This window comes from Diabrotica undecimpunctata, chromosome 3 (assembly GCF_040954645.1).
Source record: "Diabrotica undecimpunctata isolate CICGRU chromosome 3, icDiaUnde3, whole genome shotgun sequence".
Taxonomy (NCBI): domain Eukaryota; kingdom Metazoa; phylum Arthropoda; class Insecta; order Coleoptera; family Chrysomelidae; genus Diabrotica; species Diabrotica undecimpunctata.
The window spans coordinates 26,812,660-26,884,748 of NC_092805.1; the positions used below are offsets into that span (position 1 = coordinate 26,812,660).

General features: G+C 32.8%; 3 protein-coding genes across 4 annotated transcripts in view; 2 read left to right on the plus strand and 1 right to left on the minus strand.

The window, feature by feature from the left end:
* Positions 1 to 6,191: 6,191 nt before the first annotated feature.
* On the plus strand, positions 6,192 to 19,962 carry LOC140435719 (odorant receptor 10-like). Its single transcript, XM_072524440.1, has 8 exons — positions 6,192 to 6,213; positions 12,171 to 12,590; positions 13,977 to 14,352; positions 16,828 to 16,927; positions 16,977 to 17,078; positions 17,151 to 17,313; positions 19,683 to 19,828; positions 19,951 to 19,962. The coding sequence occupies exons 1-8, from the start codon at positions 6,192 to 6,194 to the stop codon at positions 19,960 to 19,962; spliced, it is 1,341 nt and encodes a 446-aa protein (XP_072380541.1).
* Positions 19,963 to 27,018: 7,056 nt separating this feature from the next.
* LOC140436600 (retinol-binding protein pinta-like) lies at positions 27,019 to 56,155 on the plus strand. Its single transcript, XM_072525550.1, has 7 exons — positions 27,019 to 27,182; positions 30,440 to 30,586; positions 31,876 to 32,035; positions 35,350 to 35,596; positions 37,942 to 38,052; positions 41,972 to 42,074; positions 55,924 to 56,155. Exons 1-7 carry the CDS (start codon positions 27,179 to 27,181, stop codon positions 56,070 to 56,072), a joined length of 921 nt encoding a protein of 306 aa, XP_072381651.1. The 5' UTR covers positions 27,019 to 27,178; the 3' UTR covers positions 56,073 to 56,155.
* Positions 56,156 to 69,417: 13,262 nt separating this feature from the next.
* LOC140435527 (retinol-binding protein pinta-like) overlaps positions 69,418 to 72,089 on the minus strand; it is a 20,530-nt gene continuing 17,858 nt past the window's right edge. For both annotated transcript variants that reach the window (XM_072524272.1, XM_072524271.1), the window contains exons 6-7: positions 70,792 to 70,894; positions 69,418 to 69,766 (exon numbers count right to left, since the gene is read on the minus strand). In XM_072524272.1, coding sequence (XP_072380373.1) covers positions 69,618 to 69,766; positions 70,792 to 70,894 — 252 coding nt within the window. In that variant the 3' untranslated portion in view covers positions 69,418 to 69,617. The remainder of the gene's footprint in view (positions 69,767 to 70,791; positions 70,895 to 72,089) is intronic.

The following is a 72,089-nucleotide window of genomic DNA, read 5'->3' on the forward strand; positions in this document are numbered from 1 at the left end:
CATCATACTGTATGTTACATTCCATATGTTGCATGTTAACCAGTTTCTGAAAGATTAGGAATTAACAAATAATGATTTTATTCACGAATCGCTTGATACAATTTTTACTAAAAAGGTTTTTTTTTTATTTTTAATGGCTATATCATGGCTATACCACTTATGTAATTTTATATGATTTTAATAAACTTACAAGTACATTACAAAGTAGTACAAAGTGGTAGTAGTAGTAGTAGAAGTACAAAATTATTTGATTTTTTCGGGCAGTATTCGTAACGGATATTTTGATACATATAAATTCTCTCAGGAATGGACCAACTCACTATTATTATATTATAACAAAAGTATTTAGTTAAATTATCCACAACCACATATACAGAAAATATAAATAAAAGATGGCAGAAACCCAGTTCGACTTTTAAGGAAGTTTTGGGACCCAAGAGGCTTTTTTCTCCCTTCAAGTACATATACAAAGATGAACCGGTAAGTATTTGTATGTTTCGTAGATTTCTCAAAGGCGGTCAATAATGTAAAGCACGAAAAAATAATAAAACTTTGAGACGCGATCTTTGATAAGGCCCTTTATGATACTACAGAAGGCAAAATGATAAATGTGTAACTGATAAATGACGTTAGATATGCGGACGATACTGCCATTGTCGCCAGCTGCTTTAAAGAATCTACTACGATGAGTAAGTGAAGTATCTGAAAACTACGAAAATAAGTTAAATTAAAATTCGGGGATGGCGCTCGTCATCGAGAATTTGGCATTTTTTTGCTAGGTACTGAGGGCTTTGTGCCCTAGTAGGTATTTACAATTTCCAATTTAGTCGATGAATTGAAATACATATATAATAAAATATCAGACAATCGGTTATAACTTTGTTATTTATAATAAATATACATATAATAACAAGTAAAATTTTGTGGCAAAATAGCAACTAAAAACTGATCGAAGAATATTCTCATCAAAATTTTATTCTAACGACCGAAAGCATATACAACTTTATAATTATCTCTAAAGGTTTCCTTTAGAGCAAGAAATGCATATACAGCTTTCCTGTAATTAAAAACATGATCAAGAAAAATACAATTACAGACGTTTTAAAGTGCAATAGGCACGTAGTCAGAAATTCTCAAAGAACTCTGTAATTAAATAATTGCATTAAAGCTCTTTGGTCGCTAGGATAGTTTATTTTTTGTGTTTCAAGAAACTTCAGTTTCTTAAAGGTTTCTGGAAAAGAATCTGGTAAGTAAAAAGAAATACATACGTACATGGTGAATTTTAATCTTTAAAAAAGCTTCGAAAAGACTTATTTTGCAACCATGTTTCACTAATTTTACAATATCTCGAGTTTTAATCATTGGATTAAAGTTTAGTAAACGCCAATTTTTTTGCTTTTTTTCTAAAGGAATATATTTAACCAAAAAAAAATGTCTAGCTCTTTAAGTTTTCGAACTAGATCTTTATAAACAATTAAATTGTTTTTAACAATTTCTTGATTACTTGGATTGTAGTCCACCCTCGAAGTTCGTCATCAGCAGCCAAACATATACAGATTGAACGAATTTAAAACGGAACATACGAAATCAATGTATTTCGGCTCAACTCCGCTCTAGGTGGTTGGCCAACAAAAGGTTGTCAAATAATTATATTATAAAAATCCAATACTTCAGCGGGCTGCTGGATTCGGAACTCATTCAAGAACAAGTCAAAACTCCACCCAAATAGGTTGCCTAGAATCGCTGAAAAAACTAGACTAAACAAGCAGTTATTATGCTGTCAAACCAGTTCATACTTAATCGTTTCCTTATAGTCCAAGAGATAGAGCCGAAATTTTGAACTGATCAGTAATATGACATTTCTCTATTGGAATATATTCATTGTAACTGGGTTAAGACTTTGCCTTACAGGCGGACGCCCCTCGTGGTACAGGGGGTGGCTATACAGGGATGAAGTTGTCATTTTTTTCGGAAAAATTAACGATCAATAATATGGCTGAAAATTTGCCCAGAGTAAGATCTTGGTATAACTAGACGAAATCCCAAAGGGCGGACGCGAGAGTGGATACATAAGGTGTGGCGGACAGGGGTGAAATTGCAATTTTTTGGGGAAAAATTAACGATAAGTAATATGTCCGCCATTTTCATGGCTCATTATTTAGCCCCTAAAAACTTTAAATCCAAAAGGGAGGATAGCTGGGTTGGTACAGAGAGCCACAAAACGGGGTCAAATGTACCACTTGCCTGCGCATTTTAGGTCTCGGTAACAGTTTTCAAACTGATTTTATTATGATATTTTTATACCGATTGATTTGAAAATTTGTATACTCACTTCTGTTACTATTCTGAGAAGCGTCAAGTAGAGTTTTCCTCAAAATTTTCCAAAAAAATTTCCGTAAATGAAAATTTTCGTAATTTTTTGAGGTAAAATCTAATTTGTAGAGTCCTTTCGATTTTCTGTAAGTTATACCATGAATTGTTTTCCAAAAATATTCAAACGATTTTTCCGATAAGAAAAAAAAATTTAGGAAAACTTCTAAAACATTTGATAAAACTCTACGTCATCGTCTGAATCTTTTATAGAATATTTTGTAGTTTTAAAATGATATTATGATAATGTTTTTTTTTTTTCAAACTAAAGTCATATTTACTTTACAAATCACATTTTTTTCTTAAATATAAATATTTTACGAATTAATTTTTAATTGAATAAATGTTTGATATTTGATATTTTATTAAATTAAAGTAATTTTATAATGTTAACTATTAAATATTTTTGGTATAACAAATAGTAATTTTACTTATTTTTTATTTTATTACATTAATAATCAATTACAAAATATATTATTTCTATTTATCAATAGGTAAAATTCAATTTGTAGAATTCCTTTAACATTTTACAAATAATTATTAATAAAAATCAATTTAATAGTGGAATTATCAATTTTTTAAGTTTTGAAATTTACTTTGTAGATATTTTCAATATATTTTTTAACTTTCTAATTGATTGAATTTTTTTTCATTAGTTAATTATAATTTTACAAATTCTGTTTGGACATTAATTTTGCATCATTATTATTTTAAAATATTAAAATAATAATGATGCGCGTTCATTTAGATCAGTAATTCTAGACGCATGCGCTAAATGTAATAAGTATCAAGATGCTTTTATTCAACTTGGTGAAACTGACTTCGATTGTAATGAAGTTTTTGAAACCTTAGAAACTTTCATATGTCACTTATATGGAACAGGACTGACGAGAACAATTCCAAAAAGAAAAGTAAACGATGTCAGAGTTTCACTATTTAACCGGCAGTATAAGTTGCATGATGTGAACGAGCCTTAAAAAAAAAACTAAAAAATTTCGATGCTTCAAGCTTACCACCATGTCAAGATGAATTACACCAACATCTACTGCGAGCTCATTATATTTCAAATATTTGGCCAAATGCTCATAAAAAAGTACCAACAGAATTGATTGTTGAAGAACATGGTTGGGAGTTTGAAGATGAAACATATAAATTCAAATGATTTAGTGGACCTCAGATGCCAGAATCAGTTCGAGAAGTAGTGATTGAAAATGAAGCAGATAATGAATGTGATATTATTGAAAGTGAAAATTATTATTACGAAAATTTTCATTTACGGAAATTTTTTTGGAAAATTTTGAGGAAAACTCTACTTGACGCTTTTCAGAATAGTAACAGAAGTGAGCATACAAATTTTCAAATCAATCGGTATAAAAATATCATAATAAAATCAGTTTGAAAATTGTTACCGAGACCTAAAATGCGCAGGCAAGTGGTACATTTGACCCCGTTTTATGGCTCTCTGTACCAACCCAACTGTCCGCCCTTTTATATTTAGAGTTTTTAGGGGCTAAATAATGAGCCATGAAAATGGCGGACATATTACTTATCGTTAATTTTTCCCCAAAAAATTGCAACCTTACCCCTGTCCGCCACCCCTTATGTATCCACTCTCGCGTCCGCCCTTTGAGCTTTCGTCTAGTTATACCAAGATCTTACTCTGGGCAAATGTTCAGCCATATTATCGATCGTTAATTTTTCCGAAAAAAATGACAACTTCATCCCTGTATAGCCACCCCCTGTACCACGAGGGGCGTCCGCCTGTAAGGCAAAGTCTTAACCCAGTTACAATGAATATATTCCAATAGAGAAATGTCATATTACTGATCAGTTCAAAATTTCGGCTCTATCTCTCCGACTATTAGGCAAGCTCCTCTTTCCTTCGAAGGAGACAGATAGTTGAACGATATTTTATACAATGTCTATCACCGGGTATGGATTTATTTTTGTCCAAGTTTTATATTGGTCCACTATTTCAAATGCAGTTCCGTTTTAAATTGGTTCAATCTGTATAACAAAAACTTAGGGGACCCTTCAGAATTGAAAACGCGCCACGATGGCCCTTAGCTGGCCCCTAGACTATATAATATTGTTTAATATAATAACAAATTCTTTATTATTTCTTGTTAAAAAAAAAAACGGGTGTGGCAGTCCAATGGGACTACCGGTAGAAGTTATACTTCTATACACGCGTTCGTCGTTACAAGTTTATATGTGAGTCAATCTGCACAATCATTACATATGTAATGCTATAGGTACGCGAGAGCAGAAAGAGAAAAATAATTAGGTATACAAGTATATGGTGCATCGTTTGCTGTGTATAAACATTTGACCTGTAATAGGAGTATAGTAAGTAAATGAAGGATTGAATCAATATTTTAATGAAAATATATATTTTTATTTTCATATATGTATAAAAGGAGTTGAATGCAAAAAAAAATTTTTACACATACTCTGCAGTAAAATTCATGTTAATTTTGTTATTAATATAAAAATACAATACAATACACTGCCACATAATTCAATATTATAATACAATACAAATTAAATGCAATATTCATAAGTATTTAAAAATAGTATTTATTAATATAAATAAAAAAATAATAATATTAATAAATATTAAATATGTTTACAAAAGGAACGAAAAGAAAAGGAAGAAAATATATCTTCTGTCTCTCTCTTACCTATATCTTACATATGTAATGATTTTTCCGATTCACTCAATATATACGAATACACAAAAATTTCCAATGTTTGTGGAAGATGAAAATAAAAAACCAACAACTCGGATTATTAAAATTTTCATTTTATTTTAAAATTTAGCATTTTTGCGTGTATTACATATATTTAATAAGACTAACGTGGGGTTTTTAAACATTTCAAAAATAAAAAAGGAAATTCATATTGGGATTCGAACTCATATACACCAGCGTATGAACCAAACACGTAAAATATTTGCCAATTTAAAAATGACATTTAAAAGAATTTTGTCAGAACAATGTCATGTATTTATTTAGAATAATTAAGTGTTTTTGGATGTACAGTAATTTTTTAAATTTTTAAACATAAAAATAGGTTTTATATATTAAAAAAGATGAGAGACTATGATAAATTTTATCAACATTATAATACATCTTCGTTGATACAACCTCATTAACTTTGTAAGTAGTGAATTTTTTAATAAATTATACCAACGCCAACAATTTATTCATCATATTTGTAGCTCCCTGATGAAGGACATAACCAATGTCCGAAAGCTTGGAATAAAAATTTAAAAGAGTACACGTTTCATTTTTTATTGCTGCAAACCCACTATTTAACGTTTACTTTATATATATATATATATATATATATATATATATATATATATATATATATATATATATATATATATATATATATATATATATATATGTATGGAAAAGGAACATCTTTATTCTCGAGAGAGAAAGAGAGAGAAAATATATCTTTTGTCTCTCTCTTACTCATTATCTTACATATGTAATGATTTCACCGATTCCCTCCTGTACAAATTTCCAACGTGGAGCGCGCGTATAGAAGTATAACTTTAAAATATTTTTTTTTTATAATTGAAGACACAGGTGGAAGAAGGTGTTAAATAGCAAAATGCAACATTGGATTATAATGAGGAAAACATAAACATTTATAAATTTTTTCATTAACAATAATTTATGCAACACTTTTATGCTAGAAAGGTAACTTTGCTATAACTAAAATATTTATTACACACATGAGCAAAAGTAAATAAACAATAGGTCTATTTTTTACCTTGATTGTAGATAACTCCTTCTTGCACTAACATGACGCAAGCAGATGAACAATGTTGGTATAAAAGAAAGAGTTATATTGAAACATTATACACAAACTACCCAAAATGTTTTTATAGAACCACCAAAGTTCTTCTTTAAAAAAATAAGTTTTGTTTTAAATTTTCTATTTCTTATTTGCTAATTTGTTCCGTTATTTCAATTAACGTGCACAAATTAACATTTTCTGGATTCAGAAGTCTCTTTTTGTTTTATAGAAGAGAAACTTTGTGAAATGGTGAAATCGGGTAGTAAAACATACACGGGGGATCGAAAATCAGGGCCTATAAAACTATTATCAGACTAATAGTGTGGTATATATGCGAGACATGGATGATGACACATGACACAAAACGAAAGCTGAAAGTCTTCGAATAAAAAGTCCTAACCAAAATATTTGGACCTATTGATGAAAATACTCCATTTTGGAGACCCATGGTTATTCCTGGTATACAACCGGTAACTGTTCAAAGAGACACCGATCTCAGAATCTGTTTAACTATGAAGACTTCAATGGGCTGTGAGCTAGTGAGATTGCTAGTAACAACAAGCTAGTGAGAACAGAGACCGAAATGTTGCCAAAAAGAGCCCTAGATAGTAAAATGTAGGGCGCAAGACCAAAGGGAAGCAACAAAAAAGGTGAGAGGATGCAGTGGCAGCGGACGCACAAAATTTGCTAGACGTGAGAACTTGAAGAAGATAGGGGCGGGACCAGTAAGGTTAGAAGCATAGTTTGGAGGAGGCCAAGGCTCGATTTATGCTAAAGCACGTCTCCTTTCGAAGGTTGGCGATCCAAATAGCAATTGTAGTTTTGGAAACTGCTGCGCGAAAGATTTCTGCGGATGAGCGGTCGAACCATCTCCTCAGGTCTTTCAGCCACGAGTTCTGGCATCTTCCTAATGATCTTTTGTCCTGTACTTTTCCTTCCAGTATAACTTGAAGTAATTCTTATGTTTCACCTCTCAACACATGACCCAAGTATTGTATTTTCCTCTCTTTGATTATTCTTAGTAATTCTTTTTGTTTACACATGCGACGAAGTACCTCAATATCAGTAGCTCTTTGTACCCATGAAATTTTCAGCATTCGTCTGTATATATACATCTCAAAGGAATCTATTCTTTTTTTCTATTTCAGAGTCCATCGTCCAACTTTCACAACCATACAGTAAGACAGAAAAAACGTAACATCTGATCATTCGGATTCTAAGCTGCAGACTAATGTCTGATCTTGTAAAAAATGTTTTTATGCTTATGAATGCTTTCCTTACTTGTTCGATTCTTGATAGGATTTTTTTTTTTGATTACACTGACTATTGATATTCGCTTCCAAATATTTTATGGAATTTACCTGTTCTATTATTTGACCCTTGGCATACACATGTACGTATATTGGTCTTTGAAAATACTAAAGTTTTAGTTTTGGAAACGTTTAGATGTAAACCGAACATATCGCTGTGGTGAACTACCGCATTTATTATATTTTGTAGTTCTTGTGCGTTGCTTACTATTAAGATGGTATCATTAGCATATCTGATGTTGTCCATGCTGATTCCGTTTATCTTAATTCCGCCTTGGACCTCGTCTAATGCTTTTCTGAATATATATTCCGAATATAAATTAAACAGTAGCGGTGATAAGACGCAACCCTGTCTCACTCCTCGTCGGAGTTTTATATCTTCGGATGTTGTATGCTCTATTTAAATTGTTGCTGTTTGGTGCCAGTATAGTTCTGAGATAATTCGCAAGTCTTGTTCGTCAACTCCAGTTGTTCTCAGAATTTCGATCATCTTTTGATGATTAAGTCAAATGCTTTTCGATATTCAATAAAACATGCATATACATATACATTCATGTCGCTGCATCATTGCGTTAACACATTTAAAGCAAAAAGAGCCTCTCGTCTTCCCAATCCGTTTCGAAATCCGAATTGAGTGTCACTCATCTGGAACTCGCACTTCTTGTAAATTCGTGTATGGATAATTCTGAGAAAAGTTTTAAGGACATGAGACATCAAGCTTAATATTCTATAATCATCGCATTGTGAGGAATTCAATTTTATTGGTAATGCTACGAATGTTGATTTTAGCCAGTCTGTTGGTATTTTGCCTGTGTAATCTGCAATTAGTTTTAGTATTTCGCCATTGATATTTTCTCGACCGGTGGCTTTTCCATTTTTCTGAGATTTTACTGCGTGGATCACTTCTTCTTTGGTTATTTCTGGGCCCTTTTCATTTATTTGATTATCTGTGGATGGTGGAGAACAAGGTCTATTGTCGTCAAAAAGAGTTTGTATGTATTCTTTTCATCTCTCTAGTTTGTCTTTTGTACTCATAATTATTTCGTTATTATCATTTTTTAATATTGTTGTTTGTCTCTTTTTGAGTCTTCTTGTCATTCCTTTTACTTTTTTATGAATATTAAAGGTGTCGTATTTTTCCTGAAGTTGTTCGGGTTCTAGGCATTTCGTTGACATCCAGTTTTCTTTCGCCTCCCTGCACTTTTTTCTAATGATTTTGTTGATCCGCTTGTACTCTATTGGGCTTGTTTTATGTTTTCGTCTTACGTCCATGAGGTCCATGATCTCTTGCGTTATCCATTCTTATTTTTTATTGTGTTTTATGAACCCGATGTCTTCTTCTTGTGTCTTTGTTATTTTTGTTTTTAGGGCAGTCCATGTTACTTTAATGTCTGTCTGTACCAAGTTTTCGATCGTTTTTATTTCTTCCTCAAGCTTGATACTAATTTGTTTTTTCTGTTCAGAGTTCTTCAGTTGTGAGATGTCTATTTTTCTAGTCACTGTTTTCTTTTTGACTTTGAGAAATCTTTTTAATCTAAAATCCATTATAACTGGATTGTGGTCGCTATGTATATCAGCTTCAGGGTATGTTTTTGAAGCTTGTATGCACTTCTTAAAGGTATTATTGAGCAAAAGGTAGTCAATTTGATTTCTAAATATTCTGTCTTTTCGGTCTGCAGGTGATTTACATGTGTATAGCCTTCTAGAATATGGTTTGAAGAAGGTATTGACTATTGACAGATTGTTTTCTACGCAGAATTGTACAAGTCTATCTCCTCTATTATTCCTGGTACCTAGACCGAATGCTCCTATGTAGTCTTCTTCAGCACCACGACCAATTTTAGCGTTAAAGTCACCCATGATCAACGTTATCTCACCTCTTTTTGTCAGTCGCATTATTTATTTAGAGGGAAGAAGTCTGTGACTGATTGAGAAATTTTGTTCGACACTAATATAGCAGTTCCGTATTGATGTTCTGGGTCGGTTCCACCTGAATAGTATATGTATCCATATTTTGTTTTTTGTACTCCTGATCCAGGCCATCTTACTTCACTCATCCCCACTATATATATTTTCAGTCTTATCATATCTTCAGTGTTTGCCAGTTTTTCCGGACATAAATAATCTGCGTACGTTCCAGGTGGCGATGCGTACTATTCGGTCATATATTTGAATTCTCTGTCCACTTTTTTGGTTAGTTGACAGGCGATTCTTCGCACCCTCTCCCCATTTAAGGGGTGCCCCAGACTAAGGGCTATTTTCTTTTTCTCGTCTGCTATTTAGATTTGTGAAAGATATAATGGGGTGGTTTTCCCGTTGCCATACCCATCGCAGTACCACAACCATTTAAACTGCTCCAGTCATGCTTGTGGTAATCCAGTTTTAATCCGGTCCAGGATCATTTCCGCTAGGCCTTGAACTGATACTGATGATCTCTGCTGTCCTTCACCAGGGAGGGATAGGAAGTAGGAAACTAGATTTTGGAAGGATAAATGAATGGGATATGATTTCTCTCAGTAAGGAATTGAGAGCAAAGCATGACTCGCGTGGGCAGGGACGCTTTCCTGAAGTAGACCTATTTTCCACCAGGATCGTAGAAAAGTGTCTACCCGCTACCCATTTGGTCCTATTTGGGTAGTAGTTGGTCTTATACAAATAACTTTTAAATTCATCTACTCGTATCCCTTTCATGTGGTTTCCAAACGTAACTTTCTCAGTTTTTAAGTTTTTTTGATTATTTTCAGTAAACTAAGCTCATCTTGATTTTTCATGTTGGTTACGTGATTTCTTTTATGACGTTGTAATATAGATCAAACAAAAAAATTGTTTCGTGTTATCTGAGACGTTTTCGATAAAAAAAAAACGTGATCCGAATCCAGGTATAAATATCCAAATTCTGGAAATTTATGATCAATTACCGAGAAGTATTAAATATTGATGAAGAAAAATTATGAGAATTTTTATTTTGACCTCTACACGAATCACTACAAATAGCTAAGTCATGAAAAAACTAATATGCTTTTATACATACATATAACAAATTAGAGAATGGAACGGACAAGTATTTTTAAAGTGTGTAAAATTTTTAATTCCTAGCTGAACGCTTATGGTTTACAAAGCTATCCTCAGAGCTATGCTGCAATATAATACTAATATAAGTAACTAATTTAAAGTTTACAACTTTTCAATTTTTTTACAAAAAAAATTGTAAACTTTGTTTCCACATTTATCCTGCAGTTCTTTTAATATCGTCGCTTCAGCACATTTGCGGTCTTCCTCGTGGTCCTTTGGCTTCACATCGTCGCCAATTCCCGATTTCTTTATTCCACCGGCCATGCTTAAGACGTTCGTTATGTCCAGTCCATTTCCATTTCAGTTTAGCTGCCTGTTCGACAGCATCTTTTACTTTTGTTCTATTACAAACGTCTTCATTGGTTTTATGGCCTTTGAGGATATACCCAGCATCTGTGGTTCCATAGCTCTCTGAGTTTTTCTGATCTTCTCCATGTTTATTTTAGTGAATGTCCAGGTTTGAGCTCCAAATGTAAGTACAGGTAGGATACAGGTATTAAACGCTTTGGTTATTTTTATAACAAAATATTTTTATTTTTAAGTACGTATGAGAGTCTTCCGAATGCTGCCCATCCCATTTTTACACGTCTGCTTATTTCGATAGTCTGATTTTCTTTGCTTACCTTGATATTTTGACCCAGATATGTATATTTATCGACGCGTTCTATCTCTCTCCCTTGGATATTTATCATAGGTTTGTCATCTTTGTTTGAGATTAGTTTAGTTTTGCTTAAGTTCATTTTCAGTCCTTTTTTAAGGGATTCTGTGTGTAGCTCCTCAATCATCGTATTCAGTGCATTCTACCTGTCGGCTATTAGTACTACGTCATCTGCGTATCTAAAATGGTTCAAGTATCTTCCGTTAATAGGGATTCCCTTATTTTCCCAGTCTATTAACTTAAAGAAATCTTCTAGGGCAGCTGTAAATAATTTTGGAGATATTGTGTCTCCTTGTCTTACGCCTCGGTTGATTTTTACTGGTCTTGGTTCGATTTCATTACCCAACGTCACTATAATTTCAGCTTGTTTGTAAATATTATGTATTAATATTCTCTACCTGGAGTCGATCCGGTTGTTGACTGATGCTTCTTCTATTGCCCACAGTTCTATGCTATCAAAAGATTTTTCATAATATATAAAAGCCAGACATAATGGGAGATTGTATTCGTTAGTCTTCTCTGTTAGGATTTTCAAAGTATATAGATGGTCACAGGTGCTGTAGCCTTTTATAAATCCGGCTTGTTCGACTGGTTGATATCCGTCAAATTTAATTGTTAAACTGTTTGTAATAATCTTTGTAAAGGTTTTGTAAAGTTGTGAAAGAAGTGAAATTGGTCGATAATTTTTCAGATCTGTGGTGTCTCCCTTTTTGTGTATTAGTATTGTTTTAGCAGTATTTCATTGTTCGGGTATGTTGCCTTAGGGTATGTTCTTATTTTAGTAGAGCCTTTTTATAGTCCTTGAAATTATTTGAACTTTCATCTGCGTTAAAAGCTCTATGGTGTTTTGTTTAATATAAAAATGTAGTTTATTTCATTAAAGTTATAAACATTGCTATTTCAAGGTCTAGAAGATTAACATGATTTTCATATAATTTTTTTAGGTATAATGGCTGCACTTAGTGAAGATCACATCCATATGAAATTCATCAAACCGTTTGTAATAATAGCAGGCATCTGGCCTTTAGACGTCAAAGGCTTAAAGCTCCTAATGTATAATTGCTACTTTTATGTCACGTTCACCTATTACGTGCTTAATGTTTCGACAATTTACGTTACCGCCAAACAAGTAGCTTCACACGGAACACCAACCGAAATTACCAACTATATTTCAAACGCTGTATTTTCAACCCTTTTAATTTATAAGGCACTAACTTATAGATCTTCGGGTGTAAAAGATTTGTTAAATTCAATAAGAGGAGTTGAGGCGGACATTGCCAATGAAGAAGATAAGGAGATTAAAACCATCTACATGAAAAATGTGAAATCATCGGAATTTTTTGGTAAAGTTTACGTCTATCAAGGTAAACTTTTTATCTGTATATAACTATGTATATAGTGTGCCATGTTTTTTTCTGTGGCTTTCCTTGGCTTTTTTGTGCCATGTTGTACCAGCGTGTTTTCTTATATCATAGTCCTATCTTAAATTTGGACGTGTTCTTGGTCTATTAACTCCTCTTGGATACCACAGTGTAATTCTAGTGGATCATCTATTGTCACTTCTCCTCGCTAAAAATACCGCTTGCTGCCATTTTAAAGATTTAATTTTGTGGATTACATAAGTGACCTTGGCTTTCTGTCTGATCCATTCTATTCTTTTTTAATCACTCTTTATTATACCTAGCATGCATCGCTCCATTGGCCTTTGACTGACTTAGAGTTTAGCTATTACCTCTTTCTTTAGTATCCAAGTTTCGCAATCGTATGTCATGATTGGTAGTATACACTAATCGAATGCTTTTTTCTTCAGGTGAAGTGGCATCTTCGATTTAAATGTAACTGCATCTCTACCAAAAGATGCCCAAGCCAGTTCATTCTTCTGTTGATTTCTGGGATTAAGGAGCCAGAGTTGTCCCAGGTATACATACTCGTCTACTGTCTTAAGTGCAGTGTTATTTAATATTAAATTTTAAACATGCACTAGCTTTTTGTATATGGTTTTTTTTGTCATGTTCATTTTAGACCAACTTCATTACTATCTGCATTTAGGTCACTTACTTTGGGTAATTAGGAATAACAGAAGATACTCTCTTGCTCTCTTGCTCTTGGATCCTTGAAGATTAGGGCCATCGTCTTCTGTGTGGGCAGCGACAGTTCTTTCTCCTCTAGCCATATCTTAATTGGTTTAAGCACTGTGTTTGCCCTGTCCATATTGTCTGCGTAAATAATTGCCTGTATTCTCTTTCCTAGATTTATCTCCAGTAGGTCATTATAAAGCACATTCCAGAGCAGCGGTTCTAGGACCGAGTCCTATAGCAGTCCAGTAGATGTTATCATTGTGTCATTTTTTGATATATTAATGCTTCCATCTGTGACATAATCCCTTACCAAATTTTGTAGGTATAAAAATATTTTCATTTCTTCTAATATTCTGATGATTTCCCCCCAGCTCGCGTTGTTGGATGTGTTTTTGATGTACAGGAAGAGTGCCACCACTACCTCTGCATACTTCTTTCTCCCTTACTAACCTGTTTATTTTAGCTATGACAGATATACCTTTTCTGAACTTATACTGGCAGGACAGGTCTCGCTTTTCTTTTATTTCTTTTTCATACCTTGGAGAATTTGTATCCCTTAAGGTAATATAGCAAACTACAATAACTTTTTTGTTGACATATGGCAAATCCTAGCCGTTGATGGTTTAGTTTAATAGAAAAACATTTATTTTTCCTTAATATTATTTTTTTCAGGAATTGTATCCAGTTGCTGTGCACAACTCTTTCCATTGATCTGCACTATAATGAGTAAACCAAATGAAGAAGGCTACAAAGAAAAATATTACATAGTAGCTAATTGGGCTCCATTCGACAAACACAAATATTACTGTGTAGCCTATTTAGTTCAGCTGGCTTTTACCATTTGTGCTGAGATGTATACCATCTTCTGCGGTACATTTTTCTTGTTTATTATTGAGAATGTCGTTGGTAGGATATTTGTACTGCAGTACAAATTTAGTAAATGTTTTGATAACGCTCAAGATTTATGTGAAAATCATGGATTGTCGTTTAAAGATGCCTGCAATATTATGGTAAAGGGATGCATACGGGAACATCAACAAATTATAAGGTAAATAAATGAATATAAACTATTTAATTATTTATTTCTTTTATTTGATCAAAAAAATTCTGCAGCAAAACTCCAATCAATACTAGAGTTTATTATTAAAAGCACAATTCACGTCTATTCATAATTGTATAATAGCGACATCATGACTTAACTAGTTTATCGTTAGTTATAAAGTTAAAATGAATCTGAGCATGCGCTTTTTCAAGGAGGGGCTGCCCCATTATTTTGGAGTGGTGTGAAGCTGTAGAGCGTGGCTTAGATGGTAGTAATATAGACAAGAAGCGCGAGGGGGAATTTATATTAGTCAACCAAGCCATGAGCAGAAGCTACCTCCAGTGTTACCAGCCATACTAGAAACGGATCTGAATTAACGTGTTTTTGGCGTGCAGTTAATTTATCTGCGATATTTGAGGGGAATTGCTTAGCGTATATCATAGGATATCATAATTATCAGGATGTTCGTTGCCAGCCAAGTGTACAAGCTTGGCTGAAGGGAATTAAACTTTTGTCAGGAGGAGCTTGGTGTGTAGGTGCCCTCGACGGTGACAGGGAGTCCTTAAAGTTAGCTTAGCTCTGTTGTTGGAGACAGCCGTTGTGCGGAGGACGTATCTTTTGATAAGAGATCGGACTGTGTCCTTTATTGGTGTTATTTTCGCAATTTGGTGAATTAGTGCCAAAGAATATTCTACACATTTTCTCGTGCGTTTTTTGAGAATGTTCCTGTCAGTTGCCATAATGGCGTTGGTTTAATGAGGATTTAGTGACGCGTAGACACACATACCTTTATTCAATTATAGGCCTGCTCAAATTATTGGAGGTATTTCAGAGTTTTCCAGACAGTGCGCCTAGGAGTCTAGCTTTTTCTCTTACCCTGTCTAGGGTGTCTTTGATGTCAATGTCCCAGATGAGAGACCTACTTAAATTAACTTTTAACTAGGACACCAAGTTTCTGTAATAAAGAGCTTCTCCTTGGAGGACTATCTAGTTTCTCCCATCATGACTGTGAGGGGATTTAAATAAGAATAGTTGCAAACTCTCCATTTGTTGCACCACCCGAACATTCTGTTCAACTGGTCCTGTGCTCTACCGAATAGAGACGGTTGCCTTAGCGTCTTTCTATGAGTTCCTGCAGTGAGGAATGCAGTATATCGTGAGCAAATAATAATATTTACTCTGATCTGTTAACTGATAGTAAATGTCACTGTTGTAGACTGTATATAATATTTGTACTACAATTGAGCCCTGGCCGACTCCAGTTTGTGAAGTAAATGGTGTTAATAGCGTGTTAGCGACTTTAACACGGATTATTCGATTGGAGAGATAGGAGTGGATTATTTTTACGAATAGAATTAGTAGTCTATTACGGCGGAGCTTCTCAATCATGTGTGTGTGTCAAACCTGATCGAAGGCCTACTGGACATCGGGGAAGATGCCTGTTACATCTTTCTATATTTTCTCTATTTGTTTCATTAAGGGCTTGTGAAATAAAGGTTACTGCTTCAATCAATGCATTTTGCGCGAAGTGTTCAGCTCGGAATCCAAATTGAAAATTAAGGATGAGAAGATATGCGTCTAGGAATTCTGCGACTCTCTCCTTTAGGAACCTCTCGTAGACATTACCTATGTTGTTGACTACTGAAATAGGTCTGTAGGATTCAGTGCTGTTTGTGGGTTTCCCTGGTTTGGGAATCATGCCTGTGTTGACTATTGTCCAAGAAGTAGGAAAGTAGTTAATTACAGACATGCATTTATTATGTTTGTAAGCAGTTGGCTAATACTCTCTGAGAGTTTTTTTAGGAATCTTCTGTGAATGCTATCAGGCCAGGAGATGTGTTTTATCTAAGTTACACATCTGTCAGACGGTGTCCTCTAGCACAGGTGTCCTTCATCGGATGAGGAAGGGGCTCCATGTGCACTGGCGGGTAGTAGAGTAGATTTCCACTCTCCTTTCGGTATTCCTTTTAAATTGCTCGCTAAAATTGGGGTTATTAGAGGAGTAATGAGTTATGGAGTTGCAATGTATGGATTTATATATGATAAATGTTGTGCATTTTATTCTTCTTGCTACGGCATGCTGGAAAAGCTTTACGGCAGGCATGTAAATACTTTTATGTATATACGGAAATGTATGTATACTCATACCTTTATATTGTTATACTTATATCCCCATAACTCGCACCTGGTGGATCATGTTGACTTTCACGTTTTATCTTTTTTCACTTGTGTTAGGTAAAATGGCTCTTATCTTTCTAGCTTCTTTAACCACATAAAAAAAGTGACTACAGCACTTTGATAATAGTACGATAATTATGATAATAGATGATAATTTATAGATAATAAAATTTACAGAAAAAGTTAATAATGATCATCATATATTAATAAAATCATTAAGGTGTTTATTTACCATCATATTTTGTCGTTTATATGCCGTTTACATACTAGTTTGGAATGCTAAATTTTTTCATACACTTTTAGGTTTATGAAAAACATGGATAATACCTTTAAGAGATACATTTTTGTAGATTTCATGTGTACATCATTTGGTTTGTCTGTTGTCGTTCTACAATTTTTATTGGTAAGTTTTACTTGAACAAGCTGCAACAGTTAAAGTATTCTATCTTTAGGAAGAAACCATTCAAATGAAGATCGCCGCAGCTGCATTCTTTGTTATATTTGCTTCACAGTCTCTAATAATTTACTACCATGCTGATATCATAGCATTTGAGGTACTTGGTTAACCTATTATTTAATTTATACTAATAACTGTATATTTTAAAACTGTTATTCTATATTTTAAGGGAAGCCACGGTTTGATCAAAGCAATTTTTTGCAGTAACTGGCATAGATTAGATGTAGGTGCCCAAAAACTGTTAAAATTCGTTATTTTTAGAGCTCAAAAACCTTTAACGCTATCCATAGGTCCATTCAGAAAAGTGGGTGTCGAGTCAATGATTGCTGTAAGTAAGTTTTAATTCATATGAAACATATTGTATTGTAATGGTATATCAAATATCAAGTGATATAAACGATATCTAGTGATATCTTTTATCATATGACAAAGGATGGAGTAGGGACTAACGATAAGCTATGTGTTATATATAATATTGAAAGAAGAATACGAAGATGGCCTGTGGATCTTTTTTTCCATCTTATAAATGTTTGCACTAGAAATGCTCTTGTGATGTACAATTCTTCAAAGATTGACGAACCAAACCAAAGAATTTTTTTTTTTAATTGACCCGGGAGTTAGGAACACCCTATCAAATGAAAAGAGACGACAACTAACACATTGCAAGAAAAATCAGAAAACGACTTCAAATCATTTTGAAGAGGAACTTCAAGAAGTTCAAGTTGCTCGGGTGGTCGGTCAAACAACGAAGAAAAGATGCCGAATTTGCCACAGATCATAAAATAAATCTAGTAGGGTAATTTGCATCATTTCCAAAAAAATATTTGATTTAAAAAGAGTACCAAAGGAACCTTTTTATGATCATTTATTTGTAGTGTGTTGTAACATTTGTAATTTGTTGCAATATCTTATTTTTAATTTATTATGACAACAACACTGAATATAAATAATGTATTTTTAATTATTCGCTTTAGTATTTTATAGCAGTTTTATGCATACGATAGCTCAGCGATACGTAGAAGTAATTCTGGAACTTAATCTCATACCCTACCTTCAGATGCTCCAATATCTAATTTTTCAGCAGGATAACTCAGGAATACACACTAAAAGAGTCACCACGAATTTCTTTGAACGGGCTGGAGTCAATATTTTGCTTTGGCTTCCGAGATCCCCAGATTTATCCCCAATTAAACACATGTGGGACTTTACTTCTTAAACTTTTAAAGCACTTAAGCAAGAGGTAAGTAGGTCATGATACGAGATACCCCAGGAGGATATTCACCACCAAATCAGAAGCGAGCCAATACACATTTAAGAGTTTGTTGGTCACCGAGGCACATCAGCACATTTTTAATTGATTTACCCCTACATGTTGTTTCAATTATATTGAAATTTTGATCGTTCATTAATTTTGATATTCTGCAGAATTGTTCAAAATATTTTCAAAATATATTAATTTATATTGTGTTCTGATTTCTGTGTCACGTAGTATAATGATGTTTTAGATATTTCTATTAACTAATCTATTTATTTTAGCTATTTAAGGCTACCTACAGTTACCTGTCGGTGATGTGGAAATAGAAACAATTAAACTATTGATAAGAGAGACGACAACGTTGGTTTCAAAATTAGATGTTTTTTTTTATACTTATTTCTTAATAAATATATAAAATAAATCTGTAGAAAATAACTACATCAAAGTAGAATCACTGTAGAAAATAAAGTCACTAAGAGCAAATATCTCTTTTATTTAATTTTCTTCTATAATGTTGATCCGTATGTTACAAAATTGGCAGTATTTATGCAGTATGTATTGGCAAACTTGAGGATAATATACTAGAGAATAATTGATTAAAATTGATATGGAATTACCGATTTCTCGTAACAGTGGACGTTGGAGAAATAAAAAATATAACGAAGAGGACTATGTAGCGCAGATGTTGGGTGTCTCTCTAAACGACCGAATCCCAAATAAAGAAATACGTCGTATAACAAAAACAGCAGAATCTATCGAAAATACCGTATTGCTAAAATGGGATAGGACAAGCCTCCAGATTTTCAGGCAACCGATGGACAAAACGTATTGTAGAGTAGAGGCTAATCAAGAAGCACTATGGAGCAGAGGACACACACCAACCAGATGGACTGACGACCTGAAGCGTGTTAGCAGTAATTGGATCCAAACAATACAAGACAGATACAGATGAAAAGAGCTAAGCCAAACCTACGTCCAGCAGTGGATGCATAAAGATTAATGATGATAATGATATTTAAGGAAGCTTTAATAGAGACAACAGATGTTGTAGTGAATGTCGTATATAATAGAAATTAAAAGCTGAAAAGGATGGTGTTCGGGTTTAATCCTAACTTGCAACAACGCTCCTACATCTTACCCCTCGCTGCAACACTGCACTGTAAAAAAAATTTGACTCTGCGAAAGATTGCACATAAAAATCTCTCTCTTACGTTTCAACTGCCGAGCGAATCAGCCACATCGGTGAATCATCCGATCACGTATTGTAAGTTATAATATTTCTTATACAAAAGCAGAGAGCAAATAAATTGTAATTGTTTCATCTATCGAACAATTTAAATTATACTGTTTATAATTGCAATACATTTCTACTGAGTAAGAGGTAATTTATTTAACCCTAGAATACTAACCATCGTAATTTTTACGACGCCAATGTCATTGTTGTAGGATATTGTGGAAGGGGTACACCAGTATCTCTCGCCCGCTCATCTATTCTTACATTAGTGTATATCGAAACGTTTTACAAGTACAGTGACGCCTACACTATTAGTGAAGTACCTGCAAATGAGCACAGCTTCGTAAATATTACGAAGGTAAGTGGTAACGTTATAATTGCCAAAAACAACGATATTGTCAGTTTTTATTTTTTTTATTGTCAGTTTTTATTTTTTTATTATCAGTTATTTTTTTATTATCAGTTTTTATTTTTTTTTAGTGTGAAATATGAATATGAAACAGAGAGACATGCACAGGCCCCTCACGCAGCCGGAGTTGGAAGCTGAGTTGCAATTGTGCCTGGAAGAAATTTGGCCAGATGAATCAGATAACAATTCTGATAAATCGGAAAGTGGATCTGAAACAGAAGATGTCGTTTTAACAGCATTCAGTCTATCTGAATCAGAGTTCGAACCATCAAGCGAAAACGACTCAGATTCCGACCATGACTTGCCATCCACTAGTAAGAAAAGAAAAAGAAGTTCTAAAAAGAGTAATGAGTTGGAAAAACAGTTTACTTCAGTGTTTCCAAGAAAAGAAAGTAATCGCTCTAAAATCGACAAGGAAAATAAATGTCCTGCTCAGCAAACTCTACCAAAAGAAGAAAAATCTCCAGAAATTGCAGCTAAAGAGAAGCAAATTCGGTTGCCGTCGAGTCTAAAAGGTAAAAATGGACACAGATGGTCCTCTCAACCAAAGGCCGCAACTAAAACTCCAAAACGTAATTTCGTACATTTTGTTCCAGGCCCCACTAATAAAACCAAGGAAGCACAAACTCCCTTAGATGCTTTTCATTGTTTTATGAGTCCAAATTCACTGGAAAAAATTCTAGAATATACAAATGCCGAAATTTCTGTTAGGGCACAAAAATATAAAGTCGAAAAACTTACAAACTCGAAAGTGAATATTGACGAATTGCATGCACTCCTAGGACTACTTATTTTTGCTGCTGCCCAAAAAGACAATCATTTAGCGACAAGACAAATGTTTGATGACAATATTTCTGGTGCGATATATAAAGCAACTATGGGCCGGGAAAGATTTGAATTTCTTGTAGAATGTTTACGTTTTGATGATAAAATATCTAGACCACACAGAAAGGAAACAGACCTATTAGCAGCCATTCGTGAAATATGGGATGATCTTATACAGAACTGCAAAACGTCCTATAAGCCCGGATCATACCTAACAATCGATGAGCAGCTACTGGCTTTTAGGGGAAGATGTCCTTTCCGGATGTATATCCCAAACAAGCCAGCCAAATATGGACTGAAAATAGTAATGCTGTGTGACGTAGGTACCAAATATATGTTCGATGCAGAATTGTATTTAGGAAAGGGAACTAAAACCAATGGACAGCCTCTAGGAGAATATTATGTAAAACACTTAACTCAGGGTGTATACGGAAGTAAGCGTAACATAACCATGGATAATTGGTTTACGTCAGTACCACTAGCAACGGAGCTTTTAAAACCTCCTTACGATTTAACTATTGTTGGTACCCTACGGCAAAATAAAAGAGAAATACCTCCCGAGATGATAAATCTCAAAAATCGTGAAATTGGTCATTCCTTATTTTGCTTTGATGGTGAAAAAACAATGGTATCCTATAAGACAAAAGTAAATAAGTCTGTGCTTCTTCTGTCGACAATCCACAATGGTCCAGTAGAATGTGATCGAACAGGAAAGCCAGATATCATTAAATTTTATAATGCAACCAAGTACGGAGTAGACACATTTGACCAAATGTGCGGAAACATGAATATTTCCAGAAAAACACGAAGATGGCCTCTTTGCCTGTTCTATGGCATGTTAAATATAGCTTGCATAAACTCTTGGATAATTTATAATCATAACCAACAACGACAGCAGAAAAAAACCATCACCAGAAAAAAATTTATGGCCATTTTGTCTGAACAACTGACTAAACCTTGGCTACAGCATCGTGTAAATTGGCCAACTTTGAACCGCTCGGTAAAGTTACTTATTGAAAATATTTTAAATCTGGAGCCGCAGCAAGAACGAATATGCCCTACTGTGTCAAAACGTGCCATGTGTCAATTTTGTCCGTCTAAAAAACGTCGAATGACAACTAATCATTGCGAACACTGCCGACGTCCATTTTGTGGTGAACATCGCGCCCTTTGTTGTCAGCAGTGTAGTTCTAAAATTTAGAATTTATATTTTTTTGTGATTTTCAGGTTTTAGAAACATCTCTTTGTTCAAAATAATTTGTAAAATTACGTTAAATAAAATACTTTTTCAGTGACCACATTTTTTTTCTCAGCGTAGTAAATTTTACGATGGTTAGTATAAATGAAGGTAAAAATAAGGTTAGTATTCTAGGGTTAAATTCATACAACAAAAGGAACCACCGCTTAATGGAAATACACCAAACGTCGATGTACCCAGCCGAAATATTTATTCAGCTACACTTAGACGGTGTAAGAGAAACCCTCCCCGTTTCCAGATGGTCCCGAGTAACGTTTGTAAACATTAGAAACGTCCTTTGAAGCCACAATTTTAGTTAGTGGAGTTAGAATAACACATTGTTATATCTTTATATTATTATGTGGAGCAGAAGCGCAAACTCTTAAGTTTTAGTGGTGAGGAATTAAAGTGAGGCTTTATTTAAAATCGTTGCAACTTTTGAGATGTGGGAAAGAAAACATAAGGTTCTTCCACAGTTGAACCAAACAATATATTTAGTTACCCCTTTGTGATAGGATTTTTTTTGTTTATATCAAGTGGTGAATAATTTGTTTTTAGAACATATTAGGGCAAAAAAATAGATAAAGTAAAGGTTTTTTTTTATATTTGCTTTTTTGTAATTATTAGAAAAAAAAAGTGGTACCATGTGGAGCCACTAAGCTACAATGAAAAAATTATTTGGCGTGAAAAGAGGCACGCTGGAATATCTCGGTCATTAACTACATTATTATGTTACTGCCAATAAAGCTATGATAAAGAAGATGGTAGCCAACATTATTTCCAATGATCCATAACGGTCACAGATCGATCATGCAACCAGAAAAAGAAAAGGTTATGACTATGGTAGCAATCATTTTTTTATTATCAATTAATGTATGTTTAGTTACATAATCTTTCTATCGAAATTGTTTATAGAGAAAATGCTAGTTGTTATAATACGCCCTAGCGTCAAATATCTTAATATATAAATATATAAATATATATATATATATATATATATATATATATATATATATATATATATATATATATATATATATATATATTAATGTGATATCTAGAATTTTAATTTTAAAACTTTACAAAAAATATATATAAAACATTATTAAAATTTTTGATTTATGATTTATATCACACCTTTCAATTTTGTTATCTCAGGTTTTACTCGTGCTTCAATATCTCTACTTTACAGCTGATGGGTTAGGTCCAAAGAATAATGGAGTAAAACAACATAATATGATATGAAAATAATGTAATAAAATAAACTGATTAAAATACCTCCAAAAATTATTAGCATACAATGTTTATCAAACAAAATTCGTTCTACGTGCGTGAACCTTCAATAATGCATGGATAATATAATACAATTACAATCTAAAATCCAGCTTATTATTCTACATAAACAAATCAAATAATATTCAGTGCCCTTCCTAATGCAATTTTGATATATCGATTGTACCAAGAAAAGTTTGTATGAATTATCCAATTCTCTCCACAGCTCCGTGTCCCCTCTTAGAACAAATTTGTTTTCCTTCGACTATCGACAACTTATTCACACGTTACTAATATGATATAATATTATTTGATAGCTATGATATTTGATAGAAGAAAGCGAAAACTATATTGGTGAATTCGGCTATGGTGTTAGAAATGAGAGAGGAGAAACCCTGGTTAACTTCCTACATAGCAACAAATATTTCGTAATGAACACATTTTATAAGAAAAAACCGCAAAGAAAGTGGACGTGGTTATCACCAGACGGAAAAACAAGGAACGAAATCGATTACATCATGTGTAACAAGAAAGGTATCGTAGAAGATGTAACAGTAATAAATAATGTCTCTCTGGGTAGTGATCACAGAATGGTTAGAGCTAAACTAAGGATTAAGTATAGCAAACGTAGAATTAACTTTAATAACACGATACAAATAGACACAGAAAAGCTAAAAGTCGATAAAGAAAAATATGCTAACAAATTAAAAACCGCCCAAGCACTGAATCTAGAACAACTCAGCGTTAATAAAATTAACTCAGTTATAACAAAAGAACTATTGAATGCTAGCTCAGAAGTAGCAACCCGCCATAACAACAAAAAATCCAAAATAAGTGCAGAATCGAAGAATATGCTGAAACAACGAAAAGAGCTCCTGTCACTAAACAAAAGAAATACCACAGAATACAAAGAACTTAATCGAGCCATACGAAAACAGATAAAAGACGATATTAAAAAACATCAACAAGAACATGTAGAAAGAGTGATAGAGAAAAATCAAAGTCTGAAATATACCAAACCGAAATTAGGAAAGAAAAATATTATAACTATGAAAAATCAACAAGGTCAACTAGAAACAAGCAAAGCTCAGATATCAAACATAGTTGAAAACTTCTATACTGAGTTATACCGCTCAAGAAACGATCCCCCCGACTCTTCAAAGCAAAATCTGAAAAGACAAATAACAAACGTAAATTCTGAAGTAATGCCCGAAATAAGCGAAGTAGAAATAGAAAATGCAATTAAAGAATTGAAAAGAAATAAAGCACCGGGTAGTGATGGAATTCTGGCAGAAATGTTGAAAGAAGGAGGAGAAGAAGTCATCAGGTACCTAAAAATACTTTTTAATAAATGCCTATTTGAAGGAAACATACCAAGGGAATGGAATACTGCTAACACAATATTAATACACAAAAAAGGGGACAATACAGATCTGAAAAATTATCGTCCAATATCACTACTATCACAACTTTATAAAACATTCACAAAAATAATTACAAATAGATTGACAACAAAGTTCGATGTATATCAACCAGTAGAGCAAGCCGGATTTAGAAAAGGATTTAGTACATGTGACCATCTTCACACACTAAAGGTCCTAATAGAAAAAGTTAACGAATACAATTTACCAATCTGTTTAGCATTTATAGACTACGAGAAAGCTTTTGACAGCATAGAATTATGGGCTATTGAGGAAGCACTGGCCAACAGCAGAATAGATTCTAGATATAGGATATTAATACATAATATATACCAATACGCTGAAATGGTAGTCACGATGGATAACGGAATGAAAACGAGGCCAATAAAAATCAACCGAGGAGTAAGACAGGGAGACACCATATCTCCAAAACTATTTACTGCCGCACTTGAAGATATCTTTAAATCACTAAATTGGGAAACGAAGGGACTGTCGATAAACGGAAAGTATTTAAACCATCTAAGATATGCAGATGACGTAGTACTAATAGCCGACAACTGGAAAGAACTGAAGACGATGATCGATGAGCTTCATACGGAATCCATAAAAAAAGGACTGAAAATGAATCTGAGTAAAACTAAGCTAATGTCGAATAAAGATGATCAACCGACGATAACCATCCAAGGAACAAAAGTGGAACATGTAGAAGAATACATATATCTGGGTCAGAATATCAAGGCTAACAAAGAAAACCAAACTACCGAAATAAGCAGACGAGTAAGAATGGGATGGGCCGCATTTGGAAAACTCTCATACATACTGAAAGACAAAAAGATACCCCAAAACCTTCGAACCAAAGTGTTCGATTCTTGTATCCTTCCCGTTCTCACTTACGGAGCTCAAACCTGGACATTCACAAAAAAGAACATGGACAAGATTCGAAAAACTCAGCGAGCCATGGAACGACAGATGCTTGGTATCTCACTAATAGATCGGCAAACGAACGAAGCAATCCGGAACAAAACAAAAATAAAGGACGCCGCGAAACAAGCAGCTAAATTAAAATGGAAATGGGCTGGACACAACGAACGTCTCGAAGATGGTAGATGGAACAAAGAAGTCGGAAACTGGCGACCGTACGATGCGAAGAGACCAAGAGGAAGACCTCAAATGCGCTGGAGCGACGATATCAAAAGAGTCGCAGGACCAATGTGGAAACGCCTAGCACACAACAGGGATGAATGGCGAGAAATGGGAGAGGCCTTTATTCGACAATTCGGATAGAAAAAAGGGCTAAAAAAAAAAAAAATTATTTGACCCAAAATTCTCAAATTGAATATATTATGAATGTTTCTCCCGTTGAAACGCTTCCTCTGCCTTGAGTCCAATTCCTCGTTCTATGCAAAATGAACTATCAGTTCTCAGCGGCCTCCTATGTAATGGGCAATATTAAACACGATATTGCAATTTAGTGTCTTCAATGCTCTCCTTCGAATGCACGTACCATTCCAATGATGCCAGCCTATTTTCCTCTCGCCAAACTTAATCTCTCGTTCCGAAATAAACAGCGATACGTAGAATACAAGTAGGAAAAGTTTACTTACAAATTTGTACCAGATCAGCTACCGTCGGACACACTTACTTCACTAACTCACAACTTATTCTTTATCACTTACTACCCCTGGATACCACCTCGAAAACCAACCATTCACTTTAAGAAACTGGAACTAACTAACTTCTCATCTCATCTATCCATCCATCCAACCTCTCATTATACACACCCATATCACCACTTTCCAAATTCTCGGCCAATCAGAAATTTGCATACCACTCCCACATAAAATGAGAAATACCTGCTAACTTTCCTAATTCATATTATTTCTACAAGGACACTTAATTTCTACTGAGTATTTACATATTCCGAAAAATCATTTACTTATTAACTCTTTTTATTGTCCTGTTCATGGCGCAAACCCGGATTACGGAACACTTTATGGCTTATGGGGAAAAACCATCGTTAACTTCTATTCATTGTACCCGCACTATTCACTTGTTATATTTATACAAAAGATTATTTATGACTAAGATTACCTTTGGTTAATTCCAGGCAGCTCGGAGTATTTTTATTTTCTATAATCTCTGAAATATTGATTTCATCGTACATTTAATATTTTTACTCTTCAATTTTGAATACCACAACAATATATATACATATAAATATATAAATATATATATATATATATATATATATATATATATATATATATATATATTATGTACATATAAACCCTGTATATATTTTATGTCTTACATTAAAACTATATCGCATTTAGACTACATACTGCAAGGCCGCGACTAGTGGTTTATGCCGATTATGGTATACTCGTACTGTGTCAAGTTCTTTTACTATTATTTGATGGCAACTTTATGGTTTTCGCAATTGCTGAGATTATTTTTTCAGTTAGATTATGTGTAATGGTATTGTTAGGTAGTAGATATTAAGTAAAGTTTACATATCTCTGTGAAGAAGCAAAATAATTTAAAATGGGTAAGTATATAAGTATTTTTTAACATGTGATAAAAACATATTAATGCAATTTTTGATGTTTTCTGGCTTTTTGTGTTCTTTACCATTTAAGTTAATTTACCTATATTTATTATTTAGTTGTTGGTTTATATTTTTTATTTCTTTAAAAAGGGTCTCTTATTCATCATTTCGTGGTTATTAAATGTAGCTAAATATATAAGGATTTGATACTTTCCACTAATAATTATAAAAACTAGTGAGTTAATGCGTCATACTTATAAATAATATATATACAATTTGCGTCAAACATCTGTCATTTTTTTATTACGACTAAATTAGGAATTCTTTAAAAAATGTTTATAACGAAGCTGATGTATATCAAAGACTTCTATAATTTAAAATTAAATTCAATTATACAGGGTCAGCTGGAAATATGGAATGAACCAAAATATATTTTTAAATAGAACACACTATATATTCAAGTATTTTTGAATATATTTTTTAAAAACATAAAGACTTTGAATAAGGTTTTATAGGTCTCAAGTTAATAATTTTCGAAATATTCACACTTTTATTGAGAAAAATGGCAAAATTTAAAGAGCTGTGTATTAGTTTTCAAAAGTAACAAAAATAAAAATTTCATATCAAAGTTTTTCAAGTATAGTTTTTTAAATTTAATATCTTTGATATACCTATAGACATACAATGTGAGCACTATTTTCAAATACAAAATTTTCTCATTTTTAATGGAACATTCACTTTTCTTTTGATATAAGGTTGTGATGAACCAGTTTTTATATAAAATGTTTAAAATGTGCTCTATTTACTTCGCGACAGTAATGCATCTTATTGCTAAACTCTTGTCGTACTCAATCAAATGTGTTGCTGGAAATTGCCCCAAATTCTTCAAAAATACTTTTTTTTTAAATGTCAATACTGTCGGGTGCTGTAGCGTAAACCTTATTTTTCAAGTACCCCACAGAAAAAAAATCTAACAGTGTGAGGTCCGGTGACTGAGTTGGTCATTCTATCGAACCTTGTCGTCCAATCCATCTACCGCGATATTCCTACACACCTTAATAGTATTCAGGAGCACAATCTTTTTAAATCGTTATATCCAAGTTGCCGAATTCATCTGGATTATCTTCCACAATTTCAAGAATTAACGGCTTAACTTCGTTTTGTAGCATCTTTTGATATACTTCACCTATTAAGCTAGCATTGAGAAAAACAGGACCAACTATATGGTTTACCAAAATACCTGCCCAAACTTTTATTTACTTCTTTTGGAAATGGAGTATCGAGAATTGTTTTTTACGAAAGACGTGAGGATTTGTGTAATTCCAATATCTCTATTGTGTGTGTTAACATTTACATTGGGAACAAAAGTACTGTCGTCACTAAAACAAGTTGTTTTTATGTAATCTGGCTGTTGGCCAATTTGATTGGACAAATTTGTACAGAATTCTAGTCTTGAATGAACAGGGTTCATTATCTGAAACTTGGTGCATAAGATTTAATTTTTATGAATAAAATTTGTTTTTAGCCAACACTTGGTGTACTGTCCTTTGACTGACTGCACAGTTGATGCACCTAAGGCTGTAGAAGAAGTAGGATTTACTACTATTTCTGCACTTATGTCAATTTTTTTGTCTTGTTAATCGACCAGATCGTTTGGCATCTTAAACAATACCTGTTTCTTTAAACTTCCGAAAAAGCTTCCTCAAATAAGTCCTTGATATAGGGCGGTCGTCATACCCTTCACTAAAAAAAGTACCGCTGCATGGAAATTGTTACTACATTCATTTAAATATTAAGACAGCTGCTACTTTAAACAATAATTAAACTAAATATTTAAGGTAGAGGTAATGGATTTTGACAAGAACTATGAGTCACTCCGATGCAGTACACAAGTTTACCTGTTATTTACAAGGTCATAGCTCTTGTCAAAATCCATTATCTATATAAACAATTTTGCAAAAACTTGGCAAAAGTTTAAAAACAACTGGAAAAGTAAAAAACGTCAATTTCTTTGACAAATAACTAGAGTCGCACCTTAGAATCTTTATTCATTAAATTAAATGCGAAACTATAATTTTATTCATCAAAATCAGATTTAACCAGATCAGAATTAAACCCAAACAAAATAGTACGATTGAATAGGTATGTTCAATACCTTTCAACTAAGATACCACTTGCCATGAGGTCCCATTTAAAATAATCGGTTACAGTGGTTCTGTAACGTCATCTATTACTATTACGTTCCTTGTTATGACTAGTTGAGAAGCCCACCGCCGTTAATTTCCTACCTCCAAATTTCACTGTATTTCACAATAGCACTGTTGGTATATGTGTGAGAGTCATGTCTGAAAAATATGCACAATAAAAAGCTATTGGTATAGCTGCCCCTATGCCATGTTCTTAGTAGATCCTCAGGTATTATACCTTATTTATACCCGTTCAATTGTCTAGTATATCCAAACGATGATTCCCATCAGCTATTGGGGCTCGCCCTGTCAGCGATGCAAACTTTCTGCTCAGTTGTAATGCTACTCAGTCTAGAACTTCCTTTGTACAATGTCAAGTCAGGACGAAATAGCTTTTTTTTGGTGCAAAAAAGAACATTTACGAATTCTGTCACCTCCTCCAATACTTTGTTGTATACTTCTATTAACATAAACATTTCGTGATTAAATTATTATTAATGTAAAATAAATAACAGAAAAACCCGTTAAGATTTGATTTCATGTGTCTCTGTATAGCAGCAATAAAATGGCTTCAATATGGACGCTACAGCGACATCTGAGAATAAATAACTAAAGTAGAAATGCAAAGATTTCTACTGACGAGACCAACATTTAGATTTTTGCTTTAATATGTGCCTTCTATACATTGCAAGGCAAAACAGACGATGCTAAAGGTGTAATACAGAAATACAGAATCTCATAATTTCTGAATAAAATATATTGAATTTTCTTGAATGGAAATAAATATTTAAATTTTCATTTGAATAAATTAGAGCCATTAAATAAAGTATATCACATAACGAATAAGAGCATATAACTATATTAAATTTACTGTGAGATTAAGTAGGTATAATGAAATATTTTTCTCAATGTAAAAGATATTTTCCAGGCTTGTCTATGGAAGTTTTCACTTTTGTTTGCACTCACTGAGTACAACACTTTTTTAATGCACATTTTATTACTGATTTTTTTATATATATTGTTTTAAAGTGAAATATACTTTTATTATGTTTTGTCTTTAATCATTTTTAGGTGACACGAGTATTCTCATAAAAGATCGAGAACTAAGATTAAAAGCAGCTTTACTCAGCTACCAAAAAACAGAAAGAAATTTAGAAGAATACATTACTGTAATTACGAATTGGTTTAAAACTCAAAAACATCTACCAGAAATTCCAGGTATAGTTCTATAATAATTATAATTTTTCCGTAGATATTTTTATTACTTCCTTTTTAATGGCTTTAGATTGCTTTATCCATTCAGGCACGATAAATTAATGCTATATTTGACTGCCTAATACAATTAAATATTTTTATTGAGAATAACCGACGATTTTACTTTAAAATAAGTTTATTTTGACGTTTCAATCTCCACTTCGGGAATAGTTCTCAAAGTACAAAACATTAATAAAGTAAACAAGTTTTAAAAACGTTCTGAAACTGTTTTCTTGTGGCATATCTAAGTTATATATTGTAGCATAATTTTTTCTTTTAAATATCAAATATCAAATATATAAAATTTATTTGGTACGCCCCTGGCTGTTATTGTTTACTTAAAAATGTATTTGTCGAATCATCTGAAAAACATCGTCGTTATCGAATTTGACTTCCCTTTAATTGCGTTTAAATCAGCTCCCACTAAAATTTGAAGACCCGGCGCTTTAATGTTCAATTTCGAATACAAAGCATCGCAGAAAAGAGATCCGATTGGCTGCAAAAAAATCTGGTTCTAGGAAATACGAGCTTAATGAAAGGAGTCAAAAAGATCAATTTAGGGTGTGAACGGACGGAGAAACATCGTTTTCGTGGAGTTTTGAAAACCGGAAAATTATCCCTCAATCCATGAGTTTTGGTGAGAAGATGATTTGAGGTCAACATGCCATGTGGCGATCTTTGTAAAGTGAGTTAATCACCATTTTGTTGTAAGCTGTATCCTGTAACAAGGGATTTGATAACAGCGATAAGGGCTAAGTAATTAGATAAGTGGAAAATAACCAGTCGAGATGTGGTATTTGATTTGATTTCTCCCAGGATTTATCCATCATTCATTTTGTGTCTCTCAAAGGTCAGATTTAGATTGTTTTGAAGTTCTCTAATTGCCTTGATTTAAATACAAAAATCACTGTCCCTAGTCGAAGTCTAGGCCTAGGCCCCTAAATCAAGTCGATTTAGGTTGTCGTCTAGTCCGCCATTCAGATGTTGTCAATTTAGAGCAGAAGGATTTAAAGACTTACTATTTATTAAAAATGTAATCCTGTTCATTTTTCAAGTTCAAATTTCAAGTTCGAGTTCAAATTTAAGCTTTGTAAAGACAGTTAAAGCTTGAAGGTACTTACTAAATCATTTTTATTTTATTAATGTTAGAACCTAGATTTACTTAATGTTCCTAAACTATGAACATTTTTATATTATAAATTAGTATTAAGTAACTAATTTTTCAACTTTTCTTAATCAAAATGTTTTTGCAGAAAAGAATATTATCATCAACTTTTTATTGATGAACAAATTTGTCATACAGAGTACAAAAGAAAAATTGGAAATGTATTACTCAATTAGAACAATTATACCAGAATTTTTTCAAGGTAAACACCCATGTTCAGATCGTATGCAAAAATCTACTGACAAAATGTAAGTATGTATGTATATGTATAACTCAAACGTTAAAATAGATAAACGAAATTGTAATAAAGGCGTAGATGTTGGAATTGAAAATACAATAAAATTTAAATAAATATAAGGGATATGTAATGTTATTTGGAATTTAATATTCCAACAATATGGTAACAAGGACTAAAATGTTACGTTCACTGTGATTACTAACACAAGGGCATACCAGGAAGAAATAGATAGAAACCTTCAGAAAGACGTGCAAAATAAAACCGATATTGAACAACTTAACGAAAGCTTGGTGGACGCTTTAAGGAAGGCACAGAAGAATTGTCAAGTTAAGCAAACAAGGAAAAATGAAAAACTTACAGAAGGCACAAGGAACCTAATGCAAAAAGAGGGGAAATGAAAGATAAGCACACAGTGAAAGTCGCAGAGCTGAGGAATTTAAATAAAACCATTTCAAAAGCTGTTAGGAGAGACATAAGGGATTACAACACTAAAGAAACAACTAATACCATAGAACAAAATGAAAGCCTTAAAGTTCTAAAACGAAAGTTAAAGACAGGAACCAGGAACATTTATAAGCTAAAAAATAGACAAGGACATGCTGTATATAAACAACAAGAAATTATGAAAATTATCGAAGAGTACCATAGAATGTTTTAATCGTCGAGATGCTCACATTCTAGAGATGGAAATCCCATTCATAAAAAATCAAGGATTAGAGGAACTTCCGGACATAGCCGAAGAGGAAATCAAGTCAGCGTTGAAAGGTATGAAGAACAGCAAATCACCTGGAGAAGATGGCAGTGTAAATGAAATGCTAAAATTAGGAGGCGAATGCGTCATAAAAGCTTTAAAAACCCTTTATATTGGCTGTCTCTTTAAAGAAGTTACACCAGAAAAATGGAATGGTGCCATTCTTGGAATTTGCAGACCTATCAGCTTGTTATCTTATTTATATAAGCTCTTTATGAGAATAATTACTAACAGACTGGAACCTAAGCTGGATTTTCACCAACCATTAGAGCAGGTCGGATTTAGGAGTGGCTTTGGAACGAATGACCAATAATTGGGAGAATATTGGAGTAAACCTAAATAGAGAATTTTTGAACAACTTGAGATTTGCAGACGATATAGTCCTTATTGCAGACCGGGTAGATCATGCCTGCCAGCTTCTTTAAGACCTTCAGAGCTCGTGTACATAAGTTGGACATAAAATTAATTTCTCCAAAACACAATATATGACCAACCTAGTACTGGCGAAAAACATCTCAACTAACGGCACGCAAATTGAAAAGGTGTATAGCTATAAATATCTGGGCCAGGAGATTAAGTTAGGAAGAGATCAGCAAAGAACGGAGCTAAACAGGAGAATAGGACTGGCATGGGCGGCTTACGGAAAACTGAGAGAAGTCTTTAGATCAGATATTCACATGTGCTTGAAAAGGAAGGGATTTGATCAATGTGTACTCCTAGTTCTAACGTTTGGAGCAGAAACATTGACCCTTACCAAAAAAGTAATCAATAAAATACAAGTGGCACAGAGAGCGATGGAGAGTTCAATGCTGAGTATATCCCTCAGAGATAGAGTATCAAATACAATAATTAGGAGAAAAATTGGTGTTATTGACGCAGTTCAAAGGATTACAACAGCAAAATGGAACTGGGCGGGGCATGTTGCCAGATTAAAAGATGGAAGATCGACGAAGAAAATTCTGGAATGGAGACCTAGACACGATGCTTATCGTAATCGAGGACGTCCTCCAACAAGGTGGTCAGATGACATCAAGCGCATTCAGCACAACTGGATTCAGGGTGCTCAAGATAAAATGCATTGGAATTATTTACGGGAGGCCTTTGTCCAGCAGTGGATTCAAAATGGCTGATGATGACATTTTGAACATTTTTTGTCATACGCTGCATAAGTATTTGTCACATACAGATTTTTTTTTAGTTTAGTAAAAGTAAACGATTGTTCGTCTCGAAGTCGCGTTTTTGAGGGGTAAAATTTTCGTTGGAACACACTGTATGTTGTTTATAAGTAAAGAATGACGTTTAGTCTTTAATTTATAACATATTTTTATCAACAGATTTATCAAAAGCAATTGTTAGATACCTGTATCAAACAGTGTCTCAAAAAGGGTTTTTATTTGCTAATGTCTCTGGTCTACAAAGAAATATTAGCTTAATCTCTAAATAGAATAATATTATACCTACATCTAGCACCTCAGAAAACTGAGGTGTTAGTTCTCAAAGGGAGCCGGGATAAATTCCCTCTTCGCTTTATAGTGGAAGGTGTGGAAGTTGCACCGGTTAAATTGGTTAAGTATCTCGAATCCAGGTTATCGGAAGGACTAAGGTTCGGAGTACACATCCAAAAGACGGTGGAGAAGGAGAAACGACATCTGGATGCGTTAATACGGCTGATGCCAAACATTGGAGTCCCAAGTAGCGTCAAAAGAAGGGTGCTAACTGGAGTTTTCCAGTGAATGGTAACCTACGCTGCCCCTGTGTGGTGTAGCGCTCGCTCTGAACACTGAGAAATATGCTAAGCTGATAAATACTTCGCAAAGGCGAATGCTCCTCAGTGTATCTAGCGCATACAGGACGGTTTCAAATAAGGCTTTGTATGTCATTGGAGTGGTGATACCGATCGTTTTGTTGTGCAAAAAACGAGCGAGGATGTATGCGAGGAAGATGGATGGAAATATGGATGGGAACGAGGGAGAGAACGATAGTGGAGTGGTAGAGTTGCCTTCCCGCTATCATAGACAAATGATAGCGGGAAGGCAAGGTGGACGAAGAAGCTTATTCCTGATTTGAAGCTGTAGTGAGAATGTAAGTTCAGGAAATAAGACTACTTTCTGACGCAGTTTCTGACCGGACATGGCAGTTTTGACACCTTTACAAATAGAATAGACTTCGGCAGATAGTACTGTTTGTGGAGTACCGGATGCTCCTGCCCACATTTTTAACTGCTAGAGGTGGGCAAAGGAAAGGGGAAACTTCAAGGGGCAAATGGGTTTCTGGTTGGATGAAATGACAAACATAATGTTGAGAGGAGAGAAGATGCCAAGGTGTCTTACTCCATGACGGTAGCTGTCTAAAAAATTTCCTTCACTGTTGCCTGTCAGAATTCAATGGATACCTTCTTAGACTCTAACTGGAATCTGGCAATACAGCAATTAAAAAAAATAGAACAATATGTAACAATACGATAGAATCGTTTATAATTTCTTATTAAAGAAAACTGAATTCGAGTGAGAAATTCTTAAATATATTGCTGTCAATAGTATTTTCTTATTTATTTAATTTTGTTGTTTTTATAGATATTTTATTCCTTTACCAAAAGTAACTGAAAGAGGGTATAGAGTGGTCATAATAAAATGCCTGGAGAGTCCGGAAAATTTTAATGTATGTGATTTTTTTGCGCATACCTACAATGTATCAGAAATTAGATTGAACGAGGACGTTGCTGTCGGTGATATTTTAGTGTATGACTTTGATAATCTTAAAGTGGGGCATTTTCTCAAACTAACTCCGGTCATAATAAAGAAGTCTACAATAGTTTTAGAGGTGAGTTACGATAATTGTTAAATTTATTATGACTAGGGAAAATAAGTTTAGCTATACAAAGCGCGGCTGAATTATATCTTCTTTGTTTTGTGCCAATTTAAAATTATACGATGTTTGCGAAGTATAACAGTCTTCAGTAACTCTTTACTCTAGACAGGGGCAAAGTACGGCTCGCGGGCCAATTGCGGCCTTTTAAGCTATTTAATGGGGCCCATGACATGGTATTGAGTAATCCCAAAACTTAAGCAACAAAGGGCTGTATTTTAAATATTTATAGTTTAGTTAATTTCTTACGTCTGTCCCTGCAACAATCTTTCGGGACCAAAAATCCATTTAGGAGGTTATCATACTGATATGTTGGTCAGGTAGTGAAAGAGTGAAATGTACGACAGGTGCACTGGGTACTGAGCCTCTTCGATCTATGCTTTCCCTCACCAGTATAGTCCCCTTACCCGGCACTTCCTAGTGACAGGCGGTGTTTACTGTTGAGTATAATGCGTGTGTTACTTGGCTTAGTTTGGAACGTATCGTTTTTATTCTGTTTATTCATTATAAAATATTATATTATATTATTAAAATTTTGTTTATTTCGATCAATCAAACAGTCACTTAGGCATGCCATCTCGGCGACTGTGTGCGTGGATAATTTTCTTGATGTTGTTATTTAGTTTGTTAATAGCATTCATTTACGAGCTCTTAATCATGGAAAATTTTAGGAGTTTCTTGATTTATTACCGTCTGAATATTCTTATGTACTTTACTACATTAAAGTAAAAAAAGATAAGTACAGACTGGGTTTTTATTCGCATTTTGGATCTTAAAGACGAAATAATCTTCTTCATGGAAGAAAAAGAAATGGATAAGTATGAGCATTTGAAAGATATTTTATGGCTTTAGAAATTTTGCAATTTTTATAGATCTTCTCAGTCACATCAATAAATTTAACCTTAAACTTCTGAAAAGAAATTAATTAATCCTTAATATTTCGGGCTTTTAAATTGCAATTGATTCTATTTTCTAAACCACTAGGAAACAAATACCTTATTCATTTTTCAAAGTTAAAAACGAATACAGTTAGGACAGACAATTTTAAGAACTATGAAAAAAGCCTGAAATTTCTTCATAACGAGTTTGAGCGAAGATTCCAAGACTTCAAAGTTATCGAAAGGGACCTGGACATTTTCAGCATGCCGTTTAATGTGGACTATAGGTCAGTTAAACCAGAATTACAGCTCAAACTTATAAAGTTGTAATGTAACACTGAATTAATGCAACTATTTCTCAATGTTTCCAAAACTGAGTTCTACAAGGCTCTGTCAAAATCAAGGTTCACAAACATAAAAACTTATACTCAGAAGATAATTGCTATGTTTGTATCTTCGTAGATCTGTGAACAGGTGTTTAGTACTATAAATCTTCGCAAAAACATCAAGAGGAATTGATTAACTGACCAGCACTCGACAGTTATTTCCTTTTTCCTAAGGGCATATTTTCAAAATACGCCTTTATCTGTAGAGCGTAAGCACACGTGATTTTTATCATTTTTTTGCCTGTATTCAGTTGGACACTCATCATTCTATCCCTTTTTCTAGTCATCCTTACTAGATGTTCCTTTTACTGGTTGTTCAAAATAATACTTATTCCATTTTGGTTATGACTGTTCGCTCTACTGTATACTAACTTGCTTCCATGTCCAAAATCTCTTAATTTAATGCTTTTCGAACGAGTTTCTTGCATACAAAGTACACAAATCCTGTTCCTCGGCATAAAATTGGCGAGTTCTCATCCCGACCGTATCATACGTTTGATGTTAGGAGTTGCCATTCCCAGGACTAGTTTTTTGACCCCTACCATTTTCTAAGGTAGCTCACGTTTGTTAGATGTCAGGCGAAGTCGCAACTGCACGTCGGTTAGGGGGAACACCATAGTCCGTAAATTGTTTTTGGTATTCCTTCTTTTCATGGTTTAAGCAAGGATCTTTACTGCCGGATGCCCTTCCTAACGCACACATTCCTCTATTAAATACTATTTAACTGTCGAATACTGTTTAACCAGAAATTTAGAGTCTTTAGAAATTTATGTCAAGGAGATTTTTCCACCAAAATAATGAAGATTGCGTCATTCTTATGATCAATATTTATGTCTTTGTAGGTATATCGCATTCAGCATGATTTGCGAATGCAATAGCAATGGAACCAAATTTGCTTTAAACCATTTTACATTTTTCTGTTTGAAGACTTATGCAACAACTTCTTAACTAAATGAATACTTATAAAAAAAGCAATATACTTATACCTTTGCCTAAATCTTTTAATATTTAGTGGTTAACGATTATTGTGTTTTAGAAAGTATATAGTAATAGAGTCAAGCAGATTCACATATTGAATACCCCAAAATATGCATCCACAACAATTTCTATAGCAAAAAAAGTGATGAAACCAAAAATGGCCTCAAGGGTATGTATTATTAGAAGTTTTTACATTTATATATTATTTAAAAGAGTTCAAAATTTTTGTAATATATTTGTTAAGATTGGTACATTATTAAAGGTCATATGTAGCATTTTAGAATGCGAATACGGACACTCTAAGGCTAAGGAGTTTCGCGCTATTGCTACTCGTATCTTCGCTTCGTGAATTTCTCAACACTGTTAAAGTTGGATGTTTTTTTCTTAATTATACTTGCCTATGAAATTGTCTTTTGATTATCATTAATTTCGTTTTTGGGATGTTAATGTTGCGACCATACCCCTCTACAACTTGTTAATATTATTTACTATCTCTTATAATTCTTTTATGTTGTTTGCTATGATAGCTGTATCATCGGCATATAGCAAATTGTTTATAGGAATTCCACTTATTTTGAAAAATTCATTCTGTTGTGCAGTTTGAAAAAACTTTTCTAAAAAAATCTATAATGATAAATAGCGGCAGCACGTCCCCTGTCCCTACTTATTTTGACGTATTTTTTTATACAGACTGTTGATAATTCTGAATTTTATTTTGTGTCCAATACAGCTGTTGAGATCACCCTCATATCTGTTCTATTGAGACCAATCTCCCTTAGCGCCTATATTAACATATCATATCTTATATTGTCATAAGCTTTTGGGTAATTGATAAATCAAAGGAAAACATATCTTCTCTAGTCACAGCATTTCGGCATGAAAGAATAATACTAAAATGAATAAATTTAACTACACGCTAATTTGTCAGCTGTTCAACATAGCGATAAAAAAGTTCATTCAAGACTTTAATTTAGAGATCAAAATGTTTTAATTGTATGCATATTAAACTTTAACAAACAACAATATGGACATTATATGAAAAAGTAAGTCCACAACAACAGTTATCCTAACAGAACGTAAAGCAAAGTAAAATCCAATTTATGCCTGCTTATACGCACAGAAAGAAATGTTAATACAAATTCTAGGGCTTGTAGCCAAAGCCAGATAGTTAGAATTTATCTATCTGAATATATTGGTCGACCACATGGTCGATCACAACAATATCATATCAGGAGAGATAAACATGCATATAGTAATATCACAACGGTTACTATTATGGATTTAATTATTTAGTTTACCAACCTTTTTCTTCTAAAAGAAGATAAAAACTGTACAGGGCGCTGATAATACCAGTTCCTACATATAAAATGGAGGCATTACTTTAACCAAACCAGATTTATTCTATTTTTTAACGGATGGTATTTTTATTTTTAAAAATAAGCAATGAAAAACATTATCTAAAATAAATAAAACATATAGTGCTAGTTCAAGAATCGAGAATGATAAAAATAAATAGAGTAGGGCCTCGTTTATCCGGAGAGGCAAAAACAAGACCCTTTGTGGATTATCGAGACAGTCGGATTATAGTATATATTGCCATATTTAATGGCAATAAAACATATATTTAACCTTAGTTTCTTTAATCAATTTTTAAGTTACAGTATAATGAACAAAAAAAAATGCAAATATTCAAAATTACAACCACGTAAGAAAAAAAGTGAGTTCAAATAAAAATTAGTTAATTTTTTTGAAAAAGTCTGTAATGCTCTTCTGTTTATAATTTACGTACTTTATTTCAAAAGCCCGATCTCTAAGCCGACGGAGAAACGTAACTTCATGACTATCAAATTCGTTTTCTTTAGCCCATTTTAAAGCTTTGTTGAAAGCTCCTATTGCCTCTGAACAACCAACTTTTTCGGAGGCGAGAACTTAAACGCTGTTGTCCTTACCTTCCTCATCGTCCTCACACATAGCCGCTCGAACAATCTCCTTATCAGTTAACACTTCATATCTTTGTATCTCACTTTCGGCATCAACAGCAACCAATTTTTAAGCTTCATTTACTTCATTTACTTGAGGATCATTGGGTTCAGCAATAAATCAAAAGAAAAACAGTGTTGTTTAAAGATATCGATTTTAAGGTGCCGATGAGGTTGTCAGAACATAATGCAAGACAGTTAACTAAAAGTGATTTACAGTAATTTAACTTCACATTTTGTACAACGTTCTCATCCATTGGTTGTATACAAGCTGGGGTGTTAGCTGGCGAAAACATTGCAAAAATGTTGCCGTCTTCAGAGATAAGTTTATCTGCTGATGGATGCCCAGGACAATTATTTAACAATAAAAGTGCCGGAGGAGGCAAATTAAGAGACAAAAGATAGCGACGGACCACCGAAACAAATTCCGTTTTAAACCACTCAAGAAACAATTCTTTCTTAACCCAAGCATATTTTTGTGAATAATAACAAACAAGAAGACGTGTTGATTTAAATATTCGTGGATCTCTTGATTTTTCAACAAAAAGCAAGTGAAGTTTATGGGTTGCAGCCGCATTTGCACAAGGCAAGAATGTAATTCTCATCTCTATTATTTTCCTTCTGGAAACCGACTTCTCATTGGCAGAGGCTAAAGTAGGATGATCGCGTAATAATCGCCAGTATAAACCAGATTCGTCAGCATAGTACAATTGTTCCGCTGTTAATTTTTTTCTCTATATATATATTTAGGGATTCTACAGTATTCACTGCCTTCCCTCGCTCAACCGTTTCCATCTCTCTCTGTTGTTCCATTCTCCATCGTTTAGTCCTCTCTTATTCATGGCGTCGTCTACTTCGTTCCTCCAGGATTTTCGGGGTCGTCCTCTTTTCCTCCTTCCTATGGGGCTCCATTCGGTTATTCTCTTTATCCATCTGCTGTCGCTAGTTCTTCTTACATGTCCATACCACTTTAGTCTTTTTTGTTCTATATATGTTAGTATGTCTGTTTCTATTGATGTTCTTTGCTTTATTTCGTCATTACTTCTCCTATCCATTCTTGTTACTCTGCAGCATCTTCGCAGGCATTCCATCTCTGTTGCTACTATTTTTTTTCTCTAATAACTTTTTGTAACTCTAGTTAAAAAGGTCCGATAGCGGATTCATCATTGGATAGTCTTTCACCTGCCATTGTTAAACGTCTTATTTCGTGGCATCTTTTAAATTTATCTAACCATTCCCGGCTTGCATTAAACTCGATATTGGAGTTTGTACTCTGACGATGACAAACACGAACTACCTAACAAATCGTATCACCACTTATAATAATATGTAATGGTCTTTGATGCAAAAACCACGTAAACAAAGCATCTTCCTGATTTCTTTAGTGTTTTTCGTACACTGGGGTCACATTCTGTTAGTCTTACAAACTTTAAGATTTTGTCTTTGTTTTTCTTTATGTCGCCTAGAGTTGACCTGCCTATACCAAACCTAGTAATGATAGGGTAGCTGTCACTCTTATCTAACATTTCAGTAACTCGCAATTTATCTTTTATTGTTAATGTTGAATGTTTACGTGGTGGCGCCATGATGTTAGCGAGTGCGCTAAATTTTATTGACACTGTACCAAAACAAAAGGCGACAAACAAAAGACTGACGACAGGTTGGCTCACGGCAGCCCCCGCATCAACACCTGGGCGCAAGCCTGGCCGGAACAGCGATCACCGAACAAGGAGTCCGGATTAGCGAGGCCCTACTGTATATTCCAAATTCGAGATTGAGAAAACCGGTCAGATCAATGTTTAGTTAGATACACGATATGATCCAAGATGCTTAAAAAGATCACTGCTTTTAATTGAAAATTTCAAGTAAAGAATAGTAAAATTTACCCCAGGAGCTAACTAATATGTAGAGGTTATAGCTTACAGCATCATCATATTGTGATTAAAATTAAACATTAAGTTACACACATGGCTAATTTAAAAAAAGTAATGTTTTCTATTTTCTTTGGAAAAAAAAAATAAAGCAACTAGAAACAAATATAATACAGAGCAATCCAAGAAAACTAAAACGAATAAAAGCGTATTTTATTAATAACTTTTCTACTTTTAGATACATATCCACAAGAAGTTCGCATCTGTATTTAAATATATTCCAATGGATATTCTTCCTAAAGATTATGGTGGAAATGAAAAAACTTTAGAAGAATTAAATCGTAAGTAAATTAAATTTATAGTAGTAAATATGATAAATGCACCGAGCGTTGGTTGAGATTTACTGACAGCCGAAATGTAACAAAGTCACTAAATATGAAAAGTGTACATATATCTTGAACGTAATTGTAGGAATGTGGTATGTGACACTTATTTATTTACCAAATTTATATTACACGGGAATATTTCTACGAATATCATGGACTTAAGGAATGTCAAAAGCAGAAGTTACTAGAAGAATAGAAAATGAAGCTGAAATAATATTGACTAGCAAAAGAAGAAAACTGGAGTACTTAGGCCATGTTATGAGAGGGCAAAGATACTTATTATTGCAGCTTATTATGCAATGAAAAATTCGACAAAATCGAAATGTGGGAAAACGAAGAATATCGTGGCTTAAGAACTTGAGAGAGTGATTTGAATGCAGTAGTGCAGAACTGTTTATAGCGGCAGTCAACAGGGTCCGCATGGCCATGATAATTTCCAACTTCAATAGAAGATGTAACTTAAAGAAGAAGACACGGCAATGGACCGAACTGTTATCTGCAGCAAGACTAAATGCAAAACTTTATAAACTAATACTAATTTTGACTATTTTTATTTATTATTTGAAGAAATAATACAAAACACTACAACAAATAAAAACAAAGACTATGTGCATTCATTGAAAATCATGTGACTGCGATGTGAAAAAACCACACCAAATATAGACTCTGTCTGTTTTTATGTGCCTCAAGTAAGTTGTCGTTCCATCGTTTTCGTGGACTTCCTACTGATCGTCTTCCTATTGGGGAACCGTCTCTTGCCATCTTTATTACTATATTTGTTGTCATTCGGCTTATATGATCATTCCATTCTACTCTTCTATTTCTTACCCAGTTCTTGATGTTCTCCACCATGCATCTACGTCGTATATTTGTACTTCTAGCTCTGTCCCATAGTGTCTTGTCCTCAATTTTTTTAAGTGTTTATATCTCTGCTGTTTCTAACATCCTTTTGTCCCCTCTGTCGAGTATGTCCTCTGCCTTTCATTTCTTTCCCGATATTTTTATTTCTCCATATTGCTTCATTCTGCTTTTAACCGTTATGTCAATACTCAAGTACCTGATACCTTGTACATTCCGAAAATAACAGACAATTGGGATTTTTCTTTGTTTGCTATCAGTGTTTATTTAACACTGTGCTTACAAGTTGTTAATATTTTTGTGACTATATGCGTGTTTTATGTTGTAATTACTTGTAATAATGGCAAGAAGAGAAGTGAGTGCTAGCGAATTTAGAAGGTAAGTTATTACTGTTTATTTTTACAATGTTTTATACATAGATCATTCAATTTTAGAATGACGTATGAAAAGCAACAGAAGTACTTGCAACAATTTATAGACGATATAGATGAGGAAGTAGACAAAAATATCGAAAACCAGGAATCAGATGAGGACTATGTTTCGCAAAGCAAACCGGATGGAGATGAAGCTTCTGATGTAGAGGACGTTTTTACTGATATCAATAATAAGATTGAAATCGATACCGACGGCGACGATAGTAGTGATGAAGATTTTGACGATTTTCAAGAAAGTTCTTCCCAAAGTGATGTTCTGGTTGCAAAAGATAAAACGATTTGGCAACGAAAACCGTTTACTGCAAGTCGAACACTGAAACGTAACCTTTTGCGTGAAAAAACGGGCCCAGTACGTTCTACTAAAACTCTTTCGATTAGAGATACATTCAAATGTGTTTTCAGTGACGTAATGTGTGACATAATTATACGCGAAACCAATCGAAAAGCTAATAGCGTTTGTGAAAAGTATAATGTTGAAAACCGCGACAAACCTCGAAATGTTTGAAAGTCACTCACAACAGAAGAATTTGATGCATACTTAGGTATTCTTATTACAGCAGGAGTACGGCATTCAAATTCAGAGCACTCGAAAGATTTATGGAAAACAGACTCTCATCCTTTGTACCGAGCAAGTATGGGCATAAATCGCTTTTGGAGCATCAGCAGATTCTTACGGTTTGGCAATGACAAAACACGTGCAGAACGTTTGCAACATGATAAAGCTGCAGCTTTTACAGATATATTCCATCTTCTCAATGATAATTTACGTCGTAACTATGTACCGTCGGATTCTCTTACTGTGGATAAACAGTTATTTCCTTTTAGAGGTAGGACACGTTTCACGCAATATATGCCAGCAAAACCTGCCAAGTATGGCATCAAGGTTTGGTAGGTTTGTGACGCCAATAATTCGTATCCACTTACTGGACAAATTTATACTGGAAAAAATTCGACTGGACGTGAAAATAATCAAGGTGAACGCGAAATAAAAGATTTGTGTTACCGATACAAAAATTCTGGACGAAACATAACAATGGATAATTTTTTCACAACTCTTCCACTAGCTCGTCTCCTGTTGTCTTGGAATTTATCATTAGTTGGTACTTTGAAAAGAAACAAACCATATATTCCACAAGAAATGCTGCCTTCGCCAGAGCGTGAGCCTGAATCGTCATTACACGGATTCAGTGCAGATCGTGTTACTATTTGTTCATATGTACCAAAAAAGAAAAAAAGCGTTATCTTGCTGTCAACAATGCATGACAACGATAATGTAAGTGGCCCAAAAAATAAACCTGAAATAATTCAGTTCCATAATACAACTAAAGGAGGCGTAGACAACATGGACAAAATGGTTTCTCATTATTCCACTAAACGCAGAACTTTGCGTTGGCCAGTAGCCTTCTTTTACAATATCCTAGACGTAGCTTGCCTAGCAACCTATATAATTTATAGAGAGAAGAATCTACAGAGTTCTACTGAAACCAGTAAGCGTAGAATTTTTCTACAAGACTTAGGGAAACAACTAGTGATGCCTGCAATTTCTGCTATATCTAAAGTATAACGAAATTTTTCATCAAGGTCAGGAATTGAGTGTATGTTAGGAAAACCTCTACCTACAGATTCAAGTAATACTGCAGAGTCATTACCACTTCGAGATTCCACTGGACGCCTCAAAATTGTTGAAAACTGCTACATTTGTATGTCTTTAGCGAAAAAGCGGCTAAGAAAGACACGAAAATCATGTAATGTTTGTAATCGTCCACTATGTAACGAACACTCAGTAAATATAAGTGTGTACAATGTGTTTAAAATGTAACTTTTATTTCCGTTTCCATATCACTTTTATTATAAAAAAAACTAGACAGAGCTTCATAATTTACTAAACATTAGTGTTACCCTGGTGCCACGGGTGTGGACGTAATGGTGTAAAAACTTTGACAGTTAATTTTAATATATGCATTTTTTTCTTTGGTTTTTATTATAAATCTCTTCGTTCTAAATAATTTTTGGAATAACTAGAAGCTCGAATAAAAATATTTATACTATCGTCAATGATTCAGATAAAACAATTACCAAGGATACCCAGGTACCTGGGTATAGACACAAAGGTTAAATTACAATACCTTACCTACTCTATTTGACTTCTAAATACAAAGGCGCAACATATCACCTTTTGTATTTTGTTATGAGAGTTTCTTGTCCTTCTTCGCAAATCTTTAAATTAAAATCTCTCATGGTAATATTGATTTCGTTGTTTTTTGTAGATGCTAATACTCTTTGTAATTCATTATAAAATTTTTAATTTTCTTCTTTCATAATTGAACATTATTTTTATATATTGGACAATAAAAGTTTACATGTGCTTAATAGAATGTTCAAAATCAAGTATTTATCAATAGAGGCAAAAAAAAACAACTATACAAAACAACGAAACAAACAATAGTATCATACTTAAGTCAGACTAGGACAATGACAAAAAATTAACAAAATTTTCCATAGATCTGGAAAAGGTCTGAGAAAGGTATAGAGGAATCATAAAATTTAGCCTTGACTTTAAGTAATGAAAACGTCAAACGACAAGTTGAAACAATTGAAGAACGTTATTCCAAAACTTACTAAATACAAATTTGTGATTTTTCAGTACGATCGAATTTCTGTTGCTATTGATTCGCATTTGCTAGAGAAAAGATTTTTTGCAGATTTATTAATCATAAACTTCTAATTAACCACTTTTAATTAAATTTAGGTTTTATTTGTTTTCGTCTTTACAATAAAATAAAAAAGATTATATAACATTCCAGTTAAATCAAGTCCATCGACTTAAGGTACATTTGAAAAATTATTAAGAGATTTCGTTAACTAAAACAACAAAAAAAAAAACGAATACACTATGAATTACACTAAAGAAATACTTCCTCATTGTCCACGACTTCTTCCGCAACGTCTTCATTGACATTGCCAACATTCTGCAGTGCACGTTCGTAGAACATCTTTTTCTCATCGGTTAACTTGACAAATTTTAAAAGATGTCTGACATTTGCCTTTTTGACAGCACTAATTTTGTTAACAGCTGGTAACAATGTGGCTGTTTCTAAAGTACTTGAAATATTAACACTGTTACTTTTCAATACACTGTGTGAACATGCATTGCCGGTGTAAGTATTTTGAACAAAAACTGTTTTCTTTACATTGTAATAGGTAAAGATTCGTTGCTCAGTTAACTTAAAGCCAAACTTGGTTTTTAACATTTTGCAGGCCAAAGCTTTGTAGTCTTTAATAACCCATTGTTGATCATTTTGCAGCGCTTTGCAATTTTTATCAAAGGAGGACTCAAAATTTGTTCTTGTTCCCTTATTATTTTTTCGGATCGTCCAAAGACGGGATCAGCCGGCATAAAACTATTTCCTCTTATTGGAAATATGTGCTGAATTTCCTTAAATATGCTATTTTGTACATAGCATAATAGCGTAAATATAACTGCAGAATTTTTATTTTGACCAGGAAAAGAATCAAAATATAGTTTTAAGATTTGAGGTCTTTCATCTGGGTTTAAAGAAAGGTACTTTGCTTCTAATGAATGAAGAAAATGCATTAGTGCGGAACTTACTTCATTTTGACCCTTTACCACTTTCGTTTTCAGTCAAAGTGTAAGCAAAACAATTTTCCTTGTTCTGATTTGTTTCTAGTATTACAAAAGTAAGATTATATAACCACAACAGCCGCATATAAAAAACATCAGAAATGCTTAGTTTTGGTAAAGGTTGGTTTTGTTGCATATCAAAACAAACTTCAACCACTTCGCTGGTCTCTTTTTTTTCTAGGAGTTGATAAAACTTTTTCGCTCGGATCTTATGCAATTTCAGGTCGGTTGAGATTTTGTTACTAACATCAATGCTTGTCCTAGCTGTTAGTTCTTGCAATTGCGCGCAGTTGCAATCATAGCGCATGCCCAGAGGACTTAGTAAATTTTGGAATAAATTTATTTTGGACTTAAGTTCATTTTGGAAACAAACTTAAAAGTATGCATTAATTTTGACTAGGACTTGACCATATTTTGTAAAACATGAATGATTATATCGGTAAAGGCGATTCTTGGTTATAACGCTCTTCAATTATATGTAATCAACCAACTACAATTAATGGTATAAAAAGAATGCACTGCTTAACTGCGATTGACCTGTGAAAAAATATTTTTAGTATTATTTTCCAAATCGATTGAAACAATAATTATTACAACCTATAAAACGGACAAAATACAATTGAAACAAACATTCGGTGCGATATAAACAATTACATTTTTTATGATAGTTCAGTCGTCAGGGATTTGGCTCCTAAAAATTAAAAGAACAAGCTAAATTTTACCAAGAATATTAATTTTGGGACCCCAAAAAAGATGCAAAAAAGTTAACAACTTTAACCCCTGGACTTCCTTCTAAAACCCTCCTCGTAGGGATGTAAAAACTAAAAAAAATCGATTTACCAAGAATCTGTACGCCGTAATGTAGCTGAGATAATTTTGAAAAAAAAAAGTTTATTAGCACAAAAACAACGCTTAAAGCGACCGGTGATTTTAAATGTCAGTTCCGCGAAATCAATGTTAAATAAAATTTCTATCAACTCGACGGTAAAAAATCGTTATCTTTTGATCAGAGTGTCCTATCGACAAACATAAAAAGGGGTTTTAAACATGAAGAGTGTTGATTTCGTATGAATTTTTTTTATTTTGCGGCAAATAAAATCAGTTTATATAAAGCTCTTCAATAAATAAACTTGGCGCGATTTTTGCCATTTTTTACGATTCCCAGGAGATCAATAAAATTTATTACTTTTATTGACCGGTCATAGTGAAATTTTCATTGTTGGAGACCAGTCTTCAAAACCTATAACATAAAAATTTGATTTTAATTTATATATATATATATATATATATATATATATATATATATATATATATATATATATATATATATATATATATATATATAATGTCGGTTTACAACGTTCTTCGACGTCTTCCGATTTCCAATCTCCATCTCATTCTATCATTCCATAGATCGTCCTCCAGTTCTCTCTCTGATTTCTTTATCAACTCCTTCTCTCAAACTTCTTCTAGGCCTTCCTGTTCTCCGCCTACCTCTTGGTTGCCATTCAAGAATTTGTCTTGGTATTCTATTCTCCGGCATTCTCCTTACGTGTCCGTACCATCTGAGTTGTGTCGTTTTCATGTCATCAACAATATTATTTGTAACCCCCATGATTTCTCGTACTCTCTCGTTTGTTATTTTGTCGCGTCTGGAGATTTCCGCCGAGCGGCGCCAAAAGTCCATTTCTCTTGCTCTAAGCATTTTCTTTGTTCTGTCTTTTAGGGGCCACACTTCGCATTCATATGTTGTGATACTTTTTATTATGGTGTTATATATTCTTCTTTTATTTTATTTAGAGATGTTTTTATCCCACAGTACGCTGTTCAGTAAGGCTATTCCTTTCCTTCCCTGTGTATTTCATTCCTTAATGGCTGCATCTAATTTTCCGTCCTAAGTGATCTTTACTCCTAGGTATTTGTAGTCATCACATAGTTTGATCTCTTGATTTTCCTCTACGAGAAGGTTATGTTGATCTTCTCCGATACTCATGTACTCAGTTTTTTCCATATTCACTTCCAAACCCCACTCTGAAAACTCTTCTAATAGTTTTCGCATCATGTAACTAAGGTCTTCAGAGTCCTGTGCGATGATGACCTGGTCATCCGCAAAGCACAGAGTGTACAAAGTTAAGTCTATTAGTGGTATGCCCATATTCGTACATTTTTTCTTCCATTGGTTGAGTGCTGCTTTGAGGTATATTTTGAATATTGTTGAGGATATACAGCATCCTTGTCTTAGTTCTTTAGTCACTTTGAATCCCGGTGTTATCAGATTTCCTGTTTTAATTCTTGTTGTTTGTTGGTAGTACAACGTTTTTACTGCTTTAATCAATTCTATATTTATATTTGTTTTCCCCAGTGCCTCCCATAATTTATTAAGCGGGATACTACCGATTTTAATTTTTGGCAACAAATATGAGGCATTTGAAATATGAGTAAAACGCAGAATTCAAACTTTTACATTACAAACGATCGCACGTTACGGGAAATGCCTCAAAGAAGACGGTTTTAGGTGTAATTTATAGCAGACGTTATGTACTTTTGAAAAAAGTACTAGTGTAATTAAAAAAGAGCAGTTTTAAATGTTTTAAATCGTTTGTAATGTGAAAGTTTAAATTTAGCTTTTTTAAGCATATTTCAAATGCCTCATATTTGTTGCCAAAACTCAAAACTAAAATTTCATGCTATAGGTTTTGAAGATTAGGTTCTAGTTATGGAAACTTTAGAGTGGTCGGTCAATGAAAGAGATAGACTAGGTTGATCTCATAAAAATTATAAAAAATGGCAAAAATCGTGGCGCATTTATTTATTTAATTATTATTAATATTGAATTGAATTAACATTGAATTTTTACCGTCGAGCTGATACAACTTTTATTAAGCATTAATTCCCGCGTAGCTGACATTCAAAATCGCCGATCGCTTCAATCGTTGATTATGAGAAAACGGTTTATTCTACCCAAAAAATACTAATTAACGTTTTTGTTCAAAATTATCCTAACTACATTTTTTATTTAAAACGTTTTGTTCTATGGCGTACAGATTCTTGGTAAATCGATTTTTTTCTGTTTTCTTCCCTCTACGTGGGGGGTTTTAAAGGAAAGCCCGGGGGCAAAAGTGGTAAACTTTTTTGCATCCTTTTTAGCGTCCTAACATTGACATTTTCGGCAAAATTCAACTTGTTCGTATTAATTTTAGAGGTTAAGTGGTATTTTCGTCTTTGACGACTGGAGTATGAGTAGAAATGTATTAAACATGTCCACTTAGAAAATAAAAACATCCTATAAAAATAAAAGAAATCTCCATGTTTGCGTGTTTCCTTCTACTAAGTAATATATTTGAAGCCGCAATATAATTTATTGGCCGTAGTGCAGAACAGAGACCACACCATAAAATTTTTGCTTTATAACTAAAATAAAGATTTTCCTTCAGGCGCATATGTTCGACTTTGATTGATTTCGTAAGGTCAACATCTCCCAAGTTTTAGGATGTAAACAGTATGATTGCTACTAGAATTTATGATACCTACAGAATTTTTGGATAAAAGATTAAAAAATAATTTGTTCCTTAAAAAAAGTTACTTTAAAGTATTTGTAACACCGTCATTAAATCGCCTCTAGTAAATAATTTGAGACGTATATCATATCGACTGGTTCTACGAAGACTGTAGTAACTGTTTTTTAAATAATTGAGATAATTATAAAAATATATCTACATAGTTACAACAATCTATAAAATGGATGTTTTTATAGCATTAAGTGATACTTTTAATAATGATTTTACAAGAATAAAATAGATTCAAGACAGAAATGGTCATAAGTGACTTTTGAATATAGTTGTCTATAGTTACTATAACTTTCAATGGATATATTTTTAAAGTAATAAATACCAGAATTATTTGTATCTTAACTTTAAATCATGAATGTGTTGCTTGTGTGAGTCCATTTCAAAAGATAAAAGAAATAATAAATTAGACTTACTCACAATCAATTTAATTTAACTATCCAAACGACCGGTTTCGCTTTCTACAATATGCAAAGCATCTTCAGGTCTCGATACAAAGTTAAATAAATGATGCCGGTACTCTATTAATTGATGGTTGGAAGAACATGGTTCAAACTATCCTGTATTGTTGATTGGAGAACTTAAGTCTGCTATTGTAATTGTTTGACAATTATCTCCCCGTTTACTGTCAAACAAAAACAGTAGCAGACTTAAGTTCTCCAATCAACAATACAGGATAGTTTGAACCATGTTCTTTCAACCATCAATTAATAGAGTACCGGCATAATTTATTTAACTTTGTATCGAGACCTGAAGATGCTTTGCATATTGTAGAAAGCGAAACCGGTCGTCTGGATAGTTAAATTAAATTGATTGTGAGTAAGCTAATTTATTCTTTCTTTTACCTTTTATCTTAACTTTATTTGTATATACAATTTTCCTCCTCTGACTCTTCTTCGCACTCAACTGAATCAACTTTGAGCTCGAGTTTAGGAGGTACATAACTCTTTGAATTAAGATTTTTATAAAATCCATAGTACATTGTGGATATTTTGCTAGTATTATATAAGCACAGTAATCCTTTTAGCTTTTTTCTTTGCTATTAGTGCATCATACAGTTTCGGTGAAAATTTGATGGTAGTGGAAGGCCGCCCTCCGCATTTTCCATTTAATTTTATGTCATAACAAAATCATCATCGAATTCGTATTTAAATATTATATAATTTTGGTGTTTATGCGAAAAGTTTATTTCTTGTATTTTGCTAACTTTTATTTATTTTTTTTCATTGTCAACTTTTGAATTCTCAATATCAGTTAGTTGTTTATAAAATTAAACAAATTATCTTGGGACATTTCCGTAATATCAGAAACTCTTCCTGTAGTTTTATCCATTCAGATTAATGTGACCCACTGTTTTGGCACATATACAACCGATTGCCTTTTCTTCCGTAAATACTGTCACCCTCGTTCTGAGTGTGGCTTTTTTGCAAAAATCTGTGAACAATATCAATGTGAAAATATGCAGCAGCAAAAGCGAACATCAAAAACACTAAACGATTCCTATTTTGTCCCCCACAGTTGTCTGAGTAATATATTATCGTTACCACTATGTTTTGCCTTGAAATCTAAAAATTTCCAGAGGCAACTGGCAACTTCATTTGGACCTCTTTTACCACCTGATCATGCCAAACATAACAGTAACCCTGATTATTCCCAATATCATTAACTGTAAAGCTATATGTTAGACAAAGGGAAGCTAAAACCTTTTAAAAGTAAAAGCAAGCCACACAGAAGCTCTCATTATTTAGTGCAAGCTATTTGTCTGTGTCTTTTAAGTTTTTAATAACTCTTCTGTTTTTTATACGGGACACACATTTTTCGAGGAATTTTGCTTTTTCAGTATCCTCAGTCATATTCAAAGCAGAACAAACGGTACACTGGTCCTTTTTTGTTTTAGAGAACCCAATATTAAACTGTTCATTGAAAATATCTCCATACTGACGTGACGTGACAACTGTACCAAAATACTCGTTGTACAATCGGTACATTTTCTGGATAGTTAGCCCTTCTTCAAGGTACATCTTCATCGTATTCTTACGGGTATAATGGGAAGGTACTACAGGAAACTGATTTATGTGATTTTTTACGTTGTCTATAAGTTGTGGTGATAGTTTATGTGATCTGTTAGTGTGTTTTCCACGTTTATCTTCCTCTAATGATCCACCATCTATCAGTTTTCTTAATGCTGTAGTGATCTAAGATTCGGGTTGTTCTGCACTAATAGCTACTTGCTTTTTGGCAACTTGTCTCACATGACGAGCAATACCATCCCACTTTCTCGTATAATCTTTTAACTTCCAAAATTCATTGGAAAAAGCTATCTTCTCTAGCTATTTTGGTGCACCTATCTGTCTTCCTTTCGGTTTAATACCTTTTCGATTATCATGTTCAAGTCCCAGATTTAGACTAGTTTTATATTTTTCATCCACCCACTTACTAACGTTTCTAATCGTTTTCCTACTTACTCTTTCTATATTGCCCCTGTTTCTTCCCTTTCTATTTGTGGTTGCCTCAGATATATTCTTATCATCGCTTTTCCGTCGCTTTCATTCTCAATTATTTCGGTTTCATTCCCACTGACTTCATGTTCTTTTAAGCTTACATAACTTACACATAAAAGAGGTAAATACATATTTGTTCATGCAGAATTTAAACCAACCTGTAGAACATTCAAGATTAATATCAGTCTCGTGGTACTATAATCCTCATTCGTCTTTTTGTATTTTCTTTCTTCTACAATACTTACAGCAATAGAGAGACGTGGAAGAAGGAAGAGGAGGACTATGTTCAAAATTGGACAGCAAGGGCTGTATAGATAGATATATAGAGTGTTCAAGATGTCCAACGATCTGGTCGACCAACAATTGGCGATGAGAAAAAAATTGACATAATTTCAGAAATAGCAGTGAACCCTACTTCTTCGACAGCCCAAGTTGCATCTATCTATGAAATCAGTCAAATAACAGTACACCGAGTGTTGATTGAAAAAAAATTTCATTCATACAAATTAAAAAGTGTGCACCAACTTTCAGATGATAACTCCGACAGAAGACTAGAATTCTGTCAACATATGTCCAATAAAATTAACCAACAGCCCGATTACATAAAAACATGTTTTTGTTTTGTTTTAGTGACGAAAGTACTTTTTCTCTCAATAGAAATGTTAACACACAAAATGTGAGGTATTGGAGTGACACAAATCCTCACGTCTTTCGTGAAACACATACTCAATTTCCAAAAAAAAAATAAATGTTTGGGCGGTATTTTGGGAAACCACATAGTTGGACTAACTTTACCGGTGAATTGTATCTGGAGATGTTACAAAATGCCATTAAACCGTTAAAACTTAAAATTCCGGAGGATAAACCCGATGAATTCGACAACTTGGAAATAAAGTTTCAACAAGATGGTGCTCCTGCACACCATTATGGCGCAGTAGGACGTTACCTAGATGAGGAATATCGTGGTAGATCGATTGGAAGACTAGGTACGATAAAATGGTCAGCTCAGTCACCGGACCTCACACCATTAGATTTTTTTCTGTGTAGATACTTGAAATCAATAGTTTACGCTACAACACCCGACAATAGTGAGATTTTGAAACAACGAATTCTTGAAGAATGTAGGACAATTACCTCCGACACATTTGAATGAGTACGGCAACAGCTTAGAAATAGGATGCATTACTGTCAGGAAGTAGATGGAGCACATTTTAAACACACTATAAAAAATGGTTTTTAAATATTTATTAATTAAATTGAAAAGCTACAATTTTAGTATTTATTTAATTTATTTATCAAAATGAGCTTAAACTCAAACAAAATTATTATGATTGAGTTGGTAGTTTCAATAAATTTCAACACAGGTATCAATTGCCATTAGGTCCCATTTAAAGTTATCTGTCACAGTGGCGCTGTAACGTCATCTGTCACTATTGCGTCACCTGTTATGACTTGTTGAGAAGCTTGCATCTGTTTATTACATCCCTTTCATTTTCACTATTATAACAATAACCGTTTAAAAGATACATGGGGAACGGACTTTTGACTAGCACTGTATAATACGAGCAACATAATACCAATTAAATGCGAGTAGTATTCATGATTTTTTCTACAATTTTTTATGGCAAAAAAAAAATATTTATTTGTTTTGTAACACAAACAAATTAAGTAATTATTGAATTAATTATTTCGTTGATAAATTAATATTTTGAAAATTACAATTACTATAATAAATTTGAGGCGACGATTTTATTGCGCTAGTTGACAGGGTTCCTGTAGTTGATGGTGTTATATGAATTTTCCTATTAATTTGGTTATATTCGATATAACTCGGTTTGTCACTATACATTTCCGCGACCAATCACCATCAGAATCTACTAATATCGTGACAAGAATGTGGCAAAAATTATGTCAAGAATTATTGAAAATCTTATGTATTAAGAAAACTCTCAGTACGCTTCTCCATCCTCAATTCGACGGAATTTCGTTAATTTATTTTATAAATAAAATATGCTGCCCATGACGTATGTGCATGTTTTTTATATTAAATTGAAGCTAAATTTTTTCTTAATGTGATGATATAAGGTTGCCTGACAAAAAATGGTCGTAAATTAGGGTCGCCAGCTGGTAAAAACGCGAGCAATCAAGGATAAAGTATAATAGAGTTAGGGATCAACGACACTGGTTTGACAAGTGATAATGTGTATATTATAAACTCGATGGTATATTATTATATACCTATCGACGCATGCTAATAAAAATTCACACAATTGACACAATAAAAAACAAGAAGAATACATCATCAGCAGCTTATTTAATTTAAAAATAAAAAAACGAAATAGAAATGTTAAAAATGTTTAAAAATTAATTAATAATAATTGAATTAAAAATATCTGTGGCCACTTTTTGATTGGCAACCTAGTATCAATGTCTTCTCCTAATTTAAAATGTATGTTAAAATGTGGTTTTGATTAACTACGTTATGAACGTAGTGATCCTGCTGTGGGATCTTAGACTATAAGCAGCCTAGATTTTAAATGATGATATAATACCGTAAAATGTCTCATATATATTAAATAGATCTGAAAAAGTTAGTATCACGTACCCCTTTGGGAATTTATAAGTTCCTTACAGCCACTGGCACGCAATTACGGCCGGGTATTATAAAAATCTGATTCCATTTTGTGTCTAAAACCCGAAATACTCTGTTTCCACTTCTTAAACTCCAAAAGGAACCTAAGACGAATTTATTATTAAAGATTAGCAAGATTATTAGCTAATGCCACAATTTGTAATTTTCAGAATTGTGGAAGGCGAAATTGGCAGAATATAAAGAACGCTTCGATGCTCTGGAGAAAATAAGGATTAAAGAAGAACTGAAACCGATGCCCCTAATCAACGACGAGATTCTCGGATTTCATGGAAATTTCAGAAAACTTGACCTTGATTAAAGAAGGAAGAAAATTCATTACAGTTGTTTTTTATATTGTATTCTACATTTTTTATTGTAGGTATTTCATTTTACATTATATAATTAGAAATCAAGAGTTTGCTTGTTTGAATATTTTAGCTCTTTTTTTTTATTATATCTACAATTTCCTAACTTATTTATAATCTGCAAATAATGTATAGTTATTCGGAGCAACTAAACTATTCACGGTAACATTCATTCACATCTTGTATTGGAAATTTTAATATTTTTTCATGCTTTACTGTCAAATTTAACGTAATGGTTTTGGAGAATACAAATCTCAGAGTATTAAATGAAATTTGACAAATGGATTGATAATAACTAGACTTCGGCAAATATGCATATTGCATATTTTGCATATTGTGCATATTTTATGCAAATATTTCATATTTTGGCATATTTGTATAAAAGTTTGCATAAAGTGCATAAAAGTTCAGATTTTTATACTGTATTTGAAAATTTTTAAACATACCAATTTATTTCAATTCTTGTATAAAATTTTGTAGTCATTTTAATCAAGAAATGATCTAAGTACGTAATCTCTACAGGTACAAAACATTTACAATTTCAAAGAAGATCAATTTAAGTAGCCCTCAACATTCTTAGAAAGTCTCGGTCACTGAGGCATTCAGTTATTGGATAATCGCTAAGGGTTCGCTCATTTGCATTTTATGATCTAATCCCCAAATCTATCTACAATTTATTGTATCTTAACAGCAGGTAAACGGCTATTAGTTTTGTTCCTAATTTAGGGATTTTCCAAAATCTCCCAGTTTATTGAATTAGGTACCTAAACATTTCCAATTTGATGCTCAGATTTGTAAATCATTTTTGTTTTGATATTCAAAGCGTAAACACTCGTTGTGCGTAACAAAAAGGAAGATTGTGATTTTATAATGCCTAAAACAACCAGTGCTTCAACTTGGATTAAACCTTATAAAGAGCTGTCTATGAATATGGGAAAAATCTACTGTTCAGTCTGTGGCAAAATTGTAAGTATCTAATATTTTCTATTAAATATCTAATATTTCATACATACAGGGTGTTTCCAAATGACACTTACAACGTTTGACTGTAGATACTTCTCGAAAAATTGAACAAAACGATATAGTTAATGAGGGGTCAAACTTATTTACTTTTCGAGATACAGGGTGTTAAAATTAAAAAAAATTTAATTCTTTTAGTTAATAACAACAATAACTTTAAAACCAATAAACGTATTTACTTGAAATTTAGTACTCGTAGGTTGTTTTTAAATGAAAAATAGCTTCCTTTAGTGCGAAAAAATTGTCCATGGTACAATACAATGGTGTGTATTTAGAAAAATTTTTCACCTTTACTTTTTTTTTATGAAGTCAGCTATTCTAAAACACAATTATTTTTATTGTAATTGAATTAACAAAAAAAAAACTTTTGTTGAATTTTAAAATAAGTTATATGATGTACTAATGGTTAGTAACAAAAACTAATTTGTGGATTAATACTGCATTTAAAACACTTAGCGAGTGTTTTTTTTTCCAAACCAGTTATTTGATTAACCAAAAACACCTTGTATATTTTAATATTTTAAAGGTTGGGTTAAAATAAAGGTTTTTATTTTTATTTATAGATAGCATGTGAGAAGAAATTTCAGATAGACCAACATGTGAGAACTGCTTCACACATTGCAAAAAAAGGAAAAATAGGAGGAAAACATCAAACTTCAATGGCTAAATGTTTCCAATCTACTTCAAAAAAATTAGATGAGCAAGAAACTTTTAATAAAGACTTGTGTCGCGCATTAGTGTCTGCAAACATACCGCTTTCAAAATTAGCAAATGTAAATTTTAGTTCGTTTCTAAAAAAATATTGCAAACTTAATGTTCCAAGTGATCGGTCTCTAAGAAGAAATAATGTGAACGGGCTATACTCGTCGGTGTTAATTAATATTAAGGAAGAAATTGCAGATAATTATTTTTACATATCTGTAGACGAAACCACTGATTCCTCAGGAAAGTATATTGCTCATTTATTGATTGGTGTTTTTAAAGAAGATACCTTACCAAAATCTCATCTTATTTCATGCCAGCAACTTGAGAAAACAAATGCTTTAACAATTTCGCGTTTTACACAAGAAACATTAGCAACTTTTTTTCTTCCGACAACTATTCCTTCTAATAAATTACTGCTTATTTTATCGGATGCTGCTCCTTATATGGTGAAAGCAGGACAAAATTTAAAAATATTTTTCCCAGATTTAATACATGTTACTTGTGTAGCGCATGGATTAAACAGAGTTGCAGAGGAAATACGAAAAAAGTTTCCTCTTGTAAATACCATGATATCCAGTGTCAAAAAAGTATTTCTTAAATCTCCTATAAGAATTCAACTTTATAAAGAAATGCTACCTAACATTCCTCTTACACCACAACCTATTTTAACGCAATGGGGCACATGGTTAGAAGCAGCTAATTTTTATGCAGATCATTTTGTTAAAATAAAGAACATAATTGATACGTTAACAGATGAAAGTTCCCAATCTCTTTTGGATTCTAAACAAACTTTTCAGAGTAACTTGCTTCAACAAGAACTTTCATTTATAAAATCAAATTTTAGTTTTGTTCAAAAAACAATTACTCAGTTAGAATCACCAAAACTGTCATTGTTCGAAAGTACAGCATTAATAAAAGAATTTGCGTCATGTTGTCGGAACGTTAGAGGTAATATTGGAAAAGATATTTTAAAAAAATTTGAAGCTACTATGGAAAAAAATAAAGGTTACCATATTCTTTCTGAAGTAGTCAGTGTTCTAGCTGGAAATATTTCGGAAACAATTAATTTAGAACCAAATGTTTTGGTTAGTTTGAAAAATGCTCCCGTTACATCAGTTGATGTTGAACGAAGTTTTTCCATATATAAACATATGTACTCAGACAGAAGCCACAAGTTTTTGTTAGAAAATTTTGAACACCACTTGGTCATTTATTGTTACCATAATTCTAAATAAGTTTATTCATACTTAAAAATGATGTAGTTACTTAAAATAAATGAAAATCTTAATGAATAGTAGGAAATATTTAGTTATGAACACTTTTTTTTTTAAATAAAATTGTTACTATTTTACGATTTTTTTATTTATTTGTATGCATATTTTGTAAAATATTTGCATATTTTCGGGTAAACACGTGCATATTTATGCGCATATTTTCTACATTTTTATTTGCATATTTGCCGAAGTCTAATAATAAGACTTTGGATGATTGGTTTAGGGCACAAGTTCTACATACACTGAGAAAAAAGTAGACAAAAAAGTGATAATTGGCGACAATCTCAGCTCGTACATTACAGTAAATACTATCGTTGTTGGATATCGGCTACTTTAGTTCCCTTAAAACCCATTGGCGTTATGTATTGGGTCAATTGAGAAAAATCAACAGAGGTAAGATTTCGTAAGTTCTTCCAAGTACTGTTTTAGCTACTTTACTTTAGAAAACCGTACTAATAGGCGAAAACAAAGCCTCTAGAAGGGCCGAAAGAGATTTAAAAATTTATTAACGACATTTGGAAACAACGAATTATCTATAACGTATAAGTTAAACAAGTAGAAAAATTTAATATACAAATAGAGAATACAAAAAGGATAACTTTGTCAGATGCTAAATAAAAAACAGGAAAATATCTGATGTACCAGTGACTAAAAAAAAAACAAGCAACATTTCCAATTAAAGTCATGCGATCCTCATCACCGCAACCAGCAACATTGGACCTTAACAATATATTATCTAGTGCCCTAAATATTAACAATATTATTAAATTTTATTAATGTCTATGATCATTTACTAATGATTATGGAGCTCGAAATCCAAGATATGGCAGTGGGAGGAAAATCAGACTTAGACAACATGGCCTTTAAGGTCGTCATCAAGGTAAATCTCTGTCAAACAAATAAGAATAACCCTATAGCCTTGAAAATTGAAACATGGAAAGTGAGAAGTTTATACCAATCTGGCAAACTAGATAACACTGGGTCAGAAATGTAAAGAATAAATATTAACATAACTGGGGCTTAGCAATAGACAATGGTCTGAATCAGGTAAATGTAACACCAGACTCAAAAAGCTGTTTGGAACTTTGTTCACTACTTGGATCGAGTATTGATGTCTCTCAACTTTCATTTAAAAAGCAAAATAAATATAATCCAAGTATATGCACCCACTGCAGACAAGGATGAAGACACCATAGAGACTTTCTATGAACAAATTGGCAATGTCTTAAAGCTGACTAAAAGACATGATATAAATATTATAATGAAATATTTATACGCTAAAGTGGGCTAATAAGACGTGGAGAATTGTGAGGGGCGATATGAACTCACGGATAGGAATGAACGTGGCGATCGGCTGGTTGATTTCTGTATTTCTGTATGTATTGAGGAACTCATAATTGCAAATACCTTGTTAGGAAGATTAACTTCCTAAATGTAGATTATACACACGGACGTCACCAGCTGAAAATAACAACAATATATATAATAAATCAAATAGATCGTCAACAGAATAACCTCCGATCACAATCCGTTTGTTTTGTCGATAAGAGTGAAACTAAAGAGTGCAGAGCACCCTAACTCCAAGAAAATTATGTATACAGCTCAAACAAGACAACGCATAGGCGGAAACCAAAACCAAACACTATTGACCAAAAATGTGGAAAAATTCAACATGCCCTTGTGTTAGTGGGGAAAGAAACCCTCAAACCACTTGGAGAAAAACAAAACCTTGGATAATAGTAGAAATTCTTGAACTTATGGAAGCACAAATAAAAAAATAAAGCAAAAGACCTGAATAAATTCAATAATAATCATAAACCTGAATAAAATCAAAACAAAGAAATTCAGAAAAACATCAGAAAGTAAATTCGGGAGTCAAAATGCAGGTGGCTCTTCAACAGATACAAGGAAGTAGAAGATCTAGATATAAGGTATGATAGCTTTAATTTACACAAAAAAATCAAATAAATGACGTGTTCTAAAAAAAGCAAAAGAACGAATATAAAATATAATGAATATATAATGAAAAAAAGAACTATCATTAGAAACCACAGAGGATATATAAAATATAAAAGAGGGCAAAACTACTGGACTGGATGATGTGACCGTCGATATATTAAAACTCATTGATGAGGATATTATTGATGTATTGGTTGATCTCTTTAGTCTAATATATCAGACTGCCACAATCCCCAGACAATGGCTGCAATCGACCTGTTTGACAATACCCAAAAATTCAAGTGCACCATCTTGCTCAGATCACAGAATAATAGCTTTAATTGTTAATACTCTTGAATATGAAATTGGTGATACACAATTTGGCTTGGAAATGATATGGAAACAAGAGATGCTTTGTTCGGCTTAAATGTGCTGGCCCAGAGATGCATGGATATAAATCAGGGCATGTAGTTATATTTTGTGGATTTTGAAAAGGCATTTGAGAAGGTTTAACATAAAAAGCTTGTAGATATATTAAAAAGTAAAAATATTGACAGTTGTGATATGACAATTAGAACTAATCTATATTGAAATCAAATTGCCAAGGTAAGAGTTGACAAACAAAACACCTGAGATTTAAAAATACAAAGAGGAGTCCGCCAGGGCTGCGTGCTGTCACCACTACTCTTCAATGTCTACAGTGAAGCGGTACTTAAAAAAGCGTTCTCAAATTCAATAGAAGGTATTTTGTTTTTTTTTTAGTTTTGAATTGTTAATAACTTACATTAGAAAAATTACAAAAGACCTTTGTTCTTTAAAATGATCCAAGAAATTTTAAAAAAATCATACGGGCCATAAAAATTTATTTTTACAATTTGTTTAAAAAAATGTTTAAATAATATATAAGAGCCACTTTTCGTATGGGCGATCTTTTGAATTTTATTTTGGGGTATGTCATGAAGGTTATTTTGCAAAAAATTCTCATAGGAATATTTTTTCGATCGAACTCAAGCTGTTCGCCTTGTCTATTAAATAGGCTAAAATGTTTTAGATGCTAAACAGTTGTTTACAATAACCTCTATTAAAAATTTAAAATACAAAAATTGTAAACAAAACCAAATAATTTTCCCGTTAATACCCAGTCAAATAAAATTGTTTTCGTGGTAAGTGTGGCCTGGGATTATGGTTGTATATAGCTCTAATCAACTGTTTAACAACATTCAAATTGGCTCTTAAAGTCATGACATGAGTTTTAATTAGATAAACCGTAGAGTTGGAGCCTCACAGAAACGGAGAAAGTCTCAAACGCCATTTAAATGAATAAGGTTGGTATGCGTGTGGGATGGGAGTAATTTTCTACGAGATAATGTAGAGAAAGTTGTATTTTGGTACAGGGGTTATAGGTGGTACATTATTAAACCAGATAAACGATGTTTATTGTTTGAAACGCGGGTAGTGCGGATTCCTTCAGGGGAAAATGTGCTGGGGAGAAAGTTTAATCTCAGAGACGCTTCAGACATAATTTTCTTTTGATTTTTAACACGGAATTTTGCTGCTATAAGTTGTTGCTTTATTAAATTCTACACAATGCAATATTCCATATTTGGTACATATTATCAAAATTTAAGTTAGCTTTGAAGTCCGTTTTGGTAGAAATATTTCATGTTATATTAATTGATTTTAAAAAAGGCTTTTTACATTAAAAAAGCGTATCTACTTTAATGCCTAAAGGGGAAATATTAACAGGGAGGTGTGTAGAATGGGAATATTGTATATGGGGAGATAACTGATAAATATAATAAAAAAAAACAAAATACTTCGATCGTATTAAGAGAACTTCTCAGTACCGGCTCCGGCGGTCGCACAAAAAAAATTCCATGGTAAGTCGCGTGGCGGCTTTTACACCGCATTAGATCGTTTCGATTTTTAGATCTTTAAATAATAAGACATTTCATTGTTGTCTTCAGTATTTACAAAAAAAATACTTTAAGCTTACTTTTTACCAAGTGAGTACCTCACAGTCGACGAACAACTTCTAGTATTTAGAGATAGATACGGCTTTAAGCATAACATACCGAGTAAGCTGGTAAATACGGCCTGCAAATATTTGCTTTAATTGAGACTAAGACAGCTTACATGTTGACTTTGAAAGCCTATGCAGGTAGGCAGCCAGAAGGTCTTTACCAAGTAAGCAGCTCGGAAGAAGAAGTTGTATTGCGTTTGGTTAAACCAGTATCTGGATCTAATCGAAATATCACAGACGATAACTGATTCACTAGTATTCCTTTGGCGAAAAGGCCTTTTACAGAAAAAAACTAATTTACGTAGGAATAATGAGAAAAAATTAATAAGAAATACCAAGATATGAGGAGGAATGGATCACTACTCCGTATTAGGCTTTCAAGAATGCTGGGCTTTGGTGTCCTATTGATCGAAAAAGAACAAAGCTGTACTGGTTTTATCCACATTTCATTTCACCGTTGATATAAATGAGTCTACTGGAGATAAAAATATACCTGAGGTTGTGACTCTTTATAATATGACCAAAGTTGGCGTCGACCTGATTGACCAGCTTCGTCAACACAATAATGTTGCGCCCAACACTAGACGTTGGCCGATGCTACTGTTCTACAATCTAGTAAACATTTCCGCAATAAATGCTCCTTGCACTTACAAATATCATATGATTATTATATGATTAACTAGATATCACGTGTTTGGTTTTTGCAAAATCTAACTTGGGAGTTGATCAAACTTCAAATAGAACGAAGGTCTCAAAATTCAAACATTTCAAAGCAGCTACGACAACGTGCTGGTATTGAAGAAGATGAGCAGCTAGCCGAAGCTAGAACCGGATCCCAAGGAAGATGTTAGGTATGTGAAAGAGTTTGGGATAAAACCACCAGAAAATTATGTTCCAAATGTGGAAATTTGAAAGAAATCTGTATAAACTGCCATCAAAATGAAGTTATGAGAATGTATTATCATTTACTTGAAAATAAGGTTGTGTTGTAATAATTTTTTGGTTTTATCTTAATAAATACACTGTACTGATTATATTTCCATAGAAAATAGAACACTAAAAGTCAAAAAATAGCAAAAAAAATTGTGACATTTGTCCCCTACGCCACTAAATATGCCATTTTTAATCACGCCAATAATAAAGGGTTAACCAATTATCTGGCTATATAGGTATTGAACCTAAGGTTCACAAATATATACTATTATTAGACTTCGGCAAATATGCATATTGCATATTTTGCATATTGTGCATATTTTATGCAAATATTTCATATTTTGGCATATTTGTATAAAAGTTTGCATAAAGTGCATAAAAGTTCAGATTTTTATACTGTATTGAAAATTTTTAAACATACCAATTTATTTCAATTCTTGTATAAAATTTTGTAGTCATTTTAATCAAGAAATGATCTAAGTACGTAATCTCTACGGGTACAAAACATTTACAATTTCAAAGAAGATCATTGGTCAAGAGGCATTCAGTTATTGGATAATCGCTAAGGGTTCGCTCATTTGCATTTTATGATCTAATCCCCAAATCTATCTACAATTTATTGTATCTTAACAGCAGGTAAACGGCTAATAGTTTTGTTCCTAATTTAGGGATTTTCCAAAATCTCCCAGTTTATTGAATTAGGTACCTAAACATTTCTAATTTGATGCTCAGATTTGTAAATCATTTTTGTTTTGATATTCAAAGCGTAAACACTCGTTGTGCGTAACAAAAAGGAAGATTGTGATTTTATAATGCCTAAAACAACCAGTGCTTCAACTTGGATTAAACCTTATAAAGAGCTGTCTATGGATATGGGAAAAATCTACTGTTCAGTCTGTGGCAAAATTGTAAGTATCTAATATTTTCTATTAAAAATTTAATATTTCATACATACAGGGTGTTTCCAAATGACACTTACAACGTTTGACTGTAGATACTTCTCGAAAAATTGAACAAAACGATATAGTTAATGAGGGGTCAAACTTATTTACTTTTCGAGATACAGGGTGTTAAAATTAAAAAAAATTAAATTCTTTTAGTTAATAACAACAATAACTTTAAAACCAATAAACGTATTTACTTGAAATTTAGTACTCGTAGGTTGTTTTTAAATGAAAAATAGCTTCCTTTAGTGAAAAAAAATTGTCCATGGTACAATACAATGGTGTGTATTTAGAAAAATTTTTACTTTTTTTTATGAAGTCAGCTATTCTAAAACACAATTATTTTTATTGTAATTGAATTAACAAAAAAAAACTTTTGTTGAATTTTAAAATAAGTTATATGATGTACTAATGGTTAGTAACAAAAACTAATTTGTGGATTAATACTGCATTTAAAACACTTAGCGAGTGTTTTTTTTTCCAAACCAGTTATTTGATTAACCAAAAACACCTTGTATATTTTTATATTTTAAAGGTTGGGTTAAAATAAAGGTTTTTATTTTTATTTATAGATAGCATGTGAGAAGAAATTTCAGATAGACCAACATGTGAGAACTGCTTCACACATTGCAAAAAAAGGAAAAATAGGAGGAAAACATCAAACTTCAATGGCTAAATGTTTCCAATCTACTTCAAAAAAATTAGATGAGCAAGAAACTTTTAATGAAGACTTGTGTCGTGCATTAGTGTCTGCAAACATACCGCTTTCAAAATTAGCAAATGTAAATTTTAGTTCGTTTCTAAAAAAATATTGCAAACTTAATGTTCCAAGTGATCGGTCTCTAAGAAGAAATAATGTGAACGGGCTATACTCGTCGGTGTTAATTAATACTAAGGAAGAAATTGCAGATAATTATTTTTACATATCTGTAGACGAAACCACTGATTCCTCAGGAAAGTATATTGCTCATTTATTGATTGGTGTTCTTAAAGAAGATACCTTACCAAAATCTCATCTTATTTCATGCCAGCAACTTGAGAAAACAAATGCTTTAACAATTTCGTGTTTTATACAAGAAACATTAGCAACTTTTTTTCTTCCGACAACTATTCCTTCTAATAAATTACTGCTTATTTTATCGGATGCTGCTCCTTATATGGTGAAAGCAGGACAAAATTTAAAAATATTTTTCCCAGATTTAATACATGTTACTTGTGTAGCGCATGGATTAAACAGAGTTGCAGAGGAAATACGAAAAAAGTTTCCTCTTGTAAATACCATGATATCCAGTGTCAAAAAAGTATTTCTTAAATCTCCTATAAGAATTCAACTTTATAAAGAAATGCTACCTAACATTCCTCTTCCACCACAACCTATTTTAACGCGATGGGGAACATGGTTAGAAGCAGCTAATTTTTATGCAGATCATTTTGTTAAAATAAAGAACATAATTGATACGTTAACAGATGAAAGTTCCCAATCTCTTTTGGATTCTAAACAAACTTTTCAGAGTAACTTGCTTCAACAAGAACTTTCATTTATAAAATCAAATTTTAGTTTTGTTCAAAAAACAATTACTCAGTTAGAATCACCAAAACTGTCATTGTTCGAAAGTACAGCATTAATAAAAGAATTTGCGTCATGTTGTCGGAACGTTAGAGGTAATATTGGAAAAGATATTTTAAAAAAATTTGAAGCTACTATGGAAAAAAATAAAGGTTCTTTCTGAAGTAGTCAGTGTTCTAGCTGGAAATATTTCGGAAACAATTAATTTAGAACCAAATGTTTTGGTTAGTTTGAAAAATGCTCCCGTTACATCAGTTGATGTTGAACGAAGTTTTTCCATATATAAATATATGTACTCAGACAGAAGCCACAAGTTTTTGTTAGAAAATTTTGAACACCACTTGGTCATTTATTGTTACCATAATTATAAATAAGTTTATTCATACTTAAAAATGATGTAGTTACTTAAAATAAATGTAAATCTTAATGAATAGTAGGAAATATTTAGTTATGTACATTTTTTTTTTAAATAAAATTGTTACTATTTTACGATTTTTTTATTTATTTGTATGCATATTTTGTAAAATATTTGCATATTTTCGGGTAAACACGTGCATATTTATGCGCATATTTATGCGCATATTTTCTACATTTTTATTTGCATATTTGCCGAAGTCTAACTATTATAGTCCATTTCCATCATATTGATAGCCCATTATGTATGCAAATCCCTAAACTGTTGATACGGGTGACTCAATGAAAAATAGATATTTGTCAACAAGTTTACAGAAGTATATAGGAAAACAATTTTAAATTGAGTATGACCACCAAGTATAAAGGTTGAAGCAGAATAGAATACAATAGTTTTGAGGGTTACTAATCCCTAAATTAAGTTGCCAGTGCCGGAGTGATGGAGATTAACAGGTACTAATGAATTTGCAAGAAATGTAAGATGTTTATTTTATTGGTTATATATAAAATAATTTGTGGCCGTAACAGGGGCCGATTTGTAAAAAAATGAATATTATTTTAATCGAATTCCATTTCAGATTCACTGCTTTCTTCAAAATCTAAAGAATCTTCAACTCCAATGTTAATTATTACCGGTTCCAGCATTGCATTAGTCATATTATCCAAATTCCACATTTTATTTTCTTCCACATATATTTTCTATCGGATTCAGATCACAGTGGTATGGGGGTAAACGTAAAATAATTACATCACGGTTTAATGCCATTTCATCAATTATATATTTTTTATAAGCTGCTTTATGTTACCTTACAATAGGTAATAATTCCTTTTTTGTCGAATTCTCCTTGTACTCAATTGCGTGTTTATCCAACCATTCGATTATCTCTCCTTTTTTCCATGCTGTTGTTGGCAATTTTTCTGCTAGTCTTGAATGGTAACTAGCATTATCCATGACTATGACAGAATTTTTTGGAATTAAATAAAACATTTGCTCAAAATATTCTTCAAAAACGTCAGCAGTCATTTCCTCGTGGTAATCTTTGGTTGATTTTGAGGCAAAACTTAATAATCCACCATTAACAAAACCGTATTCGTTTCCAATATGGGTTATTATGAGTCTGCGTCCTTTTCCAACGGGAATATTGTTTATTCCAGTAGATACACCTTCGATGAATGTCTGACGGGAACTTTTCACATTTGTATCAACCCATAGATATGGTACAGTATGAACTTCATTTAGCCAAGTCTCGTCCAAATAAAAAATTGTTTTCCCTTCTTCTCGGTACTTTTTAATAGTTCTTAGATAATCTCGTCTCCAACATACAATGTAATCTTTTTCAATTTAAACGGATTTTCTTCTATTCTTTTGCCAACGAAATCCCATCTCTCTCAATAGTCCCCATAATTTCTTGTTGCTTATGATTGGTAACTATTCGTTTTCTCTAATTAATGTTTGGATTTTGTCCAATGTTGGAAATTCTTTGTTAAAAAAAAAATGAGTGGACGCTGCGTCTTATCATGTTTTTATGTATTTCTTCAATTTCCAAGGGTTTACTCCCTCCACTCTTCTTGGGAGATGAAACAGTTCCTCCTTTTCTTTCTTTTAGGAATCTATAAATTGTTGCTTCTCCAACCCCTGTCATATTTGAACACACGATTTCACGAACATTACTTAAAGGGCGTTGATGTACAAGTGCATCGTGTACATTTAATATTATATTTTTCTCTCTTAGACTGAAGGCACCTTTAAAACTACACTTAACCGGGATAAATCCTGTTGTCGACGTCATTTTTAAATGCAAATAACAAAATATCGACACCAAAAACGTAGATAGGTAAGACATAAACAATGTACATCTACAAACTAAATGGAAGATGCAAACAATTTCTAATTTATATTATTGGCATAAGCTGTAATGTGGCATAAAAACTACTTAAACTATCATTAGTGAAGCCTTATCAGTAATTCCAGGTATTCGTTCAAAGAAGGTATTCTTTTTGTGTCAGGCGATAACTTGTATAGAAAACAATAATCACCTTTAAATTACTGTTTACATTAATTTATTTCGTGAAACATTGAATTCTCTCGTTAATCACCCGTGTATAATTAACAATACTCGTGTGGCATATATACCGGCGTTTTTTACGCACAAAAAAAGTATAGTATAGTATATAGTGAGATTAGTGGACACTTATTTTACAGAAGATTTTTTAAAAGATAATGAATTGTTGACGGCATCTTAAAATATTAATTTTTTTTATTTATTTCAAAACAAGTATAGGGTGACGCCTATGGTTTTTTGACCTGTTGAGGATTTGCATACATAATGTGCTATCAATATGATGGAAAAGGACTATAGCTTGGAGATTCATATTTTTTAATCAAGACGACAACTTCTTCAAAACTCAACATTTGAATAATTTATTGGTCTTCATCTAAAGAAACTTAAAAAAAAGCACTTAGTAAACAAAAAAACTACAGAGCAGCTTTGGTGATTTATTATGTCACATACAGAAGTACAGAAGTAGTATTATAACAGATATACATTTATAAACTTGTAGTATTCTAGTAGTTTCTATTTGGGATTGACTATGCCGTTACATACCAACATATGAATAGACAATATAAATTTAATTTAATATAATGAAATAAAGAAACTCTAAAACTTCGTTTATTGTAACATTTAGTCAACATCGAGTTTCTTAAAATTTCCGTAAAATCCAAGAATTTCGTCGTTTACATTCTTCGTTGGTCTAACTTCTTCATTCACCCTTAGCGTTTCTCTTCTATCGAAATAATCCTTGTGTATTTCATATCTTTTAGAAAACAGGTCTGCAAAAAATATATATAGTTAAATTTTTTTTTATATTTAATACATCAGAGCCTCATTATAACAAGAAGGCGGAGTTTGACAATTTATTAGGATAACGAATATGTTGAGAGAATTATGAAAGATGAAATTTTCCAAATTTTTTTAAGAAGGTTTTTTGACTGAATTCATTATCAAAAAGCTACAAATTCTAATGCTCAGCGTATTAAATAATATAACATTTTATTTATAGAAAGTAGGTACAAAGGATAATAAATACAGATGTAAAAGAAAATATAAATAAAAGTTTTAATAATAGATAACAAAACATTCCTTTGTTTTCTGTCTCTTCCGCGGTCCGTTATTCTACATAAGGATATGGTGACGTTCGGACGTTGGATTGACTGTGATTGACTTGACTCTATTTTAAACTTTGTTAAGATACTTCCCGAAGCAAATTAAATATATAGAAAACCTTAATAGAGGACTTAAAACTAAAAGCTGACTTAAATAGATGTTCCTTAGCATGGACAGTATTTGGAAGATTACAAACAGTATTTAAATCAAACTTACCAAATAATTTAAAGGCAAAAACTTTCGATCAGCATGTGCTGCCGGTACTGACATATGGAACTGAAAAATAGGCTTTAACAACAACATAGTCCACAAATTCCAAGTGACTCAGAGATCTATGTAACGGAGCAATATTAAGCTCAGCGATCTCAAGTTTAATGAAAAAATAAGAAGACGAACAAAAGTTACAGGTGTAATCCAAAAGATTGCTATGTTAAAATGGAACTGGTCAGGACACATGGGATTGAAGAGAACCGCTCGAAGAAGCGAATTACTGAATGGTGACCAAGAGCAAACAAGAGCAGTAGATTCAGACCTCAAACCAGATGGACTGATGATATCAAGCGAATGGCTGGCCAGCTACTAGATATGTAAGGGTGTAAACTATTAAATGGCTTCAGCTGTACATAAAAAAAATAGAGTTAGTATGACAAAATACATATTAAATTATATAATGTGTATTATTTAAACCTACCTTCTAATTCATCTAAGCATTTTTCATTACCGCCATAATCCATTGGTAATATATTTTTATCTATGGAATCAAGAACAGATTCATAGTCTTTGTGCAGATGTATCTATAAAAACAAAGAATAATCTTCTTAATTACAACTCCCTTTACGTCACACTCAATATATAATTTTTGTATTAAGGTTATTAATTTATAAAACGTATGCCTTCAAGTTGTACCAGCGGCAATTTTATATCTTACTAACTACTACAGGTAATATAAAAAGTTCACAATATTTAGCACTACCACCCAAAAATTACATGAACGTTTAGTTAGTTTTGTATGAAACTGAAAGAAAACTAACAACTACCACTAGTAGTACTTATTAATAAAGCAGAAGGACGGACACATAAGATGTAAAGTTTACCAAAAACTGACACCTACCAACAGATATTTATACTCTGATTCATATCACTATCCTGCATAATTACCTTAAGTCATAAAAACCCTGATTACAAAATCCGAAAGACTGACAGACGAAGAACATAAAAATAAAAAAAAATCGTAATATGAAATCAGCGTTAAAGAAACGGTTTCTTAACATACACAATCTAAAAGACCCAGAATACTTAAAGAAGAATTGAGGACTCAACAGAAGACGAAAATCCGTTTGCAAAATCCATCCAACCGTATGTAAAGGATACAACAGAGAAAATAGAATAATTACTACAGCACAGAAAATATACAACAAAGACTATATTTAATACCGACAATAAAATCTCAAGTATTTTACCATCAGCAAAAACGAAAATATCGTTAAAAAATCAAAGATTATAAGAGATTCCATGTAAGGCATGTGACAAATACATACAGAACATACAAGAGACCTAAACCAAATGCTAGCTAACATTGAAATTAAATTAAAACTTGAAATCAAAGAAGCAATAAACATTGAAAAAATTCCAACAAACTAAGCCAAAGAGGTGATGCTCAAGTCTCATAATAACATGAAAAAACGGCGTTGAAAAAAATACAAAAATAAATTAGGAAAGGTTGTCGACAATTAGCAATGCCTACTCACGTTCAGGATCAGTCTGCCAATTACAAGAAGCGCAGACTAGCTGAAGAAGCGTTTCTACTTGACATGGCAGTTGTAAAGATTAAAAAATCTTTGATTTAGAAAGCAGTAACTTTTATGTAACCCTGTATAAGGAAACTTTTTGTACCAATGGAATTCTCAGCATCAGCCCGTATATATACATTTCAAAGGCATCTATTCTTTTAACTGTTTCAAAGTGCATTGTTTAACTTTCACAGCCTTA

Bases quoted from the DNA above. Each gene is read 5' to 3' on its own strand.
- LOC140435719 (XM_072524440.1), top strand. From the start codon at position 6,192: ATGACGCAAGCAGATGAACAAT. The intron at 6,214-12,170 runs GTTGGTATAAAA...TAATTTTTTTAG, and splicing joins GACGCAAGCAGATGAACAAT to GTATAATGGCTGCACTTAGT. The intron at 17,314-19,682 runs GTAAGTTTTAAT...TCATTGTTGTAG, and splicing joins CGAGTCAATGATTGCTGTAA to GATATTGTGGAAGGGGTACA.
- LOC140436600 (XM_072525550.1), top strand. The intron at 35,597-37,941 runs GTGAGTTACGAT...ATTGTGTTTTAG, and splicing joins AGTCTACAATAGTTTTAGAG to AAAGTATATAGTAATAGAGT. The intron at 42,075-55,923 runs GTAAGTAAATTA...TGTAATTTTCAG, and splicing joins AACTTTAGAAGAATTAAATC to AATTGTGGAAGGCGAAATTG.